Below are 72,089 nucleotides of genomic sequence, written 5' to 3'. Positions count from 1 at the left end.
CGTATAGCAATCCCCACACACATGAGACGAGGCTCTATGTTGAAGGTGAAACAGGAACTGACTGTACTTCACGTACAGCCTCTTTTATTCACAAACCAAAAACATAGTACTGCCCACAGGGGTTTGAAATACAACCAATCAGTAATTTACAACACATACAATGTAAGTACAGCCCATCTGGTGTACACGCCCCTAGGGGACCAGAATGAAGACTGTGACATAGGACAGATAAACAGCACTTAGGACACACAGACACAACACATCCCCACAATGCATCATGGTTTCCTCCTCTCTGCCCTGGCGACACCCGAGGCGTAATCCAATTATCTCTCAAGACAAAGAGAAATCTCCAATACACATGTTCAGACAACAGGACAGACATCACCCTTTAAACACACCATGGGACAATGGCACAATAGAAACACACCCGCATATTCCTCCCAAGCTGACAAGTTACACTTATTATAAATTGTTACAACTTTGTGAGTTTACATTGGCCATACATATAACTTACATTAATTCAAACAGTATAACGTGGGGACAAACCTATCCAAAATTCACTTGAATCGGTTCAGGGGTTTAAAAGTTAGTATATGGCCCATAATCCTGGGGCAAGAGGCCAGCAGCCAGTCCTCTCCAAAACCCAGTGGCGAGGTCGGTTTCGCCACACGGGTCTGTGCTAAATAACATTTGTGTAATAAAGTTTTTGAGCGTTGATTTGAAAACAAAATGCACAATTGGACATAGTCTGCAGCCAAACTGTTTTGCAATTTGCTTATTTGTAGACCTAGAAAAATGGTAGAAAAATTGCAACTGTTATTTTGAAAAAAAAATACAGGCCTAACTGGAAGTCCTCTGGTTGTGACCAAACCATACCCTGCAAATGATACATTAAAATACCTTAACTGAGCACTTATATACAGTAGTAAATTTGCAACAGTTTTTTGTGAAACAATACAGTCCCAAATGGACGTCCCCTGGCTGTAACCACACTATACACAACAATTGACACACTAAGATGTGGTTAATTGTGTAAGTATAAACGGTATAAAAAAATGCAACAGTTGTTTTTAGAAAAAAATTATGTACTAGGATGTCCCCTGGCGAATAAACTATACACTGGTACTGACTCACTAAAATACGTTTATTTGCACACTTAGAAAAATTGCAACAGGTTTTTGAAAAGAAAAAGGTGCCCCCTCGCCGTGTTGATTGACAGGGCCAGCCGTGATCTCCTCCTCCGGCCGGCCCTGTCAGTAATTCAAAAATCGCGCGCCTCTGGTCATTCGGCGCAGGCGCTCTGAGATGAGGAGGCGCCTGCGCCGATGACATCACCGAAAGAGAAGACGTCATCGGCGCAGGCGCACTGAGGGAGTGCTGAGGAGACGAGCCTCCTCATCTCAGAGCGCCTGCGCCAAATGACCAGAGGCGCGCGATTTTTGAATTACTGACAGGGCCGGCCGGAGGAGGAGATCACGGCTGGCCCTGTCAATCAACACGGCGAGGGGGCGGATTGCTGCTGCGGCTACCAGCAAGTAGACGCCCTACTTGCTGGTAGAGCCCTCATTTACATATTATAAAACTTCGTTTTATAAAGAATCGGCCGCATGAAAGTAAGTAAGACTATTATATTCTCCTATATCGCCCTATAAGGAATCTAACTATCCAAAAAATAAAATATGAGTTTTGTGGGGTGACAGAAGCCCTTTAAGGATCCCTGTGCAGCAGTGAAGCTCCCTGTATGCATATGATTTGTGAGCAGCTCCTGCAGTCCTGACTGTAAGACATACAGTACACTGACTGCACTTACTTGACTTTATACTTGTAATCTAATATATAAAGCTGAGTGTATGTGTGTGTGTATGTATGTATGTCCGCTAAAGGAATCCACATAGTCGCATTTACAATCATGGAATTTGGCACACAGGTACATCAGGTGTCCGGGAAGGTTTTAGACTGGGTCTCAGCTCTCTAGCACGTACCGTTCCTGAGATATTCCCCAAAAAATGCAAATATGGCACATCACATGACCTACATTAGCCAATAGAAGCCTACAGGTCTTTCTCTTCATATCCCAACTGCCATAGACACGGTCACATGTCCCTTATCAGCCAATAGAAGCTCGCAGGTACTAAGTCTCCACATACACACAGTTTTACACCAGGTTTCCATAACAACCCAGCCTTTAAAGAGGCAGGGCGCTGTGGATGACACTGTTAAGGGAGCGGAGTGCTGTGGAGGTCACAGTTCAGGGGAAGGTAGGGTGACCATTCAGGCCACCCTCAAAAGACAGACTTAAAAACCCTGCACTCAGGTCCCACTAAGCCACGCCCCCGATCCGGTTAGGCCACGCCCCATACCACTCCGCAGCCGATGGGGATTGAAAAAAAATGAAGGTAAAAATCAACTTCTGTCAGCTGCAGGGGTGGCAGGGAGGGTTACTTTCTCCCTACAGCTCACGCTCAGACAGCACAGTGCTGCTGTCTGAGAGTGAGCTGTTCAAAAGAACATCCATGTGTCCGTCTGGGCCCTGCGCCGAATGGAGGACAGGGAGTCTGAAAGCCAGACTGTCCGTCCTAAAACCGGACCTCTGGCCACCCTATGGGCAGGCTACTGTGGAGGTCACAGTTACGGTCCGCTATGGAGGTCACTATTAAGGGGGCGAGGTATTGTGGAGGTCACATCTTAAGGGAACAGAGCTCTGTAGAGGTCACTGTTAAGGGGGCGGGTTATTGTGGAAATCACTGTTAACAAGACAAGGTACTGTGGAGGTCACTAATAAAGGGGCGGCCGCTGAGGAGGTCACTGTTAAAGGGGAGGGTGCTGTGGATGTTACTGTTAAGGGGGAAGGCCGCTGTGTAGGTCACTGTTAAAGGGGCGGGGTACTGTAGATGTCACTGTTATAGTGTATACTGTCGATATCTTTTAACGACACACACAAACATTAAATGAAATAGATGAAATATACCCGTGCGAAGCCGGGTCCTTCTGCTAATCTACAAACCGGATTCCAAAAAAGTTGGGACACTAAACAAATTGTGAATAAAAACTGAATGCAATGATGTGAAGATGGCAAATATTTTATTTGTAATAGAACGTAGATGACAGAACAAACGTTTAATCCGAGTAAATGTATCATTTTAAAGGAAAAATAAGTTGATTCAAAATTTCACGGTGTCAACAAATCCCAAAAAAGTTGGGACAAGTAGCAATAAGAGGCTGGAAAAAGTAAATTTGAGCATAACGAAGAGCTGGAAGACCAATTAACACTAATTAGGTCAATTGGCAACATGATTGGGTATAAAAAGAGCTTCTCAGAGTGGCAGTGTCTCTCAGAAGCCAAGATGGGTAGAGGATCACCAATTCCCACAATGTTGCGCAGAAAGATAGTGGAGCAATATCAGAAAGGTGTTACCCAGCGAAAAATTGCAAAGACTTTGCATCTATCATCATCAACTGTGCATAACATCATCCGAAGATTCAGAGAATCTGGAACAATCTCTGTGCGTAAGGGTCAAGGCCGTAAAACCATACTGGATGCCCGTGATCTCCGGGCCCTTAAACGACAAACAGGAATGCTACTGTAAAGGAAATCACAGAATGGGCTCAGGAATACTTCCAGAAACCATTGTCAGTGAACACAATCCACCGTGCCATCCGCCGTTGCCAGCTGAAACTCTACAGTGCAAAGAAGAAGCCATTTCTAAGCAAGATCCACAAGCTCAGGCGTTTTCACTGGGCCAGAGATCATTTAAAATGGAGTGTGGCAAAATGGAAGACTGTTCTGTGGTCAGACGAGTCACGATTCGAAGTTCTTTTTGGAAATCTGGGACGCCATGTCATCCGGACCAAAGAGGACAAGGACAACCCAAGTTGTTATCAACTCTCAGTTCAGAAGCCTGCATCTCTGATGGTATGGGGTTGCATGAGTGCGTGTGGCATGGGCAGCTTGCATGTCTGGAAAGGCACCATCAATGAAGAAAAATATATTCAGGTTCTAGAACAACATATGCTCCCATCCAGGCGTCATCTCTTTCAGGGAAGACCCTGCGTTTTTCAACAAGATAATGCCAGACCACATTCTGCATCAATCACAACATCATGGCTGCGTAGGAAAAGGATCCGGGTACTGAAATGGCCAGTCTGCAGTCCAGATCTTTCACCTATAGAGAACATTTGGCGCATCATAAAGAGGAAGGTGCAACAAAGAAGGCCCAAGACGATTGAACAGTTAGAGGCCTGTATTAGACAAGAATGGGAGAGCATTCCTATTTCTAAACTTGAGAAACTGGTCTCCTCGGTCCCCAGACGTCTGTTGAGTGTTGTAAGAAGAAGGGGAGATGCCACACAGTGGTGAAAATGGCCTTGTCCCAACTTTTTTGGGATTTGTTGACACCATGAAATTCTGATTCAACATACTTTTCCCTTAAAATGGTACATTTTCTCAGTTTAAACTTTTGTTCCGTGATTTATGTTCTATTCTGAATAAAATATTAGAAGTTGGCACCTCCACATCATTGCATTCAGTTTTTATTCACGATTTGTATAGTGTCCCAACTTTTTTAGAATCCGGTTTGTAATATATAAAGCTGAGTGTATGTATGTGTGTGTGTATGTATGTATGTATGCATGTATGTCCACTAAAGGAATCCACACCGTTGCATTTACAATCACGGAATTTGGCACATAGGTACATCAGGTGTCCGGGAAGTTTTTTGACTGGGTCTCAGCTCTCTAGCACGTACAGTTTCTGAGATATTTCCCCAAAAAATGCAACTATGCACATCACATGACCTACATTAGCCAATAGAAGTCTTCAGGTCTTTCTCTTCATATCCCAACTTCATATCCCAACTGCCATACACACGGTCACATGTCCCTTATCAGCCAATAAAAGCTTGCAGGTCCTTAGTCTCCACATACACACAGTTTTACACCAGGTTTCCATAACAAGCCATCTATTTTTCTTCACTGCTGCAGGTCAGCTTTAAAGGGGCAGGGTGCTGTGGATGACACTGTTAAGAGAGCGGAGTGCTGTGGAGGTCACAGTTCAGGGGGCAGGTAGGGTGGCCATTTAGGTCACCCTCAAAAGATGGACTTAAAAACCCCACCCCCAGGTCCCACTAAGCCACGCCCCCGATTCACTTCACAGCCGATGGGGATTGAAAAAATGAAGGTAAAAATCAACTTCTGTCAGCTGCAGGGGTGGGAGGGAGGGTGACTTTCTCCCTGCAGCTCACGCTCAGACAGCACAGTGCTGCCGTCTGAGAGTGAGCTGCTCAAAAAGACATTGATGTGTCCTTCCAGGCCCTGCGCTGGACGGAGGAGAGAGAGTTTGAAAGCCGGACTGTCCTGCCTTAAATCGGACCTCTGACCACCCTAGGGACAGGCTGCTGTGGAGGTCACAGTTAAGGGGACGGTCCGCTACGGAGGTCAGTGTTAAGGGGAAAATTGCTGTAGAGGCCACTGTTAAGGGGGCGGGGTGTTGTGAAAATCACTGTTAAGGAGACGGGGTACTGTAGAGGTCACTAATAAAGGGGCAGCCGCTGTGGAGGTCACTGTTAAAGCGGCGGGTCGCTGTGGAGATCACTGTTAAGGGGACAGGATGCTGTGGAGGTCACTGTTAAGGGGGCAGGAAACGGTGGAGGTCACAGTTAAGGGGATGGTCCGCTATGGAGGTCAGTGTTAAGGGGCGGGGTGCTGTAGAGGTCACTGTTAATGGAGTGGGGTGTTGTGGAGGTCAGATTTTAAGAGAAAGGAGCTCTGTGGAGGTCACTGTTAAGGGGCAGGTTATTGTGTAAATTACTGTTAAGGAGACGGGGTACTGTCACTAATAAAGGAGCGGTCGCTGTGGAGGTCACTGTTAAAGGGGAGGGCGCTGTGGATGTTACTGTTAAGGGGGCAGGCCACTGTGGAGGTCAATGTTAAAGGGGCGGGCCTGTGGAGGTCACTGTTAAGGGAGGAGGGGACTGTGGAGGCCACTTATAATGGGGCAGTCGCTGTGGAGGTCTCTGTTAAGGGGGCTGGGAATAGTGAAGGTCACAGTTAAGGGGACTGTATGGTCAGTGTTAAGGGGTGGTTGCTGTAGAGGTCACTGTTAAGGGGCAAGTCCCTGTGGAGGTCACTGTCAAGGGGTGGGGTGCTGTGGAACTCACTGTTAAAGGGGCAGGCTGCTGTGAAGGTCAAAGTGAAGGGGGTGGGCTGCTGTGGACGTCCCATTTTAAGGAGACAAGGCACTGTGGTGGGCAGTGTTAAGGGGGGGAGCTGTGGAGGTCACTGTTAAGGGGGTGAAGTACTGTAGATGTCACTGTTATTATGGATACTGTCGATATCTTTTAACGACACACACAAATATTGAATTAAATAGATGAAATATATCCGTGCAAAACCGGGTCCTTCAGCTAGTATACTTATAATTGTAATGTACAATACATAAAGGAGCAGAAATAATTTTTTATACTGTGTTTTATTACAGATGAAACAGATTAAATGAAGGACGTCAAGTCTCCTATGTACATGGACTTTATATATGTGCCTTACCAGCCAGATGTATATTAATTGTACAGTGTTTGAGGTTTAATTATGCCATGCATTGTGCTTCATGAGTAAAATACTGCGCCCCTGTACTGTGCCCCTGAACAGCTCCAAACACTGTAACCTGAATATAATGGTAATACACTGCACCACCTGAACAATACTACACACTGCCTAAAAATAACTGCCACTTCCAGTTGCCCCACCCTTACCTCCAAAAGTGCCAAATACAGTGACCCCATAAATCAGTGTGGCTCATATAGTGGCCCCGTAAATAGTGCTCCCAAAAAATTCTGGGCTACATGAGAAAACTCTCTTTACTATGTTGCCTTGACTGCCACCCTATGTAAAAAAAAAAAAAAAAAAAAGTATGTGAAATAAAAAAATATGTATCACTGCGCCATTTTCTGTGATGTCTGTACTCCAAAATGTTGTCTTTATCACTTTTCTTTAATTATTCTCAAAAATGGCAATACCATACTATCTTAGGCAGACCTGCACCTGTATTAACAGAATATACCACTAGATGGAAGTATCACACTACGACGGCACATGGGTAGCTGAATAAGTATAGTGTGAATTCCTATATCTACAATTGATCATATTCAGCGTTAGAAATGCATTGGTGCTTTCGCTGGTTAGTGTGGCATTTACAGGACATTTGTTTTATTTCTGATGTAAACAATTATCCAATAAATCGCATGGTAGCATTTATTGCAAATGTAATATATAAATAAATGACAGAACATACAGTCAGGTCCATAAACATTGGGACATCGACACAATTCTAACATTTTTGGCTCTATACACCACCACAATGGATTTGAAATGAAATGAACAAGATGTGCTTTAACTGCAGACTGTCAGCTTTAATTTGAGGGTATTTACATCCAAATCAGGTGAACGGTGCAGGAATTACAACAGTTTGCATATGTGCCTCCCACTTGTTAAGGGACCAAATGTAATGGGACAATTGGCTTCTCAGCTGTTCCATGGCCAGGTGTGTGTTATTCCCTCATTATCCCAATTACAATGAGCAGATAAAAGGTCCAGAGTTAATTTCAAGTGTGCCATTTGCATTTGGAATCTGCTGCTGTCAACTCTCAAGATGAGATCCAAAGTGCTGTCACTATCAGTGAAGCAAGCCATCATTAGGCTGAAAAAACAAAACAAACCCATCAGAGAGATAGCAAAAACATTAGGCGTGGCCAAAACAACTGTTTGGAACATTCTTAAAAAGAAGGAACGCACCGGTGAACTCAGCAACACCAAAAGACCCGGAAGACCACGGAAAACAACTGTGGTGGATGACTGAAGAATTCTTTCCCTGGTAAGGAAAACACCCTTCACAACAGTTGGCCAGATCAAGAACACTCTCCAGGAGGTAGGTGTATGTGTGTCAAAGTCAACAATCAAGAGAAGACTTCACCAGAGTGAATACAGAGGGTTCACCACAAGATGTAAACCATTGGTGAGCCTCAAAAACAGGAAGGCCAGATTAGAGTTTGCCAAACGACATCTGAAAAAGCCTTCACAGTTCTGGAACAACATCCTATGGACCGATGAGACCAAGATCAACTTGTACCAGAGTGATGGGAAGAGAAGAGTATGGAGAAGGAAAGGAACTGCTCATGATCCTAAGCATACCACCTTATCAGTGAAGCATGGTGGTAGTAGTGTCATGGCGTGGGCATGTATGGCTGCCAATGGAACTAGTTCTCTTGTATTTATTGATGATGTGACTGCTGACAAAAGCAGCAGGATGAATTCTGAAGTGTTTCGGGCAATATTATCTGCTCATATTCAGCCAAATGCTTCAGAACTCATTGGACGGCGCTTCACAGTGCAGATGGACAATGACCCAAAGCATACTGCAAAAGCAACCAAAGAGCTTTTTAAGGGAAAGAAGTGGAATGTTATGCAATGATCAAGTCAATCACCTGACCTGAATCCGATTGAGCATGCATTTCACTTGCTGAAGACAAAACTGAAGGGAAAATGCCCCAAGAACAAGCAGGAACTGAAGACAGTTGCAGTAGAGGCCTGGCAGAGCATCACCAGGGATGAAACCCAGCGTCTGATGATGTCTATGCGTTCCAGACTTCAGTCTGTAATTGACTGCAAAGGATTTGCAACCAAGTATTAAAAAGTGACAGTTTGATTTATGATTATTATTCTGTCCCATTACTTTTGGTCCCTTAACAAGTGGGAGGCACATATGCAAACTGTTGTAATTCCTACACCGTTCACCTGATTTGGATGTAAATACCCTCAAATTAAAGCTGGCAGTCTGGAGTTAAAGCACATCTTGTTCATTTCATTTCAAATCCATTGTGGTGGTGTATAGAGTCAAAAATGTTAGAATTGTGTCGATGTCACAATATTTATGGACCTGACTGTATATGACAGTATCCACTTGTTAAATTTGTTTAACTTGATTAAATGAGTTGTCCAGTATTTTGATATTGATGGGCTATCCTCAGGATAGTTCATCAATATCAGATTTGCTGGGGTCCGAGACCATAATGGTAAAATACATCCAATATTTATTCCATCATCTTTAAAATCAGCCACATTCAGATGGATCCATTGAAATGAATGGTTCCGTATATGGACCGCAAATGAAATCTGCAAAAACGGAACGGAAATAGAAAAAAACGTTCGTGTGCAAGAGGCCTTAGTCATAGAATAGTGAGACAAACAAAAGCTGAATAGCAGCTATAGTGGATGGGGCAGACAAACCACATGTCTGCATACTAAGGCTTCATGCACACGACCGTATGTATTTTGCGGTCCGGGAAAAAAAACGGATCCGCAAAAAATACGGATGACGTCCATGTGCATTTCGTATTTTGCGGAATGGAACAGCTGGCCCCTGATAGAACAGTACCATCCTTGTCCGTAATGCGCTAAATAATAGGACATGTTCTATTTTTTTGCGGAACGGTAATACGGACATACGGAAACGGAATGCACACGGAGTACCTTCTATTTTTTTTGCGGACCCATTGAAATGAATGGTTCCGTATACGGTCCGCAAAAAAAACTGAATGGATACGGAAAGAAAATACGTTTGTGTGCATGAGCCCTTAGGGCTCGTTCACACGACCGGGGGTGTCCCGTGTCTGTGCTGTGAACCGCAAATTGCAGTCCGCAATGCACAGGCACCTTCTGTGGGGCAGGCGCATGGGGATCGCAGATCAATTAACTAGAATGGGTCTGCGATCCCTCCGTTCCGCAAAAAGATAGAGCATGTTCTATCTTTTTGCGGTGCGGAAGCACGGAACGGATCCCCAGAAAACACTCCGTAGTGCTTCCGTAGTGTTCCGTTCCATGCTTCCGTTCCACACCGTTTCGCATCTCTGGATTTGCGGACCCATTGAAATGAATGGGTCAGCATCCGTGATGCGAAATGACAACGGAACGGTGCCTGTGTATTGCGAATCCGCAAATGAGGTCCGCAATACGGGAAGGGGACACCAACGTGGTCGTGTCAACGAGCCCTTAAGAAAATGAATTCCCAATTAACCCCTCTGCTGACATTCATTATAGCAAAATCAAATAAATACCTTGACATTTATACAACTACATAATTAAAACAAGGTTATACAATGTTGCAGTCAATGATGCAAAATCAGACCTTGTTTTCTGTTCAGGCCATGGGGGATACAGGTATTGAGTTTAGGCTACTTTTACACTAGCGTTTTCGCTTTCCGTTTGAGAGATCCGTTCAGGGCTCCTACAAGCGGTCCAAAACGGATCAGTTTTGCCCTAATGCATTCTGAATGGAAAAGGATCCGCTCAGAATGCATCAGTTTGCCTCCGTTCCGTCTCCATTCCGCTTTGGAGGCGGACACCAAAACGTTTTGGTGTCTATCTGATGAAACTGAGCCAAACTTTTCACTGACACAATCTGGGACAATAGAAAACGGATCCGTCCTCCGTCTTGGCAATGTTAAAGATAATACAAACGGATCCATTCTGAACGGATGCAGACGGTTGTATTATCTGAACTGATCCATCTGTGCAGATCCATGACGGATCCGCACCAAACGCGAGTGTGAAAGTAGTCTAAACATCCAAAACAACTCTTGGCTTAATCACTGGCATAACTAGAAATGAACAGGCACTACAGCAAATTTTTTTATTTTTGCTCTCTCAGACAAGGCCCAGCAGCCGCTTCGTCCGTTTCCTACAGTGTCACTGTATATAATGTATTGCATAATACTGTAGAGGGGGCCCTAACAAGGATAAAGGATAAATTACAGGTATAACACAGTCCTAGGCCAGTCCCTACTAGAGGGGGTTGACCCAAATCAGGTGTGACATCTGTCCTATATCTAAACGATAGGGGGTTACCTTATTAGACATAATGGATATATGGGGCCTAGATAAAGCAAGCATATCAGATGGCATCATTTAAGCCCATAGGTTTAACCGTCTGCATCCTGAAAATCCACTGTGCTTCTTTGCGCAGTAGGACCATATCTAGGTCTCCGCATGGTATATAACGTTTGACTTGTTCAACACCCTAAAATGTAACTGTATCTCCTCTACCAGCATGTCATTCACTTATGTGCCATGCTATTGGTGTCTCAGCTTCATTTCTTTCTTTTTTATTTTTTTTCTTTTATTTTTATATATAATCTTTATTATTAGAAAATTCATTACAATCTTCAACAGTATTAATTAGTTTTACATTATAAAACAGCATAAATACAGTTTACATATTACCCGCCCAAATTTGCCCCGATGCCTGTTGCACCCCTTCCAGGGGACGAAAAAAAAAAAAGGGGGAAATATGCCTTTATACCTTCCGCCTTACCTCCCGCCACTAATAGCTATAGGTTGTGGGAGAGTAGGTAGTTGTGTTCCCTTTCCTAGCGACGCCCGCAAGGCTTGTTTCAGTTGTAAATAAAAGAAGCTCAGATCTCTATTTCCAATTCCGCAATTATATCTCCCTCCTTCCATACCTGTCCCAGTCTGAAAATTCCATTTTTCCACCAAACTTCTTGTTCAATTAACTTTAATTCTCTAAGATAAGTGTTGTCCCATAATAGAGTATCCGTATGTACTCCAGTATGGGGCCACATATCTCTTACCTCCTTCCAGATTTTAGTCCACAACACAAATAGTGGTATTTTGTTAGTTTACTGCTGTGACAGAGTATCAGCTTCCATCAATTGGAAGATACTACAGTTATTCAGTTTTTTATTAATCCCTGCTATCATAGCTTTATATCTTTGTGAGTTACCCCAATTTATCATATTTCTAATATGGCCAGAGAAAAAATAGAGTTCCAAGTCCGGAGCTGATAGTCCGCCCTCTTTCTCTCGGATATACAATATTTGCGCTCTTATTCTCGTTTTTTTGCTGCACAATATCAAATCCGTTTATAGTGAAACTATAATTTTAAAAATTCTCTTGGGAATTATAGCAGGCGCATTCCACATAATATAATTCAAAGAAGGTAAAATACACATTTTCACCAATGAAATGCGACCTGCCATTGATACATGTAGTTTTTTCCATACCTCTACTTTTTTCCTTATTTCCTGTATTTTGGGAAGCACATTTAATTGAAGATAGTACTTAGAATTAGGGCTAATCTGAATACCTAGATATTTTACCGGTTCATCCATTCTCTTAATTTCCAGTTGGCCCGGTATTAAATTGTTTAGAGGATCAATTGGAATGCAGGCCAATTTAGCCCAGTTTATTTTAAGTCCAGCATATTTACTATAATCATCAAATATCTGGAAAATCCTAGGAAGTGAACCATGGGAACCCACAAACAGCATAATGTCATCTGCATATAAGGCAATTTTTTCTTCATGGGATCCATACCTGAACCCCACAATTTATTGCGTACTTATGTCCGCTAAAGGTTCCATAGCTATAGTAAATAGCAGGGGGGAAAGGGGGCAACCCTGTCTAACACCCCTGCCAATAGGTATATTATCGGAATATTCTCCATTCAATATCAATCTTGCAGATATTTCAGTATATAGTAATGTAACCCAAGAAACAAATATATCGCCAAATCCCATTTTCTTTAATGTTGCCATTAGGAAAGGGCATTCTATGGTGTCAAAAGCTTTTGAGGCATCTATGGTTAGAATCATAAGCTCGCCGCTGTTTGTGGGTTCCACTTGGGTATTTACAAAATATCTCATGATATTTTCAGTTGTTGTTTTACCCGACATGAATCCCGACTGATCCTCATGCACAAGCATCGGCATCACCTCCCTAAGCCTAGCCGCCAAAATCCTTGCCAGTATCTTATTATCAGTATTGATCAGTGAAATGGGGTGATATGAATCTGGGAAAATTGGATCTTTCCCGGGTTTTAAAATAAGAGTAATTAAGGCTTCCCTCAAGGAGTCCGGCAATTTCCCTGACTCCCTCGAGGCAGCCCACATTTTGAGCAAGCTCGGGGTCAGTATTTCTCTATATTGGGTATAAACTTTGAACTGGATGCCATCTATGCCTGGGGTCTTATTCTTAGTTATCTTTAGTAATGTATTATCCACTTCTACCGGGTCTAAGGGAATTTCCAAACTATCCCTTTGATCTATAGTTAGTGTGGTAATAGTCATTTTTTCCAGAAATTGTTGTATTTGCACCATATTCTTCTTTATTTTACTACTATATATGTTCTCAAAGTATTCTTTAAGCAGATCTATTTTAGCCGCTTGTTCAACAATATTATATCCAGATTTGTCTACCAGGCAATGTATATAATTGTTTTTATTTGTCTGGGCTGCCACCAAAGCGGCTAGCTTTCTACCAGGTATATGTGCATAAATATAGTTGTCTCTCACAAAGTTCTCTTTTTGTTGTTCCGCCATCAAAAACAGTTCGTCTTCCATTTTGGTGACTTTATCTAACCATTATTTATAGTTTTGCTCTATGGAATTTTCAACATATTTTTTTTCATACCTTTCCGCTTCATGTTCTAATTCTGATATTTTCCCCCTTATAGTTTTCTTGTATATTGCAGTATATTTTATAATAATCCCTCTAATAAAGGCCTTTGCGGCCTCCCAGACCGTGTTAATTTCCGCTGAACCCTCATTTATAAGAAAATATTCCTTAATCTTTTTCAAAATTTTATCATGTGCCCCCATTATATTTATCCAGCCTATATTTATATTCATCCCTCTTATTTTTTTCCCACCCCCCATTTTCGTATTTATAATAATGGGGTTGTAATCCGAAATCCCCCGTTGTCCATAGATAACTCGTTCAATATCCAGTGAACCTTTATTATTTGTAAAGGCTAAATCAATCCGTGATAAACTTTCATGCGTTTTAGAAAAGCATGAGTATTTCCTTAATTTTGGGTGCATTACCCTCCAAATATCAATCCAACCCAATTCTTCTGTTGTACTTTTTAATTTAGAGCCCGTGCAATTTCCTTGAGTATTCCCTATTCTACATCTGTCTATTTTCCCATCCATTACATTATTGAAATCCCCTATCACCAAAACTGATTTATCCCCTGCGTTAAGCGTGAAGTCATGAATTTTTAGTAAAGTATCTATTTTAAAGGGTGGCGGTATATAAACATTTGCTATTATCTATGCTCTACCTTCTAATATACAATCCATGAGAATATAGCAACCTTCTTTATCTATAACAGTTTTTGCTATTTTGATGTCAATATCACGATGTATTAATATACTCACCCCCCTCGCATAGGATGAAAAAACCGAATGAAAGGAGTGCTGCATCCACGGTCTAATCATCCCCCCTATTGTCTCGCTTGTCAAATGCGTTTCCTGCAAACAAACTATGGCGGGGAGAGACCTTTGTATTGCATCAAACACAGCAACTCTTTTTATACCCCTACTGAAACCCCTAATATTCCATGAAATTATTCTCATAAAAGCCTATAGTACTACCCATCTCTTACCTATATTTGTGAGGGTCCAAGGGGAGAGGAGAGAGGGGGAAGGGGGAGTACAGGGGGAGGAGGAAGTCCCTGAAAAAAAAAAAAAAAAACAGGCATTGCCCACCCCAACCTGTCCCACCCTTCCTATGACCCAGGATGGTATCTAGTCCTGGCTTTCTTGCTTAGCATTACTCCCTCCCAGCCCGACCCCAGCCCATTTGCACCTCAGCTCTTTATCTTTTCTTTAATCCACTCTCTCGCCGCCTCTGCAGAATCAAAAAAACAAGTTTTATTCTTCCATTTAATCTGTAGTTTAGCTGGAAACATCATTGAGTACTTTACGTTATTCAGACGCAATATTTTTTTTTACATCAATAAACTGACTTCTCTCCTTTACCGTTTCCCTTGCATAATCGGGGAATAGCATTACTGCTGCACCTGAATACTCCAACCTGCCCCTCCTCCTAGACCTACTCACTATCTCCTCCTTGTCCCTGACTGATAGTAAATTAATCATTATCTGTCTCGGTCTTATTCCAGGATGGGGTGGTCTTGCCAGTACTCTGTAAGCCCGTTCGACAAAGTTTTTGTGCTCTGAAATATCCTGGCCCAGTTGTTCCATCAGCCACTTTTGTATAAACCCACAGAGGTCTTGTCCTTCCACCCCCTCTGGAATCCCTAAACATCTCAAATTGGACCTGGACCTATTTTCTAGTTCTAATAATTTATTTTTTAGTTATCTCTGTTATCTTCCTTTAGTATATTTTTTTCCTTAACCGTTATCTGTAGAAGGTCCTCCGAATCTGATATTCTTTTCTCTGCTTCTGACAACCTATCTTTGTACTTTTGTAGATCTGCTCTAAGAAGCCCAACTGCCTCCTTGATATTTCCAGTCTGGAGAGAGAGGTCTTTTATTGCCGAGCTACAATTTTTTATTTCTTGAAATATATCTTGCAGGCTAGGCACCTGCTCCCCTTTGTTGGGGTTATTTTCCTCTACCTCTTTTTGCTGTTTGCTGCCTCTCTCCCCAATCTGGGAATCCTCTTCAGCTATTTTCAAAATAATGTTCTCCACCGAACCAAAGGATTCTCCCTCCTGGTCTTCGGGTGTATAATTATTTTTCTTCTTAGGGGAGCTAATCTGTCCTCGCATATTAGTCAAAAACTGTTGCTTAGACCTTTCAGCTTTTTTAAACATTGGGGAAATTGAAGTGTTCAACTCAAGTTGCCCCTCTCCCGCTCTCTGTCTAGCCATTTTGTCTTCCGTAATTAACCAATTCTGGAACTTCCTGACAGTATAACAGCAGATAACCCAGCACGCTCTAGGGGCAGTTGACTTGTTGCCTTAGATCAAATTGTTCAGCCCCACATCCCTTTAACTCTATGACAGAATTCCTCTTTCAACCCCATGTATGACAGGCCGTCCATAGACAAAGTATAATTATCCATCAGAGAGTGTAGGTACTAAATAAATGAAAAGCAATACTCTTTTCAATTATTGGGCAGCCGGTCATAAAAAGGGATCAAATAGGTTACAACACCACAGCGGGAGGATTAAGATCGTACATATATTTAGTCACAGCAGCCCCACACCCAGTCCATTTAATACAATGACGCAATTGAATATGCCATCCAGTTGATGTAAACTCCAATAAATGTGATTAACACCATTGAAACAGTCCCCAATAGCTCGCAATTAGTGTGGTTAGCACATTTGGGTTGGCAATCCAGGTAGTTCAGTTAGTCCAGTTAAGGTCTCAGACCGGTTAGTATATTAACACAATTGAACAATTAAACAATCCCAAACATCTCTGCTGTAATGGAACATATCAGTTGTTTATTTTTTCCCTTTGTAAGATAAACAGAACAGCTGGTTAGATTAATCGGTTAGTGTAATTAATTCCATTAAGCGGTCCCAATATTACCGTACTTCTGGGAGATAACAACTTGTATGGTTATTTAACGAGCAACAGTTAGTTAGGTTAAATCATGCAGCGGCTGTGAATTGTTTAGTCCGACTCATCCTGGCATCGTATAAATTGATAGCATACCAATAGTGTTGCAATGCTTTTCAATGGTTATTTCACCCCCAGCACGCCATAGTGGTTTCCCGTTCAAACCCTCACGAGGCACAAGGATGAGCTTTAGTTTGTGCACTGTCAATAAGAGCATCAACTGATCTCCAAATCACAAGGGCCCCAACCAGATATACAAGAGGGACAAAAAGGGAGCCCAAAAGAGTTGCTCTGTTGCCCGCCACTCAGTTCTCAGACCAAAGGAACCGGCCTGGTGTTGCATGCCGTTTAAGAGCAGGGAACACTGAGCATATTATGTCCTCTGTTTGCGGTAGAAATCTCCCCTTTTCTTACCACCCTCAATTCCTTGTGTCTCTTAATGCCCGCTGTCCTGGGGATAGGGGTAAGAGCCGGACGGTACTCCCGCTTAAAAGCCAATTATTTAGTCGTCCCGACCCCTCCACAACCCCCACACCTAAACCCTCCCGTCTCGTCGACCGGAGCTCCAGTCAAGCTTCATTTCTGATGTCTGACAGGTGCTCACCAATTTCTTTTCTGAATTCACGCTTCGTCTTCCCAATGTATTGTTTAACGCAATCGCAAGTCAGGAGTGTGGGGATTCGCTCTGGTAGTTGGGATAAGTGGGTGCAGTACAGAGGCAAAGTACAAGTTTGTAATTCAAATGTCCGTGTTTATTCACATATAAGGTCAAACAAAAACACTCTTTGCAAGGTTGGTGTTTGTTCACACCAAGTAGAAAGTTTGTGCATAAAAAAAGTCACCTTGTCGACGGTTCTGCCTCCAGCAGTCCAAATGCAGGCTTTAGGTGGCCTGCACTCCCAGGACACAGGTCTCAGCTTTTCAGCCCAGCACAGAGCTCAGTTCCCACACCAGCGATTGCCAGAGCTCCTCTGTCAGAGAGAGGTAATCACTTTCAGCTGACACTGCCGGCTGGGTTTTTTATAGGCCAGTCAAGACCCGGCCTGGAACGTAGGGAGTAGTCACCCACCTGGCACTTTGCCTACTCCCAGTAAGAGCCGTCCCGGATCATCTATACAGCCATACTAAAATAGTAAAGTGTCAATCAGCATTAGCTACCGCTGACACCTGAAAATACCGGCTCTTACTTCACCGAGGCCAGGAACCTCGGTGACACATACCTTCTGTCAATGATGGACCCTTGCGCCTTCCTACAGGACATACATTGTCTTGCAATTTATAAATGATCTTATCACATATGAGGCCCTAGTGGTCGTGCTCCTAAAGTGTTTGCCCCTTATGACGTATCTGCAAAAGAGCATGTGTGACATGATAAAGTGCCAACAAGGTTATTCCTCAACCATGACCCTGCTGGTTTAGGTGATTGATAAAAGCTGTGGACAAGGCGATCTCGTAGATTGCGGTTTGCGGCAATAGGTAATAGATGGATAACTAGTTAAAAGGGCCCCAATATCTGGGTCAGATTTTAAAATTCCCCAGTATGACAACAGTATCTCTCTGATTTCATGATGGGATCTATCGAAGGTGCCAACAATACAGAAGGTCTTATCTTCTTTTGGTCTAACCTGGGGGCATAGCAGTTGCTCACGGTTACTACAAAGAGCGTGTTGACACGCCTTTTTAACCGTTTCTTGTGGATTGTAGAATCGATTCTGCAGATCATGTGCTGCCACCTTGAAATCAGACAACTCAGAGCAATTCCTTCGAGCCCTTAAGTACTGCCCTTTCGGTATACCTATTTTCAGAGGTACTGGGTGGCCACTGTCCCATCTTAACAAATTATTGGTCGCAGTGGGTTTCCTGTAAACATTGGTCACTCTCTTTCCTGATCTATCTACAGTGATGGAGAGGTCTAAGAATGATATTTGCTTCACATCTATTTCAGATGTGAAATACAATCCAAGCTGGTTTTTAATGAGCTCAGATACGAACAGAATGGAACTCAGTCTCTGGAACTCTCCACAGGATCAACACGTCATCGATAAACCTTGCCCATAGTACTATCGATGATGTTAAACATTCCATAGCATCAGAAAACACCACAGTACCACATTACTCTCTCACCAGCCCAGGTATAAGATAGCATAGGTCGGGGCACATGGGCTCCCTATGGCCACACCCCTGAGCTGGTGGTAGATCAGATTGGCGAAAATGAACACATTCCGTGTTAAGATGAAGTCAATCAGCTCCATCACGAAAACATTATAGCATTGACTATGTTCGCCTCTCTGTTGTAGGAAGAACCATATGGCCTGGCAGCCTTTGTCATGAGGGATTGAGCTGTATAGCGCTTCAACATCAAGGCTAGCTAGCCATGTGCCTTCCTCACAATGGATCCCATCTAGCTGTTTCAGTACATCCATTGTGTCTCTTACGTAGGGTGGGAGCCCCTCAACGAATGATCTTAAAATCGCGTCAACATATTGTCACGGTGGTGAGTCGGGGGAAACTCCCCACCGTAAAATGAGGAGAACGGGGAAGCGGCTAGGCCTGAACACCAGGAAAAGGGAGCAGGTCACCTCCCAGAGCTGCCCTAATCCTGGCCCTGACTCCTAACCGTATCAGCAGACCCAGATGGTAGGTGGGCTCATACACAGGAACCTGGGACCCAGAGTATCCCTGAGCATCCCTGAAATAAGGTTAGGAGCAGGAGACGACCTGTTCATCCCAGACGCGGATGAACAGGAGTCTCCACCGGCCTAGCAGCTAGGAAAAGGACAGCCAGTGAACAGCCACTGAAATGGCAGGTAGGAGCCCAGAAACAACACGCACTTACCTGCTGCGGCCACAACGACAACCGGACTCCCATGCAGACAGAAATGTGGCAGCCCCAGGCAGAGCTGCTCACCGACTTGTGATTCACCCTCCGGGGAACCCTGACACCCTCTTCCGGAGGTTATGCGACTCACAGGGGAAAATGTCTAGCAAACATGCTGGAAGACAGACACCACATGCCAGACATGTAACGACAACTAGACATACAACAGACCCTGCACATAACCCACAACAAACATGGGAAGGTAAAGACATAGGGAACATAGGGGAGACATCAAGGTGACAATGATGTCTAGCTAAGAGGCCCTCCAACTGGACAGATGGTATATCCAGGATAGGAGCAGTACTCCAGCTCACACAAAGGCTGAAGGACCACTGACCTCGTGCTCACAACACAACATATAAAGAGCCAAGAGGCCGCACCCAAGACACACCTAAATCCACACCAGACAGATAATTAACCCCTCCGGCACCAGACAGGGAAGGACCCAGAGGAAAGGAGGAGCCACCTACATGCTGCAAAAACTACACGTTGCCGCAGGCAACAGCATGCACGGCAACCATGTCACAGCGCACACAATAGAGGCGGTGACACATATGCACTGATATTAGATGTCAGGCTTCCCATCCCAGATACGAGAGAGGAACGTGGCTGGCTAGCCTTGATGTTAAACCTATTGGCTTAAATGATGCCATCTGATATGCTTGCTTTATCTAGGCCCCATATATCCATTATGTCTAATAAGGTAACCCCCTACCGTTTAGATATATGACAGGTGTCACACCTGATTTGGGTCATCCCCCTGTAGTGGGGACTGGCCTAGAACTGTGTTATACCTGTAATTTATCCTTGAGCTCATTGATAATTCAGGTGATGCAGCACAGTAGTGGTTCTTTGAAACAATGTTTGGTACCACATATGATAATGAAGGATATGCCATCTCTTTGTGAATGCACTAATACTGAACATCATGACCATGCATCAGGATGTCATTTTAGCAGTGTCGGACTGTGGTGCCTAGGGCCGACCAGTAAAATTTATTTTGGGTGCCCATAGTATGGATACATTTAAGTATTACCTGCTCACACAGCAGCAAGATGCTACCAGATGATGGACTATGGGGGTCCATGCAGCAACTTTGAGAAGGTAGACCTTGGGGAGAAGAGGACACTGGCAGCTTTCCTCTGTACCTAGAAGTCATCTTAGCCCTGATTGTGTCTATAATAACAAATTGTGGAGTTTCTTTAATGATCTATCAAGTTTTTATATGAACATAGGCTGTTTGAGGTGCTGTACATTGAATATATGTATGTAGTGAAATAAGTCTTTTGTGTTATGTGCCACTTGTGCAAGGTGTGGGAGACTAGGGGCCCACCTTGCTCAGTGGCCCACCGGGGGATTTACCTATACCCCTGTGGGCCAGTCCAAGCCTGAATTTTCACATTCTTGATATATCAGGAGGCTTCCTGATATATGCCAAGTACCAAGTACTAATGATAATTTGTCTGACATCCCCCTGATATCGATGTGGGGGTGTATTTTTGATATCCTGGTACCTGCAGTTAAATGTCTCTGGCTTGACTTAAATCAGAGAATATATGTCATTGTCCGCCGAGACTCATACATTATGTTTGAGTGATATAACATTTATTATCCTCAGGCTGCAGGAATGATCAATTCTTTTTAGGGCAATGTACCATTATATTTGCATATACAATCAATGACTGATGATTAAAGAAGGACCCCCTCTATGTGGAAACACGTTGCAGTGATCTCCTAATTCTATACATACAAAGCTGCCGTAGTGTTCCTCATTACAGTAGGTGCTACAGTTAGCACTTCCCCGACACTGCCAGCATGCAACAGAGGCCGCTATCCAGCGACTGGAGGAGTTGGTAGACCAGCCCCCTGTCGCGATTGGCTTCCCGCCGGTGACCGCACCTGCCGGGGGGCAGAGCTTGGGCTATGTCAAGCCAGAGAGTGTTCGGCCGCTGTTGCACTGTGCACTACTATGTACAGCGTACACATGGGCTAATCTTTCCTATGTACTTATGTAGTAGATCTTACCTGCTCCTGATGAAGTGCAGGCTTACCACCGCATAGAAACGCGTAGAGTAGGTTACTGTGAAGTGTTATTAGCATTCTCAATAGGCGAAAGGAGTAGGCGCAAGACCAAAACGCTATCCCTGTGAGCGACCATATGAAATGAGGCCGCCACACAGAGCCTATTGTTTGATTCTGCCCTAGGTAAGTGTCCTAAGGATTTTCCTCAGCGCAGCAGTGTACAGTTGTGCCAATCACAAAGTGCTGAGTTTTCGAGAAGAGTAGCACTAGTGTTGATATATTTCTGATAGTGCCACATCTCAATTGTAAAGCCTTTTGAAATAGGGGTGTGTGTGTGTGTGTGTATAGTGCCTTCTTCTGTTTCATCAATCCTGAGAGACGGCAGGTGTAGGCAGATATCTATATGGCCTCCATCCTTTAAATCTCACCCCCCTATGAGGTGGTACTTGTCAGCCTGACTAGGTGTTACAAGTGAGCAAAACGTATGCCAACTGATGGCATTAGTAAGACTGATCAGGATCCTGATCAGTCTTAAAAATGCCTGATCAGTTGAAAAAATGCATTGAAATGCCAGATCCGTCTTTCCGGTGTCATCCGGCGAAACGGATCCGGCATTTGTTTTTTTTAACCTTTTTTTCAGTCTGCGCATGCGCAGACCGGAAGGACGGATCCAGCATTCCGGTATTCTGAATGCCGGATCCGGCACTAATACATTCCTATGGGAAAAAATGACGGATCCGGCATTCAGGCAAGTCTTCAGTTTTTTTCGCCGGAGATAAAACTGTAGCATGCTGCGGTTTTCTCTTATGCCTGATCAGTCAAAACGACTGAATTGAAGACATCCTGATGCATCCTGAACGGATTACTCTCCAATCAGAATGCATGGGGATAAAACTGATCAGTTCTTTTCCAGTATAGAGCCCCTGTGACGGAACTCCTATGCCGGAAAAGAAAAACACAAGTGTGAAAGTACCCTTACTCCTCAGCTCTCAGCTGCGTTCCTGGCAGCAATTCCCCTTTCTCTGAACAAAGTCCCCGAAGGATGCTCTTACGCCTGGATGTCGAGGAATTCTCCTCACACACAGCTCCTGTAGCTTCTCCCAGGCTCTCTCTAAGATGGCCCTGTCTCACTACCTCTTCAGGCTTTGTAACTTCACCTCTGAGAGTTTTAAATTCTTCCCTGTGTTCCTGCCTGTTTGTGTTTTAGTTCTATACCCAGTCTCTTTACCCAGTCTGTGCGCCAGTCAAGTTTCCAGCCTGCCTGAGTTCACCACTGTGTCCTTCACCACTACCCCACTACTGACCACTACTCCGCCTGCAGGTCTATCCTGTGTCTAACCTCAACCTCATAAATTGTGCACTGCCTTAGTGATTGTTCAGACTGTACCAGCGGTTTTCCTGCATTTCCAGTGCTGTTTCTATTTCCTGAGCTTCGGTGCTTGTGTAAAGTGCAGGACACATGCAGGAAATTGGAAGTGTTTTTTCCTGACAATAATCAGACATTTACCCTGTCTTCAGTCGCACGCCTGTGTAAGGGGAGTCTCCCTCTCCCTCACACGTCTCTGAGGTTATATGTCACGGATGTAGTAGGGGAGAACACCAAAAGACAATCAAGAAGGAAGGGGAAAGACACTAGGCCTCACCGCTAGGGAAGGAAAAGGGTCACCACCTATAAAACCCTGCTCCTGGCCCTAACTCCTATCCGTATGGGCACCTCTCGATGGTACAGATACCCATACACGGGAACCTAGAAAACCCTGGTGACCCTCAGATGCCCTAAAGATAATGACAGGGCAGAGACCACCCATTCCTTCCCTGGTGAAGGAACAAGCGTCTCACTGAGGCCTAGTAAACAACCGGGTGTAGGGGATACAAAACACGACAAGCGGAACACTTAACTTCAGAGGATAAAGGATGAACAGGACTTCAACACGAACCACACTCCAGCTCTTCCAAGAACAAATGAAGTTATCCCAAGCAAGGAGTGATGGGAAAAGTCAGACTAAATAGGGCGAGGTAAAGGTCACATGATCCACACCTGAACAGGAGGTGGGGACATACCAGCAACACACAGACAAAGTGAAACCAAAAGAGGCTGTCAGATCACTAATGCATAGATAATCTTTCAGACCTTCTGAGACCTGTCACAGATGTGACATAATAACAATCAACAATGTCCCTTAACAACAACTAACACACTGGAAGCTGCTCTGGGGAATGCTATGCTCACCGTTACTGCCTGCACGTGCAGGTCACTATGGCTGACGGCCCTCACTAGGTCCTCTCAGGAGTCTGACTCCCTGGTAATCTGTGGCGTTCACTGCACAGTTCACCTGCGGGCCTCTGTCCAGCTTTTAGCCAAGTCTGTGGCCTGCTTTGTGGCTAACAGAGCCAGAGCCCCTAACAGCATATATGGACAATATATAGTCCGTACCTTGGTTAATGAGTTGGAGAAGATCAGAGCTACAAACAAGATCTACATGTGCAAGCTCCTGCAGACTATGCCCAAGTCCAGAGAACTGTTCTCTCTGAGAATATAGCTACCAAAGAGGCAACTTTATCATTAGAGTGCCCCTAAAGAAAAAACACCAGACATAGAATGTTTAGAACCAGCAAAGCCATGCAGGATTACGTCAATAAGGTATTTGCTTGTTGATGGCATTAAAGGCTTTACTGCTGTGGAAAGGGTTCATTGCCTCCAGCACCCACCACGCTTTTCAACAGACTGGCCTTCTACACCCCACAGCCTGGAAATTGCAGAATGGGTTAACAAGAACAGAAAAGCACAACTGTGATTGAGAGGTTATTTTTGTCCTTAGAAGGATAGCAGTAGGTACTATAATTACTATGCAGAAATACATATCGTTGCTGCCCATACACAGCTATTGGGAGGAGGCTATACTGTGATATACTTTGGAACTGTCCCTTTGCTGCTATATGCACTACTACTTCCACCATCATTTAATAACGAAAGACTTTATTTATTTATTGTAACCAACAGGCATGATTATTAACTCCATCATCTATCTGCTGGCCCTGCATCTTTATTCCTGCCAACCACAAACATCAAGGGCTCCCCAACTACCATCAAGCAGGAGTTCCAGAAAGACAGAGAGTGCCTGAGGGAGAAAAGAGAGCACCCTCCATTCACTATTCAGGGTGTGTGAAGCGTCAAAGTGAAGACTTCCTCTGTGAACTATGAGTGCTACTACCACCATTACAGCCACTACAACTCCTCCTATTCTCCCCTCCGAGTCATCACAAATATTTAATATTCAATATTCTCCTCTCCTGGCAGTGATGGCTGTCTCACCCCTCCTGCTATGCTACATTCCATGCCACTTGCCCCTTCCTCCTGCTGTTGCTTGTGCACACTCCCCATAGGGCATACACTATCTTCCCAACTCTTACAATGCCAGCATGCACTGGCTAATCTGTTCCCAGCCTATGACAGCAGTCCCCGGGGCATAAATGGCACCATTTCCTATGGAATGGTGCCTGACCAATAAGGTCCCTTACCTGTCTACTTCCTGCCCTGTGTTTTCTACCCTTCTGTGCCTGACCTCTGCCTGATTACTATACTGACCCTGTGCCACCTGTCTTGACCTCTGTCTGATTAACGTATTGACCCTGTGCGATCTGCCCTGACTTATTGCCTGTTTTACTGTATTACACAAACTGTGCCTGTCTTGACCTTGGATGGCCCTCTTAACACACTTCTGCCTGACCCTTTGGTGCCATGTACCATTGTCTCTTGAATCGCCTTGGTCAGCAGCCTCTAAATGGAGACTACTACAAGAGGTAGCGCTAGCGGTCTGGAGGCCTGTGGTGGAAGTGAAGTCCATTGGCATAATGGGCCCACACCCGCTGAATTACGGTTTACTAATGAACCTCAGTGGCTTTCCCATGGCTCAGTGGCTTTCCCATGCTTGGGATACAAGATCTATACCAGATGCTGACTACTCAGCAAAGCTGCCAGTTGCTCTAGTATATAAATACCAACTCTGCATGTCTGGACACTATGAAAGCTTCTATTTCAGCGCCACTTCCTTGAGCCACAGCTCCTCAACATCAGCCACAGTCTGCCTCTCTTTCCAGCGGTACTGGATTATACCTGCCATTGCGACCTTGTTATGAGGCTTTCAGATCCAACAATTCTGTACAAATTTTGCCAACTTGACCCTCATCTATTCAGTTTGGAGAAGCACTGGCTTGGGTCACACCTTACTGGGAACTTGGAGATTCCCTAACTAGCAACTCGCAAGAGTTCCTGACAGCCAATAGTAGGGTCTTTGAGAAGCATGATCTGCTTCTTCCCTGCTACATCTTCACCAGGGTAAATTGGTTCAGTATGCTATCCAGTTCCACACTGTCTTCTAAATTTTCCTAGAAAATGAGGCTCTGGTAGCAGCCTTTAGATGGAATTAAAGACGAGCTTGTGAAGTACTCCAGACCTGGTGGTACTACAAATTGTTATGTGATGTTTTTACTGTTTGTTTCCTGGCCATTACTACCAACAAGAAAAGGTTGGCAGGAACAGGGTTAACCACCCTGTTTCTCTCCTCTTGGTAGGAGTGGGATGGTCCTGCTTCCTTCCAGGAGGGGGAGTTGCTGAGAAGCTACAGAATGGAGAGGAAGAAACTTGCAGTGCTCCTGCTCTTGAAACCTAATCTCCAGAGAGAAGCTCTCTATTTGTTCTCAAGTAAAGCCTTGAGATTCCAGACAGGAGAGTGAACTGTTACATCTGCATTTACAGACTGAGGGACTATAGCCAAGCCACCCATCACCAAACAACCAATAGGCCAGTATCACCTAAGTGCTGAATTGCCACCAACTAACTTGCCTCCATATCCTTGCTGGTGCCAGAGAGGAAATGCACTTAAATTCTGCTGTTACTGTATGTATTTCAAGTTCTACTGTATGTTGCAGTCAAAAAAAGACTTTGCTACACTCACTCTGGCCTCATTGTTCAATACTATAATTCCACTGCATTGATCCCCAGGGAGCAATGGCCTGAGGTAGTATACTGTGACATAACACTTCATCAGGACCACTACCACTCCAGTTTCCCGGGGGGTCGCGGAAAGTCTACTTGGCAGAGAAGAAGTCCACGCCTTGTGTCATCATTCCAAAAGTCATTACTTTCCTCATCTCAACCGCTATGCAAGAGATGCACATTCAATTGGAACAAATCAAGCTGTCTGAGTAGCAGCATCTGCATAGTTGCAACAAAAATTTGTGTTTCTACTGTGGTAATAAGTCTTATTATGTAAGGAATTGCCATCTCAAGTTGGGAAATACCAATAACTAGGGCGGGCTGAAGAAACTACCCTAGGTGAAGAAAACTTGATTATTCCTGTAGTGCTGTCTTGCAATAATGTCTGATTCTCCGAACAGGCTTTTCTGGAGTCTGCGTCTTCTGATAACTTCCTGCATCAGGCCTGATACCACATACCTACTGTATGTCTGGAGTTCTTGGCCGTGGCCTTAGTCAATGGAGCACCATTTCCTGAATCTATCCTGTACTCTACTATGCCCAGGGATCTCCAGGTGTGAATGCTGCACGTGAAAAAATCTTTCTCCTCCCCGGATCTGTCAGCCTATTATTTCTGGGTTTACCTTTACTATGACATCATGCTGTTGACATTGATTGGGAGATAGATCAAGTCCTTCAGTGGGGGGTTTAAATGCCAATTCTCTCTCTTGTTATGGAGAGATAAGTAATGTGGCCAGCAGGTGGCAGCGCTACACAGTGATGCTGCTTCTTACTGGCTTAGAAGTATCGGAGTTGCTGACAAGGAGGAGGGAAATGTGCAGCATCCCTCCTTACAACAAGAAGTGCCTTAATGAGGACCTCCCTCACGCTTCTTATTTAACAGTCAGCAGATACACTGGAATTATTTTGTTTTCCCTTTGTACTCATCTCAAGAGCCCTTGACACCCACTGTCTCCCCTTTACCCTCTCACACCCTCCCTCACAGTGGTGTCTTCCCTTTGTCCCCAGTCCCCACCCCCCATAGAGCCCCTGGTAGACTGTGTTTACCAATGACCATTTCTGTCCCCTTTGAAAACAGACCAGACCCTTTATTGTCTTCCTACGCAACATCATGTTTCCTCCTCACCCACCATGAGAGACCATGCCAAATAATGTCAAATCTCTACACTGTCCCCGCATGTTCCATTTTCAGTTCCCCTGCCCTTACTACCCCACAGAGCCCTGAAATATTGTGCCCCCCAAACAAACACACTAAATCCTGACTGACTGCAGCATTTACACCAGACTATGTACTAACTGACTGCAGCATTTACACCAAACTATGGGCTGACTGCAGCGTTTACACTAGACTATGTACTGACTGACTGCAGCATTTACACCAGACTATGTACTGACTGAGTGCAGCATTTACACCAGACTATGGACTGACTGACTGACTGACTGCATCATTTACACCAGACTATGGACTGACTGCAGCGTTTACACCAGACTATGTACTGACTGACTGCAGCATTTACACCAGACTATGTACTGACTGCAGTGTTTACACCAGACTATGTATTAAGTGCGTGCAGCATTTACACCAGACTATGTACTGAATGACTGCAGTGTTTACACCAGACTACTGTATGTACTGAATGACTGCAGCGTTTACACCAGACTATGTACTGACTGAGTGCAGCATTTACACCAGACTATGTACTGACTGAGTGCAGCATTTACACCAGACTATGTACTGACTGAGTGCAGCATTTACACTAGACTATGTACTGACTGAGTGCAGCATTTACACCAGACTATGTACTGACTGAGTGCAGCATTTACACCAGACTATGTACTGACTGAGTGCAGCATTTACACCAGACTATGTACTGACTGAAAAACCAACACTTGTTTCCCTATACTCACTGCATAAGCGATCCAGTATCACATTTAGCGGAACCAATCTTAAGATACATAGATCAAATTCAAAATAACAAATTATAACTCCATCACCAGTTGTAATTCAAATAATACTCAATTTTATTGGTACTCACAGAGTTATAACCATTTCTGGCCTCACAGACAATTAAGAACATTTAAAAATCCTAATCAGACTGCGGGTATATGACAATTAATGATACATTCATATAAAGTGCAAAAGTATATATGGGAAAATATAATCAGTGCATACAAGTAATGTTCTCCTGTCCACATTGTGTGGTCACAGAATCAGACTTCCGAGGACTTCCGGTTCCGGCGCGCGCATGGAGAGGCTCGAGTGAGAGGCTCTCCGTTCGATCGGCCCGATAACCTAGAGAGCCGCCGCATCCCGGGTCCGAAAGGTACCCTCAGTCCTCCCGTGTACTGTAGGGAGCGCCCATGGAAAAGTTCGTAGTCAGAGGCGGCTCCCAGAAAGAACCGCGGACACCACTCTCGGCAGGTGAAGACCTGAAGGCCAGGGGCAAAATGGCGCCGGCGGCTGAGAAGCGGCACAGACTTACCCGTTCGTCCTCGCAATCAACCCAGAGGAGTGCGGAGGCATCGGGGTCAGAGGAGGAAGAGGGAGAGAGCTGTCTAACATCGGCTGATGAATTAACAGCCTCTTGTAAATCTATGGCCATAGAAGTGGCTAAACTGCTGGCACCAGACATAAAAGCCTCCCTGGAAGCCACGGTCTCCTCGGCCCTGCAACAACTGCAGTCTGATGTGGCGCAACATACATCACAGATAGCTGAGGTGGAACAAAGAGTGGTAGTGGTGGAAGAGGATCTGGGGAGTGCCCAGAGGAGTATCAGTGACCTCCTGCGAGATAACCAGTACCTGAAGGAGAAGTTAGACGACCTGGAGAACCGATCCAGGAGAAGCAATCTGCGGATCATCGGCCTTCCGGAGTCGATTTCGCCGACCCAATTGATGGACATCTGTGAGGTAGAGATCCCACAAGCACTGGGGCTGCGCGGCAATTGTACAGTGGAGAGGGCGCACCGTTTGGGGCCGTCGTTGCCAGCAAGTTCACGCTCCAACAACATGAAGCCTAGAGCAGCCATAGCCAAATATTTGAACTATGCCGCCAAAGAAGCAATACTAGCAAAATTTCGGCGCAATGGGAGGCCGCTGACGATTAGGGGCAACAAGATCCTCCTATTCAGCGATTACTCAGCAGAAGTGGCTAAGCGCAGGAGGGAATTTACGCAAGTGTGCTCGGCTCTTGCTCGCAACAAGGTCAAGTTCGCCTTACTTTACCCTGCAACCCTGCGGATTTTTCGTCCAGACGGGACAGTTGACACGTTCCTTTCGCCGGGAGAAGCTTTGGGTTCGCTGGACTCGGATCCCCTATTCTCTGATTTGATGCATACATCCTCCCAGCGATCAACTTCCTCGGTCAGAGGGAGAGGAGCTACCCAGAAGTCGGGGAGAGGGGGGTCCAGATCTGCAGAGCCAGAACACCTGGGGGCGACTCCAGGTTGAATATGGACAGCACCGGGTATCGTTGGAATATGAGTAGGCCATCCTGGAGAGTCACGTGAGATAGCATTGGACTTTGTGTTCATTTATGTTAACATGTTAAAACGCATTGATTATGCCGAGTACTATGGGCCGGGGAACGGTTTATGTTTAGGGATAGCTAATGATGCTTGAAGAAGGTAGTGACAACTACTACACTGTTAGATGCGCGAAAAAAGTGAAGTCGACATTTGTTTTATCTAAGTTGTGGGGCGGGTTGGGGGGTCATGGGTGGGGGGGAGGGAGGGGAGTGAACACTAAATTGTATGTGGTTAGGATGCAGATACCTTGGTACCAATCTGTGATATTCTGTGTTGACCAGTTCTTGGTGGCTTCTCCTGCAGAGGGCGAACACATAGTGAAATTACTATGCGTGTAATCACGTGGAATGTCAAGGGCCTACGATCCCCTACTAAACGTATGGCGGTGTTGCGACATCTTAAAAAATTAAAAGTAGATGTGGCGCTCCTGCAGGAGACCCACTTAGAAGAGGCTGATTTTTTCCGGATGCGCAGACTATGGGTGGGACAAGTAATAGGTTCACCCTCAGTTGGCAAAAAGGCGGGTGTTATGGTCTTGTTTCACAAACGCTTGCAATACGAGATTCGCTCCATGTCCATTGACACTCAGGGGAGGTGGATGCGAATAAACATGGACTCTCCGGTTGGTCAGATAGTTCTACAAAATGTCTATGCCCCAAACACCGCCCAGACTGACTTTTACAGGTCGTTGGAGAAAGACATTTTGGAAGAAGACTCACAGATGCTGCTGGTGGGGGGTGATTTTAATAGGGTACATAACGAGCAGGAAGATAGGAAGAGAGGGGCTTTGGAAAACGTTACCCCGCAAAGACAGACCCAGACGCTGCTCCCTTTGATACGCAATACAGGTCTTTGTGATTCCTGGAGATACCACCATCCAGTGGAACGCGAATATACTCATTTTTCTCATGCCCGGGGGTCATGGTCCCGGATTGACTACCTCCTGACATCTCAGAGAATGTTGTCAAAAGTCAAGCTAGTAGAAATACTGGACTTGTTAATCTCGGATCATGCCCCAGTGGTTATGGAAATGATGGACTCAGTCCCCAGGGGGCCGGATGTTACGTGGAGAATGCCGCAACACTTACTCAAAGATAAGGAATTTCTGGATAAGCTAAAAGGGTGGTGGTGGGAATACTCCCAGGATAATGTGGAACAGGCATCGAACCAGAATTTATTTTGGGACGCGGCCAAGGCGGTCCTGCGGGGTCGAATAATATCATATTCGATAGGGAAGAAGAGGGAAGCGAGTAAAAAGTTTGAGGAAGCTACCCAAAAGGTGCGGGAGATGTACACTCAATTCCTGCAAAACCCCTCAGTTCCCAATAAGGTTCTATGGGTCACGGCCAAACATAGTTTTGACTACTGTCAGGAAGGAAAGGAAAAGTGGTTTGGAGACTACCAAAAGGCTAAGCTTTTTCGTGTAGGCAATAAGGCGGGCCGGCTTTTAGCAAATCTAACGCGCCCATTTGTGAAACAAACGGCCTTGCATCCCCTGAAGGATAGGTCGGGAAATCTGTGCTCTCAGCCGAAGGACATAGTGGAGATATTAAGAGAATATTTCCAAACATTATATTCAGGGGATCCCCCCCGCCCCCAGGAGGCAAGGGACCTTTTAGACAGGGTGGATTTACCGCGCCTTTCCACTGAGGCGGTGGAAACGTTATGTCAAGACGTTAGTGATGAAGAGTTAGGGACAACAATTAAGTCGCTATCAAATTGTAAAGCCCCGGGACCCGACGGATTCCCGGCGGAGTTTTACAAGGCCATGATCCCAGATCTCTCCCCGACGCTGACTAGTCTGTTCAACAACATAATGGCCGGGGGTAGTTTACCGGACTCGGGCAAGATGGCATACATTAAAATTCTCCCGAAAATGGGCAGAGATTTGACTCAACCCAGCGCGTATAGACCGATCTCCCTGATCAATCAAGATATTAAAATTCTGGCAAAGCTTTTAGCCAATAGGTTAGCCATTTGCATACCGAATCTCATTGGTTCACATCAGGTAGGGTTCATGAAGGGTAGATCAGCAGTGACTAATGTGCGCAAGGTTCTAACCGTTCTTAGCAGATATAGAGACCCCAAAGGTAAGCCTTCTCCGGCGTTGTTGGCAGTGGATGCCGAGAAGGCATTCGATAATGTCAATTGGCAATGGTTGGGTAGGGTACTGGATAGGGCTAACATTACGGGACGCTTCCGGAATTTCTTGACCGCACTCTATACCAACCCCCAGGCACGGGTGAATGTACCGGGCTTTCTATCCAAACCAATTACGCTGGAGAAGGGCACGAGACAGGGTTGTCCCTTGTCTCCGTTGCTTTTCAACTTAGCAATGGAGCCCTTGGCAAGATGGCTAGTTAAGTCGGAAACGTTTGAAGGGGTTAGGATAGGGGGCAAAGTGCTGAAGGTTAGTTGCTTCGCAGATGACATGCTACTATATTTTGGGTCCCCGGAGCTCCACTTGGAAAGGACTCTTGAGGCTTTGAATATCTACGGCAGGGCCACAGGGTATAGGGTCAACGTGGAAAAAAGCCAGTTACTGTTTCTTGATCATCAGTCTCCGGCAGCTAAACATCTACAGAATAGTGTGGAGGTCCGGAGGGATTACCTGACCTATTTGGGCATTAAGATAGGCCGCACTCCAGCGTCATTATACACTCTGAATTACCCCCCTCTCTTCCTTAAAATAGAGAATGAATTGGAGAAATGGCAGGACTTGCCCTTGTCAGTGTGTGGGAGGGCTCACTTAATCAAAATGGTGAGCTTCCCAAAGCTTCTCTACCCGCTTCAGACAATTCCATTATTGATAAAACACGTGGATGTGGTTAGGATGCAAAGGGCGTTTAACCGTTTCCTCTGGAAAACTAAGAGACCTCGCATCGCTTATGCTAAATTAACGATGCTGAAATATGAAGGGGGGTTGCAATTGCCGAATATTCGCCACTATAACTTGGCGGCGCTCTTCAGGCATGTGCGGGACTGGGTGTGGGGCACGGGCTATTACTCGGCGATTGCATTCGAAAGGGAGTTAGCTGATGGAGAAAACTTGGAGGCCCTATTACATACCAGGATAAAAGACATACCGGTGTCAATAAGGCAGTGCATTCTTTTGAAGGACACCATAATGGCGTGGAAGGCGATCAGGAAAATCTATGGCCTACCTTGTTACCTGTCACCCAGATTACCATTATGGTCGCTACCGGCGTTCCCCCAAGGTAGGGAGAATAGTATGTTTCAGGCATGGAGGGAGAAAAATATACTGAGACTTGAAGACCTGCTTCATACTTCTGGTCTCCACTGGTTAGATTGGGATCAGGTTAAGGTACAACTTGATTTTCAGGATGCCCACTATCTTCCCTACCAGCAAATAAAAAGCTATTGTAGTGCCCAGGCATCTTCTGTTGGGGATGCTGATAGGTTAGCATGGTTTGTGGCCTTGCTAGGCAAGGATGGCTCTCACATGCCCCTCTCTGAATTACAACGCAGGCTTCATAGTATCCAGACGATCGGCCTGGTAAAAGGGGCCTACAAGCCCTGGGAGAGAGAGCTATCTGACCCGAACATAACAAAAAAGATGAGGGAAGGCATGGAATTGGTCAGACGGGCGACATATAATGAGCAGTGGAGAGAGACACAATTAAGACTCATGCATCGAGCGACGTATGCTTTCAATTTGTCCTATCGTGACGCCCCTGCCCATTATCTTCGTGAGTGTCCGAAGTGTAGCCTTCAGAAGGCGGGTCTATTACATGCCATTTGGGAGTGCCCGAAAGTGCAACCGTTGTGGAAACAGGCCATAGAAGCTATTGATGACATTTGGGGTGATACGGTGGGTACCACACCACAACAGTGCGTATTCCATTACATACCTAAAAATCAGGAGGAGGAAATGGGATCGCTGGTTGCGAAGCCAGGTGTACATCTTCTGTTGATGTCGGTTAAAAAGTCTCTCCTACGACACTGGCTAGAAAAGGAAGTTCCAGTGTGGGAGGAGGTCATAGGGGTGATGAAGAATGTTCTTTATTTAGAAAGGCTGGAGGTAGAACAAGATAAAGAACGCTTGGTCGAGAAGTTTATTAAAAAATGGAGGAGGTTCATAGAGAAACAACTTTCGGTTATTGAAATTCAGGAACTTATGGCCCCATTTAAACTCACAGGGTGGTATCTAGAGGCTCAGCTGGCAGATAGGCTGGGGAGATTGGCCCATTAGTTCGACTGGTAGGCGAGGGAATCATCCAGGGCGGAGGATGGGGTACTGCGGGTGAACCACTTCAAGTCCAAAAAGCTTAGATTGGTGTTCAGGGGTGGGGAGGGGGGGGGGGGGGGGGCGGGAGGTTGAGGGGGGGAGGGGAGTTGGGGAATATTATGATAAAATGTGTATTGAGAAATCTTATTTTCCAAGCTGCTTGCACAACTGTGCTTTGATGCAAATTTCCTGTATTGTATTGTTTCTATTCCCAATGCTGTACAACTGATTTCTCAATCCAATAAAGAGATTTTTGAAAAAAAAAAAAAGAATCAGACTTCCGATCCTGGATCCACCGGACATTAACATACATACTGCCATAGTAAGGTAACATATATCTAGCAGATAATCTAGCATACTGACCCAAAAATCTGCCACAACCCGTCAGACTGTGCCCCGACGCGCGTTTTGCCGTTAGCTTTTTCAAGGGGTAATGATATTGCGTACCTAGCCAGGTATATATGGCCACAAGAGAGAGGGGAGTTTAATACATTCAACCAATAAATGATGTTCAGACAAGTGATGGGACGGCCGATGTAAGTCCTCACCTGCATAGGTTTAAATTCCCGGTTTCGTTTAATGTGGCGCGCAAACCTCCGCACACCGCTGGTGCCTGCATCCGCGGTCGCAGCAATGACGTAGGACGGCCGCGCTCCTTGTGACAAAAACAGAAAAAGCTAAGTATAGAATTATGGCTAGCTCACAGTTGATTTGTATATCATAAGGTTAAATGTTATTAGTGTGAATAGCTCACTGCCTTCTCAGTGTGGGATAGGTGCTCTAGTCTATACTGATTACCCTTTCAGAAAGAGCCAAAATAGCAAAAAAAAAATTCCTTGCTCCAGTCCTGTTTTTGATGATTACTGGAGGGAATATAAAAGGATATGACGAACTAATGGGGGTAGAGCCACTGAGGAAGGGGAAAGCAGTCCCCGAAACGCGTCTGGCGTGATTCACCCCTGCACCTTTTCATCCATTGGAACATCGAGTCACATCTTTTTATGGACTGACTACAAAAAACCGGAGCGCTCCGAAGTTCTATGTCTCCAGTATCCTCTACTTTCAATTTGGAGAAGGCAGCGGAAAGTCTCTTCTCGCGACTCTTGCCCCAGACCACGTGACAGCCAGTGGCAAGCGAGGACGCCGGTGAGCAGTCGCGAAGACGGACATCGTGGTGAGCAGCAGCACTGCCTGATGTGGTACGTAGCTAACAGTCTTTGAGAAAACAACACCGGTAAGACACAAAGTACTATTCACCAAATAGGATATAACATCAGTATAGAACCATCCTACTATTTTTACCTGACTAAAAGGTTCATATCCGACTAACAAAGTCTATACCTTGTATCATCAGTCTATACTCTGTATCATCTGACTAACTAAGTCCATTCCTTGCATGATTTGATTAACAAAGTCCAAATTGTGCACCTTTGGACTAACTATTTTCAAGTTGAACATCTGGACTTTTTTTAGGAATACATTTTTGCTTTGCAAAACGGTACTTCCAGAATCCAGAGGGGGCTCATTCCACTCAACTATCTGGACTTCCCTCTTCTCTATAGCTAATAAAGGGACTTTATGCGGTTTAAGGGAGATACATACTGTGATCCACACTCTTCCTTTTAGCTACATTATCAATTTATGTTTCCCTTTTTTAGGTATATTATTACCATATTTTAGAATTATGTCTGTACTAGCTACCACTATGGGCACGAACCATTGAAGCCACTGTGTGACCCATCATTTGGATCCATTTAGAGTTACCTAGTGTTTTACAGTATGTCATTTTATTTGTATTTTATTCTTAATATTATTTTTATTGTCACATTTCCTACGGATTATATGTATTTAATAAACAGTTATTGTTCCATATGGTACACATAGATGTGAGTGCCAGTCTTATTTACATTTTTGCTGATTTGTATATCATGCCTTTACTTAATAATCAAATGTATTACATATCATTACATCAATAAAAACCCAACAGAAAATTACATACAGATTAAAATGAATATTCTCAGTCCCTTGATATATTATTATGTTATTGTACATGCGGAGCTCACGCATAAAAAATAAAAATAAATAATGATAAAAGGTTCGGCTTTATTATTCCATAGTTAAACGTAATTGTTTTAGGTAAGGTCTAAATCTAATCCAACTTGCTAGCGCTGTTTGTGCTTATACTGCAACTTATTGTGCAATATGAATTGTTCCAATATTTAATGTAGGTCCACAATGACCCTTATATTGGTTATATTAGGTCCTGATACGATTGACATCGTTCCTGTATTCACTATAGGACATGTAGCGCCAATGCACTCCCGCTGACTTATAACGGGCACTTGTAATTATCCCAATAGTGGATGTCCAGTATGTCACTCCTCTTTATAGATACTCGTTAGATGTTAGGGATTACAACTCAAGGCTTCGCTATGGTGTAGTCCTCCTTCTCAACCCGTGTTTCCCGTCTGCTTCGTTCAATGCCGGCTTAGATGATTTCGCTGCGCATGCGCCGTTGGAATCCCGAGACGCCGAGGCTGGCGTATGCGAGATCAATGAGCGGACACCTATTGCAGACCTTTTGCCTTCTATTTTTGTCAAGCCAAGCGTACCAGATGCGTTTTGGAACGTCTTGTTCCTTCCTCAGTGGTAAAAAAATGAATGTACTAATTAGTTATGTACTAACTGACTGTAGCCTTTACACCAGACTACGTACTGACTGAGTGCAGCATTTACACCAGACTATGTACTGACTGACTGCAGCATTTACACCAGACTACGTACTGACTGACTGTAGCATTTACACCAGACTATGTACTGACTGACTGTAGCATTTACACCAGACTACGTACTGACTGAGTGCAGCATTTACACCAGACTATGTACTGACTGACTGTAGCATTTACACCAGACTACATACTGACTGAGTGCAGCATTTACACCAGACTATGTACTGACTGACTGCAGAATTTACACCAGACTATGTACTGACTGAGTGCAGCATTTACACCAGACTATGTACTGACTGAGTGCAGCATTTACACCAGACTATGTACTGACTGAGTGCAGCATTTACACCAGACTATGTACTGACTGACTGCAGCATTTACACCAGACTATGTACTGACTGACTGCAGCATTTACACCAGACTATGTACTGACTGACTGCAGCATTTACACCAGACTACGTACTGACTGACTGTAGCATTTACACCAGACTATGTACTGACTGACTGTAGCATTTACACCAGACTACGTACTGACTGAGTGCAGCATTTACACCAGAGTATGTACTGACTGACTGTAGCATTTACACCAGACTACGTACTGACTGAGTGCAGCATTTACACCAGACTATGTACTGACTGACTGTAGCATTTACACCAGACTATGTACTGACTGCGTGCAGCATTTACACCAGACTATGTACTGACTGACTGCAGCATTTACACCAGACTATGTACTGACTGACTGCAGCATTTACACCAGACTATGTACTGACTGACTGCAGCATTTACACCAGACTATGTACTGACTGACTGCAGCATTTACACCAGACTATGTACTGACTGACTGCAGCATTTACACCAGACTATGTACTGACTGACTGTAGCATTTACACCAGACTACGTACTGACTGAGTGCAGCATTTACACAAGACTATGTACTGACTGACTGCAGCATTTACACCAGACTACGTACTGACTGACTGTAGCATTTACACCAGACTATGTACTGACTGACTGTAGCATTTACACCAGACTATGTACTGACTGAGGCAGCATTTACACCAGACTATGTCCCGCCTGACTGCAGCATTTACACCAGACTATGTACTGACTGCAGCGGATACAGCAGACTATGCACTGACTGACTGCAGCATTTACATTTGAATATGGAGTGACTGACCACAACATTTACACCAGACTATGGACTGACCGCAGCTTTTACACTAGACTACGGACTGACTGACAACAGCATTTACACTAGGCCATGTACTGACTGACTGCAGCGTTTACACTAGACTATGGACTGACTGACCACATAGTTACTGTGATGGCTACCTTACGGCACTCCAGCTGTGATAAAACTATGGCTCCCAAGATGTACACTTGCTTGGCTATTCTCAGAACTCTATAGAAATGAATGGAGCATGCTGGGAGTCGTAGTTTCACCACAGCTGGAGTGCTGGAGGTTAGCCATCACTGCATGACTAGACTATGGACTTACTGCAGCCTTTACACTAGACTATGGACTGACTGATCGCAGTGGTTACACCAGACTATGGAATGACTTGTTGTAGCATTTACACTAGACTATGGACTGGCCACCAAGAAGCACAAAGAGCAACTGTGGCAGGTGAACATTAAAGGATTATGGCAGCAGCAGACAGCTCACCCATTCCCCCAGCTATGTAAAAATGTAAATTATGGGACCACCACCAGATTTTTTTTGTCCAGGGGCATCCACAAGGCTTAATCTGGCCCTGCTCTCACCTCCACTTACAATCAGGCAATTATCACATTGGTTCCTATTACCTGGCTGCATAGTCAGTCCTTGTAAATGGAACTTTGGGGTCATTTATCAAATGAAAACTGACTTAGTTGCCTGTAGCAACCAATCAGATTCCACCTTTCATTTTCCAAAGGAGCACTGAAAAGTAAAAAGTGGTTGCTATAGGCAAGTAAGATAGTTTCCTTTACACCACTTTGATAAATCTCCCCATTTATGTTTTTGGTCCAGTCCTGTGCTGGAATAGAGGTCAGGATAATCAAACTTTTTGCATTATCATATGCCAGAGGAAAGTAATCATACTTTCAAGTGCTTGCTCCCATTTTCTGCACAGTGATCAGCTGAAAAATGTTTCCGCCAAGGTTTTGAGGGTTTTCACATCACGGTGTTCTTTATGTGCTAAAACTGACATGACGTCCTTATTCTGTGGCTCACTACGAATACAGCCATATGAAATTTGTATGGGTTTGTTTTCTTTACTACTTAAAAAGCCATAACTTTTTATATTTTGGTCTGCAGAGCTATATGAGGGCTTGTTCTTTGCGGGACAAATAGTTTTTTTATTGGAACAATTTTTGTGGCACGTACGACTTTTTGATCACGGTTATTCAATTTTTTTTGGGTGGGGAAGGTTTTTGGGGGTCACAGCGTTCACTGCACAGGAATTTTTTTAAATATTTTAATCGTCAAACATTTTCGGATGCGGCGATACATGATATGTTTATTTTTTTATTGATAATATATATTTTTATATAAAATTGGGGAAGGGGGGGTGATTTAAACTTTTAATAAAATAAAAAAATGTTAGTTTTTTTTTAAACTTATTTTCACCTTACATTTAATAACTATTAGCCTTGTGTACAGAGCAGCAGGGAACTTACCATGGTAGCCATGGAAGGCTTCAGCAGCGTCCAGGCTGCAATTTCACTGCTGGGGCTCCAATCGGAAGCCAGAGGGAGCCGCATCCCTCTGCCTAACTCCACAGATGCCGTTATCGGTGTTGATCGTGGCACCTGAGGTGGGGTTCGTGGATCCTCGTTCACCGTCATTGTGGCCGGATGCCTACAGCAGCCCGCTCCATTCATTCCCTCAACTACCGTGGTGTACAGGCATGTCACGGTAGGTTGAAGGGGTTAAATATAAAATAAATACAGTAACTGTTAAGGCTCATTTACAGTACACTGCGCAGATGAGCAGATTGTTGGGAAGGAAGCATTCCTTCCAACAATTGGTTGCTCCTTAGTGGAGGTGAAGAGATGCATGTACAAGAAGCTATCACCTCCACAGTATGAGGACAAGCGATGTCTGCTGCTATCGCTCGTCCTCATACAGATTCATTGTTTCTGGGCAGCAGAGTGCCTCTTAGACGCACGATCTGCTGCCCAGAAACGATGATTGAGGTGTCCGCACCAAAGATCAGTTCACCAGATAAATAAATGTTTCGCTCATTCATCAGATGATCTGCGGCACCTTTAGACGGGCAGATCAATGGGAACGAGCATTCGTAGTAACGTTCATTGTGGCCGACAATTTGGCAGTCTAAGCAAGGCTTGACCCAACATTCTAAGTTATGGTTATTATGGGTTGGGCTATGATTGGTACCATATTGTTTGCTTGCTTGTGTGCCCAATAACAATAAGTCACATCTTTTCAAAGGTCTCTCATTTGAGGAAGTTGGATGCATCCTGAGCAGCAGGAAGCAGACAGACTTGTAAACTTAGAAAAAACTTATATAAACAGTAAGTCAGAAAACAGAAATGTGACTGACCCGCCCTGTCATACTACCTTCTTCTAGATAAAATGTAAAGACTGCCAAATGCAGCAAGTCTCCATTCTGGAAGGATCGCAGTTTACTGTTTGCCATCAGAGAGTTAAACATTAGCTGAGAACCAGCCATGGACCCAAACTATGCAATGGCAAAGTTTGGATTGGAGTCCAAGGATATCTTCAAATCTAAGAACAGAGGTTGCTGGTATTATACCAAATATTTCTTCTTTTTTTTATCTATAATCCAGTTCCTGATTATCCTTGGTCTGGTTCTGTTCATGCTGTATGGAAATGCCCATGTTGGCACAGAACAAAGGCTTATGAGTGTAGAGAATCGCTACAAAAACTTGACAACCGATTACAGCTTGTTGATGAACAATTTTTCTCAGATGAAAGGTAAAGTTGCCAGCCTAGAGAAGGAAAATAACAACTGCTCAAACCTATTAACTACAGCACTGAAACAACTGCACAACAAAACAATTGGGAGACCTGTACTACCCATGGTGAGTACCAGAATTGTTTGTCTATTTGAGCTTTATGTTTGGAGCACGATCTAATCTTAACTATCATGCTAATCGCATATCTGTCATGTTTAATTGCAAAACATTTTGGAATAAGTAAGCTAATACAAAACATGAAGGTATTAAAAATTCCTAATATTTTTATCTTTGGAAGCACACCTCTTTGTGAACATTGTAACATCAGACCATGAGTGTCTGCTATGTCTTGAAGAACATAGGCTTCATTATTGGCATTTAATTAAAATAAATCAGTGTCTGTTTTATAAAATAAATAAAATTTCTCCATAAATATTAGACTTCTGACCAGTATGCAAGAAGTCTAGCTGTGTAGAATTTCACGGGTCTAGTCCTACAAAAACATTGGGCTGGTGTTGAGGATAACCATTTCTGTCTTGTAATATTTGTACACCTATGCTGTTCTCCAACAATAACAGGCTCTTCTCAATACAGAGAGAGAAATAACAAGTACTATTCTGTTGGTAATATGCTAAAACTTTTTGGGAAGTACAGATCTGGTTCTAGTTTATTGACATTATTAGCAGTATCGAAGTCAAAGGGGACCTGCCACCTTGGAAAGGCTATGCAGTCTATGTACAGCATGTTACAGAGCAGGAGAAGGTGGTCAGATTGATGCATAGTTCTGTTGGGAAAGATCCAGTATAAATTATATCTTATTCATTTAAATCATTTTTGGCTTAGGAGTCTAGAGGGCAGTCCTATTGACAGCCATATTTGTATTAGTGCATAAGTAGTAGGACCACACACTGGACTCCTAGTAGAAGAAGTGGATCAGAACTCCTTTTTTGATGCTAATAAATCTTCACTTTATTGCTATAAACAAAGTACAGACAGATGTGACGCATTTCGCCTAAACAGCCTTTTTCAAACAAGCATGTCACATTATACAGCATGCTACATATATTTATAAAAGGCATATTCAGGATCGAATTCTAGCATAAAGACACTTCCAGAGGGATGTATATACACATAATTTCCTGCCTGGCTGCGATCTGTACATTGTTCCTGTGTAAGCGTGTATGCCGGGAGCAATGTGTAACAAGCAGACAGCTAGAAGAATTACTGCAAATAGTGAGCGTTCGCTATTGAGAAGTCATGGAGTCAGGTAACAGCTGTTCTTCATGGTATAAGGACAGCTATAATATACAGCTGCCCCTATTTATTGTAGAGCAGCTGTTACCTGTAAGGGTACTTTCACACTAGCGGTATTCTTTTCTGGCATTGAATTCCGTCCTAGAGGCGGAAATTTTTATATTTTTTTTAAATAAATGCTGGATCCGTTTTTCCGGATGACACTGGAGAGACGGATCCGGCATTTGAATGCATTTGTCATACGGATCAGGATCCTGATCCATCTGACAAATGCCATCAGTTTGCATACGTTTTGACGGATCCAGCGCCGGAACTGCCTGCCAGAATCCTCTGCCGCAAGTGTGAAAGTGCCCTAAGTCATGAATTCATCTAGCTGTCCACTTGTTACACATTGCTCCCAGCATACAGGGTTACACATGCACAATGTACAGATTTCAGCCAGGCAGGGAACTATATATATTTAGTCTTTTGTGTATGTAGTAAATGTTTCAGATCTTTGAGTTCAGCTCATACAAAATGGGAGCAAAACCGAAAGTGTTGCGTTTATATTTTTGTTCAGTGTATGTGTGTTTTTTATGTTTTTCCACAATTCTTCTAGTTTTTAGTTAAATATATATCAAAACCTGCATGCCCTTAAAACTATTATTGTGTAAAGTTAGGGCAGTCTGCTAAAATGGTCGTAGCCATCTTGCAGATCTGATTGACTTAATTGCAACTTGAAAACCAAGCAATAGCTATAGACCTTGGGCAAGTTTAGTAGCATTGAAGGGCTGTGGCATTCAAGTCCATTAATCATATTTATGATTGAAGTGTAACTGTACTTTCAAAAAACATTTGATATGTCATAGTGACATATTAAAGGTTTTGATCAGTGGAGGTCTTTGTGCCGAGACTTCCACTGATCACTAAAACAAGGAGGTAACTGCCCCTCCTCGCCAGTGAAGATGAGCTATGAGCCCATCCCCAGTCTGTGCTCAGTATGAGCATTTCTATCTCCTCTGGCCATACACATTTGTCTTCTTTTGGCCGAATGCGCCAAGAATAGCAGGTTCGTTCGAAACACCACTGTGTGGGGAGCTCCTGACTCTCTCCTGAAAGATGATGTCGGGGGAGACAAGGATCAGGCGAAATGAATATTTTCGCCCAATTTTTTTGTTCTCCCAGGAGATAAGCCACCACCAGAAGTGTTTGGTGGTGGCTTTCTCCTCTTTCCCCATTTAATACATATTTAGCCGAGCTGAATGTTTATGTGTATGAGGTAGGTGGGAGGGAGTCAAGAGAGATAGCTGTCAGCCAAACAATCATTCGGCCGACAGCTATTGAGCTTTAGTGATCGTGGCAGTCTCAGCACTCGGATCGCCATATAAAATTTCAAAATTATCAAAAGTACATTTACACTTTAAAATATTAAATGGTTTTAAAGGTAGCAAAGTATAAACTAGCAAATCAGTAGAGGAATTGCAAATATACAGTTCACTCTTGGTTTGTTCTAGAGTGTTAAATAATAGGACACACCCGGTATCTTTGGTGAATTAAGGCAGCATTTTTTCAATTTTCTCAGTGGCTGTCACTAGTACATTACTTCCAGACTGCCTCAACAAATCATAAGTGGCATAATTAATAAAATAACTACATGTTGCTTGCTAATTAGAGTTCAGTTGGATTCAAAATACAGTACTACCTCTTTGAGACAAACATTAAAAAATTCCATTAAAATGTGGTCTCCTGATGTGGTAGTCTTCTCAAAGAAGATGACCAGTGCATAATATGTGGTGGAACTGAAACTCTGTCACAACAAATCTGTCACAACAAATCTGGTCTGGATAAGTTGGTGGTCTTCTCAAAGAGAAGGTCTTTTGGAGGGATTTTACTGTATATACAGGTAGTTACCTAGATGAAATAAGGAATATAGTACAGCCTAACTCATTGGAAATCCTGAAACCTCAGGTTTAACATTCAATCCCTACATCATTCTATTAGATAAGTAATAGTTAATTGAAACTGTGATCTAGAGAGCTGTTTGTATACAATTGGCTGGATTATTTCCTTGTAGAACTGGTGATCAGGGAACAGTTTAGCATTTTCCCCCAAAATACTTGATCTGCAGGGTTGAGAATTGAAAAGTTTCTGCTATTAAAGGTCGGTTTTGATCCTTTTATTTGATGGCCTATCCTGAGAATAAGACATTAATATCTGATCGGCGAGGGTCCAACACAAAGCGGCCGCAACGACCAGCTGTTCTGCAGTAGCTCAGGTGCCAAACCTACATAGCTCCATCCAAAGCGTGTAGTGGACACAGCTGGTTACTGCAGCACTGCTCCCATTGCAGTCACATGCAGTGAACTGAGCTGTAATTCTGTTGTGAATTCCTTCTAGCACCACAGACCAGCTGATCGGTGGGATAGCTACCAATTAAATATCCTGAGGATAGGCCATCAATATAAAAGGAATGGAAATTCTCTTTAGTAGAAGATACCTTTCAATTCTCAAACCTGCAGAGACAGTATTTTGGGAAAAAGACTAAAGCCCCTTTCACACGGATGAGATTTCTGCGCGGGTGCAATGCGTGAGGTGAACGCATTGCACCCGCACTGAATCCGGACCCATTCATTTCTATGGGGCTGTGCACATGAGCAGTGATTTTCACGCATCACTTGTGCGTTGTGTGAAAATCGCAGCATGCTCCTCTTTGTGCGTTTTTCACGTAACGCAGGCCCCATAGAAATGAATGGGGTTGCGTGAAAATCGCAAGCATCCGCAAGCAAGTGCGGATGCGGTGCAATTTTCACGCACGGTTGCTAGGAGACGATCGGGATGGGGACCCGATCATTATTATTTTCCCTTATAACATGGTTATAAGGGAAAATAATAGCATTCTGAATACAGAATGCATAGTAAAATAGGGCTGGAGGGGTTAAAAAAATAAATAAATAATTTAACTCGCCTTAATCCACTTGTTCGCGCAGACGGCATCTCTTCTGTCTTCTTTTGTGAGGAATAGGACCTTTGATGACGTCACTACGTTCATCACATGGTCCGTCTGACCATGTGATGAGCGTAGTGACATCATCAAAGGTCCTATTCCTCACAGAACAAGACAGAAGAGATGCCGGCTGCGCGAACAAGTGGATTAAGGTGAGTTACATTTTTATTTTTATTTTTTTAACCCCTCCAGCCCTATTGTACTATGCATTCTGTATTCAGAATGCTATTATTTTCCCTTATAACCATGTTATAAGGGAAAATAATACAATCTACACAACCTTGAACCCAAACCTGAACTTCTGTGAAGAAGTTCGGTTCTGGGTACCACAGTCAGTTTTTTATCACTCGCGTGCAAAACGCATTGCACACGCGCGATAAAAAACTGAACAACGGAACGCAATCGCAGTCAAAACTGACTGCAATTGCGTACCTACTCGCGCGGGTTTGCCGCAATGCACCGGGACGCATCTGGACCTAATCCGGACACGCTCGTCTGCAAGTGGCCTAAAATCTTCCCTAAGGGTCTATTCACACGTCTGCAATTCTGTTCCGCATTTTTCAGAACGGAATTGAGGACCCATTAATTTCTATGGGGCCGCACGATGTGCTGCCCGCATCCGGAGATGCGGACCCGCACTTCCGGGTCCGCAGTTCCGTTCCAGAAAAAAATAGAACATGTCCTATTCTTGTCTGCAATTGCGGACAAGATTAGGCATATTCTATTATAGTGCCGGCGATGTGCGGTCCGCAAAATGCGGAACGCACATTGCCGCTGTCCGTGTTTTGCGGATCCGCAAAACACATACGGATGTGTGAATGAACCCTAATCGTCAGGTTCCTGCATAGTCATCTTGTCTGTCCCTGTCAATCAAGGAGAAGAGGGAGGTGCTGGTAGAGCTAGCAGGAGGAGAAAGGGTGCATAGAGTGACTTGGGGCCAACCTCGGTGCAATTAACTGCTCATTTGCATATGAATTAAACGTTTTTGGTTTTTTTTGTAGATTGAAGAAACAACTCAATAAGTGAAAGTTATCATTGCATTCAGTTCAGCTAGCCCTACAAGCCATTGTGTCTGGTTTAAAGGGAATGTGTCATCCGAAAATCACCTATTATTAAAATCCCGTTTTTATATTTAAGTTTTGATTATATAAATTTTAATATCAATATTCATATTTAAACAAAAACCATAAAATCTGCCAGTTTTTGCACTGGCCACTAAGGGCCCATTCAGACGACCGTAGTGCTGCAAAACACGGATACCGGCTGTGTGCGTTCCGCAATTTGCAGACTGCACATGGCCGCAACCATAATAGAAAATGCCTATTCTTGTCCGCATTTGCGGACAAGCTCTATCTTTTCTGCTGAGTTGCGGAACGGAACCACGGATGCGGACAGCACACGGTGTGTTGTCCGCATCTTTTGCGGCCCCATTGAAATGAATGGGTCCGCACCCATTCCCCAAAATTGCGGAATGGATGCAGAATCATTCATACGGTCGTCTGAATGAACCCTTAGCCTAATAATAGACACCACTTCTTGGTCTGTACAGATAACATTACTGCCGTTATCTGTCTATCTGTCATTCAAATCCTGTCTGGAATTATATCACCTATGTTAATAGATAAGACAGGATCCACCATTCACAATAGTTGATTGTTTATTCTTTCCTTGTACAATGACGTCTGCACAGGTCACAGAACATGTCTAGAAAACTGTCCCATAAAAGTCAATGAGGTCCCCTCCTGTCCATTGTGTCTATGGCCCATGTGGCTGTCGTAAAGCAATTGTCTTTATTCTTTCTAAATGCTGTTAAGAACAACTCAGGCAAGATGGCCTCCCCCATAATCATGTTCAGGAAGCTGAATAAATCTGAAATCAAAAAGTAAAAACAAATTAGAAAAAAACATACCGTATGTGCTGTTATCTGATTTTAACTGGCAGATAACATTTTTGGTGACACATTTCCTTTAAAGGTGAATTGCTTGGTGACACATTTCCTTTATGAATGCTTATGTTTGTAACGCAGATTATTCTGGTGATGGGTATGTAACTTATGCAATACCCTACTGCATACGTATAGTGTTACCACTAAGTGTTACTAGCCATACTAGCATTTTATCTTAATTCAAAGATAATTAAAATGAAATAATGTTTATCTATAAATATTCATGTTCACTGCACTTTTTTTTTTTAGCCTCCATCTCCAGCGATCTGTAATGTCTACCAATTTGCTCTAGACCGATGTAACACAACTTACATAAGTAAGTAATTGGCTCACATTAAATACATATTTTTATAGAAAGTTTATATGTTTTATTTCTCAGAAATTTTTGGTATCTCCTTTCTAACTGCATAATGTTGGTACCTAGACACCTATAGATTTATCTATATGAATCACTTTTGCAACCCTGTCATTGCAGAAAAGCTTATGAAGTACGAATGTTTAGGATCATAAGCAGTTAAAGAAAAGGAAAGAGATCCAATGCAAAACCCAAATATATTGAACATTTTAGGCAAGATTTTTGGCTGTGAGCACAAATCCTAAAGAATCAAAGGTTGTCAGCAATTACAAAATGAGGCCTCATGCACATGACTGTATGTATTTTGCGGTCTGCAAAAAACGGATCCGCAAAAAATACGGATGACGTCCATGTGCATTCCGTATTTTGCTGAACTGAACAGCTGGCCCCTAATAGAACAGTCCCATCCTTGTCCGTAATTTTTTGGCGGAACAGAAATACGGACAAACGGAAACGGAATGTACACGGAGTACCTTCCGTTTTTTTTTGAACCCATTGAAATGAATGGTTCCGCATACGGTCCGCAAAAAAAATGGAATGAACACAGAAATAAATACATTCGTGTGTATGAGGCCTTAAAGGGTGGTGCGCTTTTACTTTTGATGATTATCCTCAGTATAGTCTTATGTGGGAAAGGGTCGGCACTGCTGGAATAGACGCGGTGCACGAGTCAGTGGGAAGACGTCCCAATACTTGCAATAAAGAAGGAAGGACCAGCACTCGCGATGATGATGAATGTTGCGTTTATTCAGTCACATATTAAGGACATATAGTGACGCGTTTCAGCACAACACGTGCTTTCTTCAGACTATACAATAAACTCCTATCACATCTCTTTTATACACAGAGAGAGGGAGGAGTAACAAAACAAAAGGAAAATGACATCATACTATGTAGCTCCACCCACCTCAGGGCTGACACAGGTGAAGTAATGAAAGATGCAATAAACCAAAAAAAATCAATGTGGATACATTGATGAAACAATGGAACAATTGATAACAATTCAGGAATCAAGTCCGCTGAAAGAGACAAATGAAATGTATATTATTATAATCTAAATTCTTATAATAAGAATAATATAGTCAAGAACTAGGTGAAACTGGAAATATTATACTCGCGGTTGAGCCCCCTTGGATCCACAGTTTGTAACCGGTGGATCCAATAAGCCTCACGCTTTAAAAGCAAACTATTCCTTATAAGGAATAGTTTGCTTTTAAAGCGTGAGGCTTATTGGATCCACCGGTTACAAACTGTGGATCCAAGGGGGCTCAACCGCGAGTATAATATTTCCAGTTTCACCTAGTTCTTGACTATATTATTCTTATTATAAGAATTTAGATTATAATAATATACATTTCATTTGTCTCTTTCAGCGGACTTGATTCCTGAATTGTTATCAATTGTTCCATTGTTTCATCAATGTATCCACATTGATTTTTTTTTGTTTATTGCATCTTTCATTACTTCACCTGTGTCAGCCCTGAGGTGGGTGGAGCTACATAGTATGATGTCATTTTCCTTTTGTTTTGTTACTCCTCCCTCTCTCTGTGTATAAAAGAGATGTGATAGGAGTTTATTGTATAGTCTGAAGAAAGCACGTGTTGTGCTGAAACGCGTCACTATATGTCCTTAATATGTGACTGAATAAACGCAACATTCATCATCATCGCGAGTGCTGGTCCTTCCTTCTTTATCCTCAGTATAGGTGATCAATATCAGATCGGCGGGGATCTGACTCCCGGCACCTCCGTCAATCAGCTGTTCGAAGAGAAGACAGCTCTCATACGAGCACGGCTTTCTCTGCTCTGTGTACCTGCTCGCTGCTGCAATTACAGTGGTGAGCAGAGTAATTACAAGTATGGCGTCCACATTCACTTCTATGGGACAGCTCGGTAGTATTCACTTGAACAGACAGAGCCTACCCATAGAAGTGAATTGGAACACTATACTTGTAATTACACTGCTCACCACTACAATTACTGCTACGAGCAGGTAAACAGAGCAGAGAAGGCAGCGCTGCCTTTTCTTCAAACGGATGATCTGGAGTACCGGGAATCAGCCCCCTGCCGATCTAATATTGATGACCTATCCTGAGGATAGGTCATCAATAGTAAAAAAGTGTACAACACCTTTAAAGGCTATGTACACCTTGTGGGGCATTTTTTTATGATTGCATTTTACTCCTTCTGAACTAAATCATTTTTTTTATTAATTAAAATGTTCTGCCATTTATGAGATACAAGGGTTAAAATCAGTCTGTTTGCAAGCCATTATGGTCTGTTTTCTTGTCATCTGATTGCTCATGTGTAGCTCTTATCTTTGATCTCCTGACCTCATAAACACTTACTTAAGCTATATTCATTTTGATATGAATTGAGCTATAATGAGTGTTTATAAGGTGAGGAGATCAGAGATAAGAGCTACACATGAGCTATCAGATGACGGGATTCAAAGAAAATAGACTGAAACAGCTTGCAGACTGATTTTTAACCCTTGTAACTCAGAAAAGGTTAAACATTTTCAATAAAGACCAATTGAAATAAGATTTTTAGCCTTAAAGGATAACTGTCACATTTAGACCCTAATTTCAATTTTCATATACAGTCCTGATCAAAAGTTTAAGACCACTTGAAAAATGGCAAAAAATCATATTTAGCATGGCTGGATCTTAACAAGGTTCCAAGTAGAGCTTCAACATGCAACAAGAAGAAATGGGAGTGAGACAAAACATTTTTTGAGCATTCAATTTAATGAAAACAACGAATAAACTGAAACAGGCTGTTTTTCAGCTGATCAAATGTTTAGGACCACACCTCCAAAAAATATATAAACCCCCCCAAAACAGAAATCCAGCCTCCAAACATGAACTCAGTAATGAGTAGCTCCGCCGTTATTGTTTATAACTTCAAAAATTAGTTTCGGCATGCTTGATGCAAGCGTTTCCATGAGGTGAGTGGGAACATTTCTCCAAGTGGTGAAGACGGCCGCACGAAGGCCATCTACTGTCTGGAACTGTTGTCCATTTTTGTAAACTTCCCTTGCCATCCATCCCCAAAGGTTCTCAATTGGATTTAGATCAGGGGAACACGCAGGATGGGCCAAAAGAGTGATGTTATTCTCCTGGAAGAAGTCCCTTGTCCTGCAGGCATTGCGTACTGTAGCGTTGTCCAGTTGAAAAACCCAGTCGTTACCACACAGACGAGGGCCCTCAGTCATGAGGAATGCTTTCTGCAACATCTGGACATAGCCAGCAGCCGTTTGACGCCCCTGCACTTTCTGAAGCTCCATTGTTCCACTGAAGGAAAAAGCACCCCAGACCATTATGGCGCCCTCTGCACTGTGGCACGTAGAAAACATCTCAGGTGGGATCTGCTTGTCATGCCAGTAACGTTGGAAACCATTAGGGCCATCAAGGTTACATTTTTTCTCATCAGAGAATAAAACTTTCTTCCATCTTTGAATGTCCCATGTTTGGTGCTCTCATGCAAAGTCCAAACGAGCATTTCTTTGGCGTTCAAGGAGACTAGGTCTTTGAAGACGTTTTTTGTTTTTGAAGCCCTTCAGTCTCAGATGCCGTCTGATGGTTATAGGGCTGCAGTCAGCACCAGTAAGGGTCTTAATTTGGGTCGAGGATCGTCCAGTGTCTTGACGGACAGCCAATTGGATCCTCCGGCTCAGTGCTGATGAAATTTTTTTGGGTCCTCCACTTGACTTTTTTGTTCCATAACCCTTAGGATCATTTAAGAATTTAAGAAATTCCAAATGACTGTCTTACTGCGTCCCACCTCAGCAGCGATGGCGCGCTGTGAGAGACCCTGCTTATGCAGATCAACGACCCGACCACGTTAAAAAAGGGAGAGTTTTTTTGCCTTTGCCATCACAACGTGTGACTACCTGACAGAAAATGACAATGAATCCACATCTTTGCACAGATTTGTCCTTTTAAAGGCATGTGGTCCTAAACTTTTGATCAGCTGAAAAACAGCCTGTTTCAGTTTATTCGTTGTTTCCATTAAATTGAATGCTCAAAAAATGTTTTGTCTCACTCCCATTTCTTCTTGTTGCATGTTGAAGCTCTACTTGGAACCTTGTTAAGATCACCCATGCTAAATATGATTTTTTGCCATTTTTCAAGTGGTCTTAAACTTTTGATCAGGACTGTATGTAGTTATTAATAACATGATATTCCAGAATTAGTTACTATTGGACTGACTTACCCCATATTTAATAAGATTCAGCCCTTAGCAACCAGTCTGCATAAAACTGCAATTTCACTATTCAATTAAGATGGCCGCCACTGCCCTCACCCTGAGGCTAATCCCGCCTGCCCTCACTAGCCAGTAACAATAGCCCCCCAAAAGTGTCAGTAACCGGAGCTCTCCCCCCTAAAGGGTTAATCTCCTGCAGCACAAAGGGGTCCTCTTACCACATGTTGCTTTCATTTATACACTGAGCAGATGGCAGATCTCCCATCCCTGGTCTGCGCTGCTTCGACTCTGCATCCTCCAGCTCTGCTGAGTAAGGGAGCGTCTACCAAGCGCAGGGACAGGGAGAAGTGCACACAGCCCAGGCACTGTTATCAGCTGCTGGGGAGGACCTGGCTTTAATCATTTACTTACAGTCCCTGGCTGTCAGTAATGTGAGCCTGCAAGCTGTGTGCTCCGTCCTTCAACAGATAGACGGACCATGCCTAGCAACCCTATTTTAAGCACAGGTAAAAGTAGGCAGTACAGGGAACAAAAATGTGGAATTAAGGGGTAATTAAATACACAGTGAAAAGTTGAAATAGGGCCACCAAGGTGATATTAATCACCACAATCCAATACTCCCAAAAAAAAATAATATGACAGTTATACTTTAAATGAGTAAAATGCAATCATAAAATTGCCCAGAAGGTGTCCATAGCTTTTAATACAAAGGTTCATTCAAAAGTTTCTAACATGCCATTGAGACATGTCAGAAGATGCCATCAATGGAGGTGATTGAGCTGAGGCTGACAATTGGAGAGGCATTTTCTTTTAATGATCTGTGAGTTCTGACCTCTTTTGACGTATCTCAATGGTATGTCATTAAGTGCCTAGGATAAACTTAATTTTATTTGTGTTCTTTAAACTAAAAGCATCCAACAGTCACATTATTCAATCCATAGTTTAATTCTCTCTCTTTACGCAGTCAGAGATCTTTTTTTCTGATATAGAGCTCCAAATAGTTACATAAATTATTAAATTCTGCCCGCCTGCTGTCACCACTAGGGGATGTTAAGAAGCTTACTGCATATTATTTATACATTCAACCCGATAATAAGAAAGTATGTACTAAGCCCCAAAAGGCCCTATTAGACTGCACAATTTTTGGGGCAATTATCAGGAATGAGCATTCATAGAAACTCTCACTCACAATAATTGGCCCATATAATCGAGCAGCCAATAACAGAGCTTGTTTGTCAGCTGATGGGCACCTTTCATCAGACGATGGATGTGTTACACTGTCTGTGTTTGCACTGCCTGAACATTGGGCAGCGTAATACAGCCCCCCTAATGATAATTGCAGACAGACAGAATGGTATTATAAACTTTATCTCTATATGTAGAATGGGAAGCCCTGTATCAGGAAAATAGATGACCAACCACTATACAGTCAGGTCCATAAATATTAGGACATCGGCACAATTCTAAGATTTTTGGCTCTATACACCACCACAATGGATTTGAAATGAAACGAACAAGATGTGCTTTAACTGCAGACTCTCAGCTTTAATTTGAGGGTATTAACATCTAAATCTGGTGAACGGTGTAGGAATTACAACAGTTTGCATATGTGCCTCCCACTTGTTGAGGGGCCAAAAGTAATGGGACAATTGGCTTCTCAGCTGTTCCATGGCCAGGTGTGTGTTATTCCCTCATTATCCCAATTACAATGAGCAGATAAAAGGTCCAGAGTTCATTTCAAGTGTGCTATTTGCATTTGGAATCTGTTGCTGTCAACTCTCAAGATGAGATCCAAAGATCTGTCACTATCAGTGAAGCAAGCCATCATTAGGCTGAAAAAACAAAACAACCCCATCAGAGAGAAAGCAAAAACATTAGGCTTGGCCAAAACAACTGTTTGGAACATTCTTAAAAAGAAAGAACGCACCGGTGAACTCAGCAACACCAAAAGACCCGGAAGTTCACAGAAAACAACTGTGGTGGATGACCGAAGAATTTTTTCTGTGGTGAAAAAAACACCCTTCCCAACAGTTGGCCAGATCAAGAACACTCCCCAGGAGGTAGGTGTATGTGTGTCAAAGTCAACAATCAAGAGAAGACTTCACCAGAGTGAATACAGAGGGTTCACCACAAGATGTAAACCGTTGGTGAGCCTCAAAAACAGGAAGGCCAAATTAGAGTTTGCCAAACGACATCTAAAAAAGACTTCACAGTTCTGGAACAACATCCTATGGACAGATGAGACCCAGATCAACTTGTACCAGAGTGATGGGAAGAGAAGAGTATGGAGACGGAAAGGAACTTCTCATGATCCTAAGCATACCACCTCATCAGTGAAGCATGGTGGTGGTAGTGTCATGGCGTGGGCATGTATGGCTGCCAATAGAGCTGGTTCTCTTGTATTTATTGATGGTGTGACTGCTGACAAAAGCAGCAGGATGAATTCTGAAGTGTTTCGGGCAATATTATCTGCTCATATTCAGCCAAATGCTTCAGAACTCATTGGACAGCGCTTCACAGTGCAGATGGACAATGACCCAAAACATTCTGCAAAAGCAACCAAACAGCTTTTTAAGGGAAAGAAGTGGAATGTTATGCAATGGCCAAGTCAATCACCTGACCTGAATCCGATTGAGCATGCATTTCACTTGCTGAAGACAAAACTGAAGGGAAAATGCCCGAAGAACAAGCAGGAACTGAAGACAGTTGCAGTAGAGGCCTGGCAGAGCATCACCAGGGATGAAACCCAGCGTTTGGTAATGTCTATGCGTTCCAGACTTCAGGCTGTAATTGACTGCATAGGATTTGCAACCAAGTATTAAAAAGTGAAAGTTTGAGTTATGATTATTATTCTGTCCCATTACTTTTGGTCCCTTAACAAGTGGGAGTCATATATGCAAACTGTTGTAATTCCTACACTGTTCACCTGATTTGGATGTAAATACCCTCAAATTAAAGCTGACAGTCTGCAGTTAAAGCACATCTTGTTCGTTTCATTTCAAATCCATTGTGGTGGTGTATAGAGCCAAAAATGTTAGAATTGTGTCGATGTCCCAATATTTATGGACCTGACTGTATATTGAAGAATTTTTCCAGTGGAAATCATTTATCATCTATCCACTAGATAGGTAATGAATTTTGTGAAGGTTCGATTGCAGAGATCCCCCCAATTGCTAGTATGGAGTAGCCCGCAGCCTATTCCTCCACTTTGGGAGACAGAGGTGATGGGGAGAAAGTATGCAAGTAATGGCGCCATAAGGGTGTCCAAATAATACCACCGTACAAGGGCTGAATGATACCTCAATACAGTTACAGAATAACGGCTGCATACATTGACTGAATAATACCACCATATAGAAAACCAAATAATTCCACAGTACAAGAACCGAATTATACCACCATACTGTAATTTAATAATACTACCATGCAGTGGTTCAATAATACATCAATATAGTGACTAAAAAATAATACCGCTTATCACACACAGACATAAAATCATAAGGTGCCTTCTTGACCCTTGGTCAGTCAGACACTTTCCTCCTAGCATTTGCTTCTCTAAATAGCTATGGGAGTCTTATAAATTCATGTATTGTAAGTGTCTCTGTTTTATGACCGATACCTCTGGGTCTTAATCTTTGAATGGCGCATTGACTGTTCCATCCAAGTTTTGCACACTATAGATTCCATCAATACTGTATGAATAGATTAGGCTTCTTGAGGAAGCAGAGATTAATTTTTGTCATTAAAATAAAAAAAAATGCATTAAGCACAGATACAGACTTTGTGGATATACAGTGCTGGCAGCTGCCATAATGGCTGTGCAATCACTGTACATAGGGAATGCATTGAGCATCTTGAAAATCTCTTAGAATTTTTTTTAATTGGTGACATGCAGGAATTTTACAGTCATTTCCAAGCTACTTTTTCCTCTATAGAGTAACATGAAAATCTTGTGCCAATAAATTGCTGTGAAATTACTACTTCGTCTCCACCTGCAGCGATTTGGAAGCGATTTTCAAGCTACTTAATACATTCCTTATGGACAGCGATTTTTTTGTAGTATTACAAAAAAGTCTAGGTCTAGCCTCAGTCTTAGGCCTTATTCACACGTCCGTTGTTTCTTTCCTGATCTGTTCCGTTTTTTGCTGAACAGATCTGGACCAGATCTGGACCCATTCATTTTCAATGGGTCCTGAAAAAAAACGGACAGCTCAATGTCTGATTTTTTTTTCAGGACCCATTGAAAATGAATGGGTCCAGATCTGGTCCAGATCTGTTCAGCAAAAAACGGAACAGATCAGGAAAGAAACAACGGACGTGTGAATGGACCCTTAGGCCTCCTGCACACAACTGTATCTGTTTTTGGGGTCCACATATCGCGGATCCACAAAAATGGATACCGCCCATGTACGTTCCGCATTTTGCGGATCGACACGTCCAGTCCTTTGCTAGAAATGCCTATTCCTGTCTGCAAATCGCACGGACAAGAATTGGACATGTTTGATTTTTTTTGCAGGGCCGCGGAACAGAAATATGGATACCAACAGCACACGGTGTGCTGTCCGCATGTTTTGCAGCCTCATTGAAATGAATGAGGTCTTAGGCCGGGGTCACATGTGACTGTTTAGCTGCGGATTTGCTAGTGTGGATTTTCATGCAGCACTGTACAGTTTGAGACAGAACAGGACTTTTTTCCATCCAAAATAATTGAAACCTGAAGACATGCTGTTTTCCGTTTTTTTTTCTATTGAACTCTATGAGAACGGATCAAAACGGAATGCATTTAAAATGTTGCGTTTTGCTTTCCATTTTAGCAATTACCGTATGTTATTTTCCGTTTTAATCACATTTTAACGGATTGCTAAAACAGAAAGTAAAATGCTCATGTAAACTCCCCCTTAGGCCTCATGCACACGACCGTTCTGTTTTTTGCGGTCCGCAAATCGCGGATCCGCAAAAAACGGAAGCCGTCCGTGTGCCTTCCGTAATTTGCGGAACGGAACAGACGGCCCGTTGTAGAAATGCCTATTCTTGTCCGCAAAACAGACAAGAATGGGACATGTTAAATTTTTTTTGCGGGGCCACGGAACGGAGCAACGGATGCGGACAGCACACGGAGTACTGTCCACCTCGTTTGCGACCCCATTGAAGTCAATGGGTCCGCAACCGAGCCGCAAAAACTGTGGCTCGGATGCGGACCAAAACAACGGTCGTGTGCATGAGGCCTTAGAAGAATAGCTTGGAAGAAAGAAGAGACAGAGGGGATATGATAGAAACTTTTAAATACATAAAGGGAATCAACTCGGTAAAGGAGGAGAGCATATTTAAAAGAAGAAAAACTACCACAAGAGGACACAGTTTTAAATTAGAGGGGCAAAGGTTTAAAAGTAATATAAGGAAGTATTACTTTACTGAGAGAGTAGTGGATGCATGGAATAGCCTTCCTGCAGAAGTGGTAGCTGCAAATACAGTGAAGGGGTTTAAGCATGCATGGGATAGGCTTAAGGCTATCCTTCATATAAGATAGGGCCAAGGGCTATTCATAGTATTCAGTATATTGGGCAGACTAGATGGGCCAAATGGTTCTTATCTGCCGACACATTCTATGTTTCTATGTTTCTATGTAATATTTGGTTGAGGTTTATCTGCTTCCTCAACGACTTCTATGAAATCCATAATCAAATCTGTTTCCAAGAAGTAACATGTCACTTCTCAAGCATTTTTCAAATCAGCTTATTATTTTACACTGTGTGCACAAGGTGGAATTTTTAACATTAAAGGAGTTTGCAACAATATCCCCCACCACCACACACACACACTTGACCAGACCTGGAAAATCACTAACCTGCTTCCCAGGCGGGCCCTCCGCTCCCTCATCCCCCAGCCTGCAATGCTCTGCTGGACTGCTCCGATGAAAACATCCGGTTTGACATCACTGCAGCCAATCATGGCCGTGGCAGTAAACGGCTTCCCTTACGGTCAAATTGTCACATGACCCAAGGTGTTCCTGTCACTGCGGCAACCAGTGATTGGCTGCAGGCGATGTAAAACTGGATGTTTGCCAGCGTCGGAAAGCAGGTAAGTAGGCTTCGCTTTAAAGGTCCGGCAAAGTGGGGAGGGTTTATCAACCCCCCCAGTTCCCTTTAAAATCAATGGGGAAACTGTTGGTAAGTTTTGGTTGTGGATCTAGCAGCATAAATCTGTTCCCCGAAGCTGAATCAGTGGTAGATTTTAGCCGTATGAACGTACCCTCAGGTTCTGTTTAGGCCTAGATGGTTGTGATCGAACATTTAACTCCTAAGGAATCAGTTATGATAGGTGCTTCCTTTTGAGTCCACACCCCAGACGTTAGTGCTGCTATATATAGTGGTAACCCAGGGTCAATAAAGTCCCACAGAGCTTCCATGTTTGGATGTTATTTAGGGTATATAAGGTAGGTTGTATTGCAATATGTGGATATTTTTTTCCATTGGAAGTTTGGAACCATTACTAACATTCTGACAGAATGTGGTAAATGTAATAGCCAGATAGTATGATATCTTTAGTAAGAATAATAGTATTTTTCTTTATTGGTTTTTTAGTTTTTATATTATTATACATCTTATCTAATTGTCTTTTTTTTGTGGGCAGTTGAAACACTTCAATTAAAGCATACAATCTTGATGCTTCAGAGGGATCTTGACCGGTTAAAAGAGAACTGCGGCCAGACAATTGGCACTCTTACCAACAAAGTCTCTGTACTCACTTCTGAGAAGGAAAAGCTCCAGAACATGAAGGAGGACCTGGAAACTCATGCTAAACTATCAAATGCTGTGTGTACTAATATCAATCAGAGGTTTGACATGGAGCTAGAGCGTATGAAAAATCGCTTTGAAGGTATGATCAGCAGCCATGAACCCTTCCATGTTTCTAAATGCTGGACCATAAATGGAGAAATTAAAAACAATATAGACCAAACAATAAACAGGCTGAAGCAAGATGTGAACAATGTCATGTTTGAGAACAGCCAGCTGAAGACAGACAATGCACGCGTGAGCGATAATTTTCAGAAATGCAGCCAAGAAAAGATGGTTATCACTTCAGAGAAAAATAATCTGTCCATAGAAAAGGGAGGACTGGAAAAGCAGTTGACTGAAAAAAAGGAAGAACTTTCCACGACTTACTCAAAGTATATGAAAAAGGAAGAAGAACTAGAAAATTGCCGTAAGGTGCAGGTGGGTGGCACTAAATGATATATGGTTGCTGTCTACATTGCATATTGCAGTAAAAGTTTTATCTATGAAGTCAGTGCCAAAATTTTAATCTTTGTCTTAATCCATTAACAGGAGTAATTTTACATCATATTTCTACCTCAACCACATCCACCCAAAGGGGGGAATTTATCATCCCCCTACACTGGCATAGAAAGTTGCAAACCCTGGGTTTGTGACACTTTAAGCACCTTTGCACCTGAATCTAAGTGCAAGCGGCATTTCTACACTGCCCTCACTAGTTTTTGAAAAACGGTTGTGGTGGGGCAGAGTGTGAGAGGGCCATCAGCCCCGACACGTTTATCCTCATTTACACCAGTTTTCTAGCGTAAATGTTTACTGAAATTTACGCACCTAGGGGCTGGCATAGATTTGAACTTAGGTACATGGACTACCAAGGGATGCACCTTATTTATGATGAGGGAGGTGTGCACATCGCCATAAGTTAAGTTTATCCTCAAGCAGCAGAGGGGTTATCAACGGCCGACATAAAACTCTGGTCTTTGATAAACTCCTCCACCCCCCAGAATGAATTAAATTACACATGCTGTGAAGCTCAGGAGCTCTGCTGCAAAATGTCTGAGAGCAGATTTTTCACCCATACTGTATGTACTGTCTATATATTATGCTGCAGTGGAGCAAAATCATGGCTGAAACTGGCAGGGAAGCCACATGTAGGTGCATTATGTCAAATAGCTTTGCACACATTATAGTGTTCTAGGGCAATATGTTCTAATGATGTAAATGGGTAGATCAGCTTCTTTAATAAAGTGCAACTGTACTTTCAAAAAAGTTATGATTTGTCATAGTGATGGTCAGGGCCAGATCATGGTTGGTGGAGTCCCCTGGGCAAGAATTTTGGTGGGGACACCCTAAAACTATATTTTATTTTTTAAAGTAACTGTAGCACCTTAACAGGGGTGGGGGGGGGGGGGGTCCTAAGCTACATGCCTGCTGCCTCCTTCCTCCAACACCCACCTGCTTGACTGTTGAACTCTCATGTCAGGCTCTGTCTTAGTCTGTACCAAAGTCTGTGCCGGCATGCTTCTCTCCTCAGCTGTGACGTACTGCCCCCCAGAGTACCCTTAATATAATATAAATACTCAACCCTAAGGCTATGTTCATATAAGTGTGGTGGCGCTGGAGCGGTGGGGGAATAGATTGGTGAGGGTTTTTTTTTTAGCTTTTTTTTAAACCATTCCCTGTCTTTCTATTTATTTTTATTTCCTGGACAACCCCTTTAAATTATACAAGTCCAGCTGCTTTCAGCCTTCACTAGGGTACGTTTTTGTTACTAAAACACTATGCATATATGAGTCTCTATTGTCGCCTGCAGGCAATGAGAATTGTATCATGTCTATGCAAAGAATTCAGATCTCTGTATCAGGAACCCAAAGCTCTGACCCTTATAAAGATACATTAAAGGGGTTATCCTAAGCCAAAGTTTACAATGTTTTAGAGCTCTCAACAACCTGTTTCCTTGGTCTCTGGGATGTTAAGGGATAAGAAGGGTGGGAGGATGACTTCTCTACATGTGAACATTTTTCAATTCACCAAGTCTTTCATATTCTAGAAAAATCTAAAAAATAAATTATAACATATTGTTTAGGTGATGCCCATAACTATTAAAAGGGTTTTCCAGGAAAAAAAATAGGCAAGACAATGATAAAACTAACAAAAAAGCATTACTTACCTCTACTAATCTCCTGCCACCGCTGTTTCAACACTTCTCTGGTCCCCACTACTTCCTGTCCCAACTCAACACAGATCGTCTGACCTAGTAATTAAACCATTGGGAAGTAATATTTCAGTCTTACAACAACTTGAGTGCCAATGATCTATCTCCCCCTCCTGAATCTGCTCTTTGATCCTTGTTAGTGTGGACACCTACAGGCCCAGAATATTATCCTTTGTTACATGTCCTTAGAACTTCTAGGGTTACCATACCCAGACATTGGAAATACAGGAAGGCACCATTTAAAATTGAATTTGTAGATGACCACAACAGAACTATGACAATTGAAGGACATACTTGAGGCACTTTGAGCTTGTTCACTAGTGCTTGGTCTATCTGGGTGGTTTTAAACCTGGAATTACACTGCTGAGTCAGAATATAATGGTCAACTTTGACAGTTGATTACTTTTCCTTCTACCACCTCTTTTTTTCTTTCTCACTTGTCTTTCTTTCTTTTCTTTTTCTTTTGGAGTGCTGAAAGAAGAAATGCTGCTGATTCATATTAATTAATGTGATATGTTTATCATGAGGTGGGGTTTAAAAACTACACCATCTGCCTGTTTGAACATGACCTCAGACTCAACTTTGTGCAACTTTTTATGTTTCTAAATGGAAAATCCCATCAGTACTTACTACATTTTTTGAGGATTTGTTCATTCTCTGTAACATTTTTGATGGAAAGGATTGGTGATGGTGATTTTCGGTGACTTACAAACTCCTTGACAACGAGCTTCTTCTTTATATTTCTTTATCAAAAATACTTCACATTATAGTGCATACAAAAATTACTCATGGTTAAAAGCACATATTTATCACAATGTCCATATCTAGCAATAAAGTCCTATGTGCATAGGGTCCTTCTGAGGTTCAGCACATGTGGTGCCTAGCAAGCATGTAGCTACGTTTTGGTGGTCCGCCCCCTATTGCATGAGTCTTTTGCTGCTCTATATGCAAAGGAGTGATATCTTGCATTACATGATGGGTGTAAAGATCCCCATAGATGTTAGTATATATGTTCGCTTAACCCAGCATTTTCAGCAGGGCCCGTGTGACAATCTAATGTTTGACAGATGACAGATAATAGGAAGGAAGAAAGAGAAGGATTATGTGTTGAATTTCAACCACCAATTCTTTTGTTCTCCCTAGAGGTGAACAGCTGTCAGAGATGTCAGAAGTGGCTTTCTCCTTTCCGATTAGAAGGGGAATTATTTAAGTCCATTTTGAGCCTGTATTGTCTTAATTTGAACCAAATTTATTAAGCGCCACACATTTATTAAATGCTACCCCCTCAATGGAATAAGATTGTGCGTTTTTTAAATACAAAAATAAAAGTTGCAGTCAATTAATCTTGCATACACCTGATTAAAATAGCCAAAATTTTTGACTTTTTTCCACTTACAGTTCCGGCACAAGGGGAAAAATACATTTCCTGGTAGTGTATAGTACATAGTACATTTTTGCAGCACAGGTTTTTTGAGAGACAGTGGCATGTATCTCTTTTGACTGAAACATACAGCATCACAAGTAAACTATTAATGGAAGGCAATCCTTTCTTTTTATCCTTCATGAGACTTCAATATCTACAACATACTATATTTACATTGTTTAATATATCTGCACAGAATAAACTTCTAAGAATATTTTCAAGTTCACATAATGTACCTCTTTGCACATCTGAATGTAGAATAATAGCAGTTACATCCTTATTTTTCTTGGTTTTAGATTGGGGGACGCGTGACTGGTGGGCTATTTCCACGGTCTTAAAAATAGGTAAGAAAATGTTAATTTACAGTATTCTCAGAGAGGAACTATTTATTCTTTAAAATAAGTCTGTCACCAGGAAATTCACAGTTAAACCAGGCACACTGCCTTGTAGGACCAGCTCAGTTGACTGTAATGATACCTTTCACTTGGTGATCTATTGGTTCATTCTGGAGAAAAAGTACTTTTAATCCAAATGCAAATGAGCAGTTAAGTGCTCAAGCCACTCTGTGCACCATAGCTTCTCCTGCTTCCTATGTGAGCCCCTCCATCTCCATCTTGATTGACATGGCCAGGCGAGAGGACTATGGAGGAACCTGACCTTGTCTATTAAGGAAGAGTGGGAGGGACTGCCAGAGGAAGGCAAGGGGTACACAGAGTGAATTTGGCCTCCCCTCTCTGCACTTAACTGCTCGTTTGCATATTGATTTAAAGTACTTTGCACCAGATTGAAGCAACAGATCACAAGTAAGGGCTCATGTATGTAACCTGAATGATTCCTTTTAGCTCTCGTGCACATGACTGTGCTCAGTCCAGGAAACACGGCCTGTGTGTTGGCTGCATCTCTCAGACTGGCAATGGCTCCTCTGACCAGAACTTACAGCATCATAGCAATTTACGATGCAGTGTGTTCATATTGACCGCAGGTCTATTGTACTGTACTTACATTATCATGTGAGTTCAGAACCATAGACTTGCGGTCAGATAGGAACTGGGTGCATCGTAAATCAATATAATGCAGTGGGCTTGAGTCAGAAGGGCCGATGTCGGTCCGGGAGAAAAAAATTGCTTTGTTACTGAAAACCAAGTTAAGGCCTCATGCACACGACCGTATTTTTTTGCGGTCCGCAAAACGGGGTTCCGTTTTCCCGTGATCCGTGACCGTTTTTTCGTCCGTGGGTCTTCCTTGATTTTTGGAGGATCCACGGACATGAAAAAAAAGTCGTTTTGGTGTCCGCCTGGCCGTGCGGAGCCAAACGGATCCGTCCTGAATTACAATGCAAGTCAAAGGGGACGGATCCGTTTGACGTTGACACAATATGGTGCCATTTCAAACGGATCCGTCCCCATTGACTTTCAATGTAAAGTCTGGAGTCCCTTTTATACCATCAGATCGGAGTTTTCTCCAATCCGATGGTATATTTTAACTTGAAGCGTCCCCATCACCATGGGAACGCCTCTATGTTAGAATATACTGTCGGATATGAGTTAGATCGTGAAACCTCATTTCCGACAGTATATTCTAACACAGAGGCGTTCCCATGGTGATGGGGACGCTTCTAGTTAGAATATACTACAAACTGTGTACATGACTGCCCCCTGCTGCCTAGCAGTATCCGATCTCTTACAGGGGGCCGTGATCAGCACAATTAACCCCTCAGGTGCCGCACCTGAAGGGGTTAATTGTACTATCATATCCCCCTGTAAGAGATCAGGGCTGCCAGGCAGCAGGGGGCAGACCCCCCCCCCTCTCCAGTTTGAATATCATTGGTGGCCAGTGCGGCCCCCCCCCCCTTCCTCCCTCTATTGTAATAATTTGTTGGTGGCACAGTGTGCGCCCCCCCCCCCTTCCTCCCTCTATTGTAATAATTCGTTGGTGGCACAGTGTCCGCCCCCCCCCCCTTCCTCCCTCTATTGTAATAAATCGTTGGTGGCACAGTGTGCGCCCCCCCCCTTCCTCCCTCTATTGTAATAAATCGTTGGTGGCACAGTGTGCGCCCCCCATTGGCCCCCCCTCCCTCTATAGCATTAACAACATTGGTGGCCAGTGTGCGGCCTCCCATCTCCCCACCCCCCACCCCCCGATCATTGGTGGCAGCGGGTTACTAGCAATAGTACAATAGTAAAAGATTCATACTTACCTGGGAGCTGCGAGGTTCGTGTCCGGCCGGGAGCTCCTCCTACTAGTAAGTGACAGTTCATTTAGCAATGCGCCGCACAGACCTGTCACTTACCAGTAGGTGGAGCTCCCGGCCGGACACGAACATCGCAGCAGCAGCCAGCAGCAGGTAAGTATGAATCTTCTACTATTGTACTATTGCTAAGTAACCATGGCAACCAGGACTGTAGTAGCGTCCCGGTTGCCATGGTTACCGATCGGAGCCCCAGCGATTAAACTGGGACTCCGATCGGAACACCGCTGCCACCAATGATGGGGGGGGGATATGGGAGGCCGCACACTGGCCACCAATGTTGTTAATGCTATAGAGGGAGGGGGAGCCGATGGGGGGCGCACACTGTGCCACCAACGATTTATTACAATAGAGGGAGGGAGGGGGGGGCGCACACTGTGCCACCAACGAATTATTACAATAGAGGGAGGGGGGGGGGGCCGCACTGGCCACCAATGATATTCAAACTGGGGAGGGGGGGGGAGGGTCTGCCCCCTGCTGCCTGGCAGCCCTGATCTCTTACAGGGGGCCGTGATCAGCACAATTAACCCCTTCAGGTGCCGCACCTGAAGGGGTTAATTGTGCTGATCACGGCCCCCTGTAAGAGATCGGGTGCTGCCAGGCAGCAGGGGGCAGTCTTGTACACAGTTTGTAGTGTATTCTAACTAGAAGCGTCCCCATCACCATGGGAACGCTTCTGTGTTAGAATATACTATCGGTTCTGAGTTTTCACGAAGTGAAAACTCAGCTTTGAAAAAGCTTTTATGCAGACGGATCTTCGGATCCGTCTGTATAAAAACTAACCTACGGCCACGGATCACGGACACGGATGCCAATCTTGTGTGCATCCGTGTTCTTTCACGGACCCATTGACTTGAATGGGTCCGTGAACCGTTGGCCGTGAAAAAAATAGGACAGGTCATATTTTTTTCACGGCCAGGAAACACGGCTCACGGATGCGGCTGCCAAACGGTGCATTTTCAGTTTTTTCCACGGACCCATTGAGAGTCAATGGGTCCGCGAAAAAAAACGGAAAACGGCACAACGGCCACGGATGCACACAACGGTCGTGTGCATGAGGCCTAACAGAGATTTTTAATTAATTTCATCATGAATTGCACAAAAGAAAAAATGGAATTAGAATTCTAATTTATTACATAGCGATAATATGCTAGGGATAGATTTGGTGTCATATTCACCAGGACTACTTGAACAATTCCAGCCAAATGTGTGGTTAACTGTTAACTGCATTTTCAATAAAGTTGGACTGCAAAATATCCTATTCAAACATATGCGGTACGAAAAGGATGCCCTTTAAATCCTATTGGCATGTGAGCACATGGGTGTAGGAACCCCCAAAAATCTGGGTGGGGGACAGCATTTTTGCTCTCCGGGTATATTCTTATTCAGTAAACTGCGAGTTGTTTATATCGTTAAATTTGAAGTGTGTGTGTGTGTGTGTGTGTGTGTGAACCCCCCCCCCCCACACACACACACACACACACACACACACTTACAGTTCTGAAGACTCAGGGGGGGCTGGCTGGCTTGGCCGGGCAGAAGGAGTGTGGGAGACTGTGAGGCCTTTTTTTCCAAGCTGCTCTGAATCGGTGCTCTGGGCAGCTGGGCTCCGAGCTGGAAGTGGGCACAATAAGAAAAAAATATGTTTCATTACACCTCAGGTCAGACCACCAATCAGACCCCCAATGTTAATCAGACCTCAGCTAACAGCCCCAATAAGATCCCCAATGTTAATAAGACCTCAGATCACACCTCAGCTCAGACCCCAATATGAATGACCCCCAATCAGACCTCAGATAAGAGCCCCCCAGTGCCTCTCATCAGCCCCCAGTGCCTCTCATCAGCCCTCCAGCGCCTCTTATCAGCCCCCCAGTGCCTCTCATCAGCCCCCCAGTGCCTCTCATCAGCCAGTAATAACAGCCCCCCCCAATCATGTGCCAGTAATAACAGCCCCCCCAATCATGTGCCAGTAATAACAGCCCCCAATCATGTGCCAGTAATAACAGCCCCCCCAATCATGTGCCAGTAATAACAGCCCCCCCAATCATGTGCCAGTAATAACAGCCCCCCCAATCATGTGCCAGTAATAACAGCCCCCCCAATCATGTGCCAGTAATAGGCCCCCCAATCAAGTGCCAGTAATAGCCCCCCCCCAATCAAGTGTCAGTAATAGCCCCCCCAATCATGTGCCAGTAATACCCCCCCAATCATGTGCCAGTAATAACAGCCCCCCCAATCATGTGCCAGTAATAACAGCCCCCCCCAATCATGTGCCAGTAATAACAGCCCCCCCAATCATGTGCCAGTAATAACAGCCCCCCAATCATGTGCCAGTAATAACAGCCCCCCCAATCATGTGCCAGTAATAACAGCCCCCCCAATCATGTGCCAGTAATAACAGCCCCCCCAATCATGTGCCAGTAATAACAGCCCCCCCAATCAAGTGCCAGTAATAGCCCCCCCAATCAAGTGCCAGTAAAAGCCCCCCCAATCAAGTGGCAGTAAAACAAAGTATTGTGTATATATATATAAAAAAAAAAAAAATTAACACTTATACTTACCTCTTTGGAGCGATGCGATGCAGGCCTCTTCCGGCCTGTTACTGTGTCCCTACTCCAGCGCTGTACGGCTCAGGCGGCGCGATGAGGTCATCGCGCCGCCTACGCCGGCCTCTGATAGGCTGCCGGCACTACTAGGCCAGCAGCCTATCAGAGGAACAGGAAAGGGACACACCTCCCTGCCCTGCTCCTCCGCAGCCTTCTGTTTGTATCGCTGTCCTGAGGACGGCGATACAAACAGATCACCATGGAGATGAGCGCTTCGCTTCCACAATGGAAGCGCTCCTCTCAGTGCCTGCCCCCGCCGCACACATTGCCCCGCTGGGGGGGATTTGACCATACCTGTCCCCCCCCGCATTATTTCCTGGGGGGGATCCGTCCCCCCCCCCGCTTCCTATGCCCATGTGTGAGCATATACGACCAACTTTTTATGATGCATACACTGACAGTACACAATGGTTTCTTATGACTTTAGCCCTAGTGTATGTATGGAACTGATATTATACACCTAGACAGGGATCTAGGTAACTACAGTCTGTGTACAGTACCTCAGAATATGATGCTTTTATACATGCAATCAGAAGTATATAGAGGTTGGGTAGGGTCAAGTAGACTGGGTTGGGAATGGGGAGGGAAAAAAGGCATAAGAATTAATGATGTTATTGATTAACTACCGTATGTATTTGTTTTATTGTTTTCTAAATAAAAATTATTAAAAAAAAGTATATAGAGGTATATAGAAGTATATATAAGACTCCACTAATATATAGTATTATAACTATCTTGCCATTGTATTGATGCCTTTTTGCTTTGTCTGCAGAAGTTTAAAAGATGCAAAGAAAGAAATGATGTTAATTCAAATGAAGATGCTTGTGACCCACACTAGCAGTTTTTGTAATTGCAGAAGATGAATGCTAATATTACTATATTTACCAGTAAATATGCAGCCACATTGATCATGCAGAATAAAACTCTGAAAAAAGTTACACACTGGAAACTAAAACTGTCGTTTGGGATTGAAAAAGATGAGAAATGTTTTCTAATTATTATGTTTATTTTCTTTATAAAACAATACAATCTTTTCAATACATATAAGCCAATTATACTTTACTAATGCATCATTGTAGATGAGCATATTCTGTACAGTATGTTGAATATAACATGAACGTAATCAGAAGTCTTGCCTGTACTAGACAATGGACTTAATGGGCTGCAGAAAGAGAAAAAGGTCCAGCTCGGTTAAAATGTTACCTTTATTTTTCAGTGCAGATAAAAGCCAGTTACAGTCCAGTCTACATGCTTTCGGATCAGAGACAATAGCGATCCTTCCTCATGACAATGGGCTGCAGACCTCCATACATTATCTGTTGTCTTACTGTATCATTTCAAGATGTAGGGGGGTAGTTATCAAAACTGGTGTAGAAGAAAACTGGCTTTAGAGGCCATACCAATGAACAGTGATGGCCAGTTCGCCAATAAACACATGCAGGCTGCCATCTTAACTCAGAACTCCGGCGATGCACAGGTAAGCCCTTACCTGTGCCTGCGCCGCGAGCCGGTCTGAAACAAATGCGGTCACCGGGAGCAGGGAGTTCCGAGAACAGCCGCCGGGGGCCTTCATCGGGCTGCCTGCTCCCGGTGACCGCATTTGTTTCAGAACGGCTCGCGGCGCAGGCACAGGTAAGGGCTTACCTGTGCATCGCCGGAGTTCTGAGTTAAGATGGCAGCCTGCATGTGTTCATTGGCGAACACTGCAAACTGGCTATCACTGCCAACGAATCAGATTGATCCTTTCATTTTCCAAGGGAGCTCTGAAAAATGAAAGATGGACTCTGATTGGTTCATATGAGCCACTAAGCCAGTTTTCTTTACACCCGTTTTGATAAATCTCCTCTATTGTCATACAGAATGAGAGAAATAATATACAGTACTAGTTCTAGCTAAAATAACGGCAAATCAAACGTGTCCTATTTTATGAGTTTGTTAAAATTTATATGACGGCTTAAAGGCTATGGACACCTGTAGGGTGGTTTTTAATTGCATGGGCTGTATAATAGAGATACAAATATATTTGTAATTGTTATTATTAATATTTTGTTTGATTTATCTTCTGCAGCCTGCATGTATTCTCGAATATTGCAGGCTGCTCAGTCTGCAGCCCTTCTCTTGCCATCCTGAGGACTCATTAAAGGAGTTTTCCAGGACTTTAATTTTGATGACCTGTCCTTAGCATAGGTCATCAATATTAGATTGGTGGGGTCCAACACTGTGCACGGCCACCGATCAGTCGCTAGCAGGAGCCAGAGCCACTAACACAGTGTGTGAGCCAGAAGCAGACAGCTTCATACATCGTATAGTTGCCATGCTGAGTTACAGCAGCTCAGCTTTCATTTACTAGCCAGTGGCTGCATCTCCTGATAGCTGCTGATGACTCCCACTGATCTAAAACTGATGACCAATCCTAAGAAAAGGTAACCAATACTGAAGTCTTGGAATATCCCTTCAAGCTGACATCCCTTTTGATCTAAGTTTATTTCATTTCAGTCTAAAAATGTCAGCTTCATTTGAAGAGAGCATAGCTACGGGCTGCAGACTAAGACGCTTTGTCTGACCGATTTCACACTGAGCATGACTGAGTAGCCTGAAATGTATGAGAATATATGTAGGCTGCATAAGACACCACAAACTTAAGCAACTCTATGGCTACACAGTTGCACATGTCTGCCATTCAATGCAGTTGAGGCTATGGGATTCTGGCAGGAGATTTTCCTAGATATGTGCCGACAGTATACAACAAACCTAGCCGAACAGTTTAAAGAAATATGTAATAGAAAAAACTTAACACACTTAATTCATACAGGAAAACACAGGACCCCCAGGTTCCAGTGGTAAGACACTTTTTAACTATGTATGTAGACATACATCTGTTTGTGCTTGTCTATACTGTTGTCTATACTGTTATCATTTTCTGGTGTGAACCTAACCCTATGAAGACAGCATACCACAAGCAAATACTCAAACAATATTGGTTCATTGAAGCAACACTGGGTATTTTCCTCACTGTATAGTTATATGTGTACACCTGGATATAGGTATATGAATATGGGTTTTACATGACCGTTGTTGTCAAAACTGATATAGACAAGATTGAACACTCCTGTATAACCAAGCAGAAATCTTGGAAAAGTACAGCTCTTAATTGACAGGAAATGGCAGCAAGTTACTTAGAAATCAGAGAATTGTATAACTGGAGAATTTTATCTTATTGACAGAGGGATTGCGGGTAGCAGACAAGACCAAATCACAGCTTTTTCTTTGCGCTACCTAATCAACTATTATTATTATTGTAAATTATTGTAGTGGACACCCTTCATTGCACAAAAAGTTGATTGTTTCCTGCAACATACAATGGGGATGAAGTTGTTGCATGTGGATAATAGGGGTTGTCCCACCATAACAACTTATCACCTATCTACATTATAGGTGAAAAGTATTTGATAGCTCAGGGACTGATCACTGGGAGCTGCAAGAACTACAGTATGAATATGGGGGACCCCCAGTTCTCCATTTGAAGAGAGCACTGGTCAAATGTACACACCACCACAGGCTCTAACTGTTAATGGGACTTAGCTACCTCTGTTAGGCCTAGTGACAGTGAATGGTGTAGTAGTGCACATGCGTAACTCAGGAGAACCCTATTCTTTTCATCAGAGGGTATCTCAGCGATTGGACACACAGCGATCATATCACCTATCCTGTGGAAAGATGATAAATTGTTATGGTGGGACAACCACTGTAACCTTAATCCTTTCCTGACGCAGTCTTTTTGCTTTTTCATTTTTTATTTCTACTCAGTGTCTTTCAGAAGCCATAAAATTTTTATTTTAATATTGTATATGATGTAGTGGGACGCTTTTTACAAAATTCCCTATAAAGTAAAACCAATATGTTAACTTCATTCTGCGGGTCAGTATGATCACAGTGTTACCAGATTTATACAATTTCTCTTGTGTTTTCAGACTTAAATAAAAACTTTGGGAAAAAAATCTTTTTTTTATTGTATCGTCATATTCTAACCGCCCACAACATTTTATATTTACATCAATAGAGCTCAATGTTTGTAGGATGATCTGTAGTTTTTATTGATACCATTTTGGGATGTGTATGACTTTATGATCACTTTTTATGAATTTTTTAGGGAAGCTAGTGACCCCAAAAAATTGTAAATTGACCACACTTCAAAAAATGAACCCTCACACTGCTCCATAGATGTAACCATAAAATAGTTATGGGGGTCAGAATACGGCAATGCAAAGTTTTATTTTTTATGTATTAAAACAAACGAACAACTATATAAATGTAGCATTTCAGTAATAGCACTGACCCGGAGAATGAGGGTCACATTTTACCACATAGAGAATGCCATAAAAACTACACCCATTTGGAATTTTTTTCTAGCTTTCCATTATATCATATGCAGTATCAAATGGTGCCATTAGAAAGTACAACTTTTCCTAAAAAAAAACAAGCCTTTATACGTCTATGTGAATAGAAAAAATAAAAAATGTATGGCTTTGGGAAGGCCAAAAAAAACAAAAATGGAAAAATGGAAAGGTCCTGAAGGGGTTAATAGTTTAGGCGTTTTTGGATGCAGCAATACCAATGATCTTTATATTTTTTTATTGCCTATTTTTATTAATATTATGAGAAAAGGGGGATTTGAACTTTTATATATTGTTGGCTTTCTATATTTTTCATAACTTTATTTTTCATAACTTTTATTTCATTTTTTTTACATTTATGTTTAATCCTCCTAGGGTACCTAGGGTGCATTTCCTGCATAATGTTGTTTCTTCCCACTGATCCTCCTCCAGGCAGTCTGTGTTCTCATTGTCCTGATAGGACCTTAGGATGTCACTTGTCCATGTGACCCCTGTTTTCAGACTTTCAAACATCAAAACACTTATTTGATTAAATTAATTATGTTTAATTTCCTTATATAAAGGGGCTTATAGAATAGCCAACATAGATCTATGCATTTGCTGGTTGTTTAATTTTTCTGCTAAGTGTAACCCATGTGACTTGATCTGGTGATCACTGTGATGTCAAAAGGTCCTTGAAGCTTAGTGATTCTAAACGTTATATGCTTATGTGGAGGAGGACAGAGTGGGGGTTGTAATGGGAGGAATGAAGAGCTGCGGAGGAGATACAGCAGATGACAATCTTACTTCAGATTCTGCTTGTAGTTTCTATCTGCACAGGAAGGAGAGAAACTGGCTTCCTAGGGAACACATAAATATAAGGACAGAATAGTTAGTCATATCTAAGTCACATGATGCAGTAACTGAAAATGAAGATGAGAATTCCTATATAAACTAAATATCTAAAATGTTACTTTATTAGTAAAGGAGGTT

General features: G+C 43.2%; 1 protein-coding gene across 1 annotated transcript; it reads left to right on the top strand.

Moving 5' to 3' along the window:
• The first annotated feature begins 40,324 nt into the window (after positions 1–40,324).
• LOC120989353 (plasmalemma vesicle associated protein) lies at positions 40,325–67,682 on the top strand. The gene is made up of 5 exons (XM_040417405.1): positions 40,325–40,839; positions 47,145–47,211; positions 58,089–58,672; positions 62,166–62,213; positions 67,496–67,682. Exons 1-4 carry the CDS (start codon positions 40,465–40,467, stop codon positions 62,205–62,207), a joined length of 1,068 nt encoding a protein of 355 aa, XP_040273339.1. The 5' UTR covers positions 40,325–40,464; the 3' UTR covers positions 62,208–62,213; positions 67,496–67,682.
• The last annotated feature ends 4,407 nt before the right edge of the window (positions 67,683–72,089 follow it).

The sequence above is a fragment of the Bufo bufo genome, chromosome 2, assembly GCF_905171765.1.
Source record: "Bufo bufo chromosome 2, aBufBuf1.1, whole genome shotgun sequence".
NCBI classification, from domain to species: Eukaryota; Metazoa; Chordata; class Amphibia; order Anura; family Bufonidae; genus Bufo; species Bufo bufo.
Note: the sequence above shows the minus strand (reverse complement) of the source record. Positions and strands in the feature narration are given on the sequence as shown.

What these genes read in the sequence shown, in the direction of transcription:
- LOC120989353 (XM_040417405.1), top strand. Translation starts at nt 40,465, where the DNA reads ATGGACCCAAACTATGCAATGGCAAAGTTTGGATTGGAGTCCAAGGAT. An exon ending in ATGTAACACAACTTACATAA is followed by an intron (nt 47,212 to 58,088) that starts GTAAGTAATTGG and finishes TTTTGTGGGCAG; the next exon opens with TTGAAACACTTCAATTAAAG. An exon ending in AAAATTGCCGTAAGGTGCAG is followed by an intron (nt 58,673 to 62,165) that starts GTGGGTGGCACT and finishes TCTTGGTTTTAG; the next exon opens with ATTGGGGGACGCGTGACTGG.